Source organism: Medicago sativa, chromosome 5 (assembly GCF_051527215.1).
Source record: "Medicago sativa cultivar Bolivia chromosome 5, Bolivia_mono, whole genome shotgun sequence".
NCBI lineage: Eukaryota > Viridiplantae > Streptophyta > Magnoliopsida > Fabales > Fabaceae > Medicago > Medicago sativa.
Window position 1 is genome coordinate 34798081 of NC_140753.1, and position 72089 is coordinate 34870169.

Genomic DNA, 72089 nt, shown 5'->3' on the forward strand with positions numbered 1-72089 from the left:
ACAAAAAAAAAAATCTCAACCAAGATTGAAGCTGTTGCTTAGTGGCCAATCCCAAAAAACCAATTTCTTTTGGAATTTTAAGTCAACCAACTACTACATTTACTGAATGCAAGTTTATACAAGTTTATACAAATTTCGGTTACATTAACCAAGCTTATACAAGTTTATTGGAGAGAGTAAACTAACAAACCTGGAATCCTCTTTAGCCCACCTTTGCCTCCTTTCCCTCCTTTTTCTACTGCGACTTATTTTTTTACTGCAAAACGATTGCAAAAGAGTTAAATAACTGGATGATAATGATAAAAATAAAAATAAAAATAAAAAGTAATCAATGAAGAATGATTACGGCTTCTTAACAAGATGAGATCTAATATCCACATAAGAAAGATGTGGTTTCAAACGACCCTTCGAAGGCCGAACCATTGTTAGGGTTTTTGGGGTTTTGCAAGGAAGAAGATGGGATTTGACGGCACCTCTAACATGGTTTCAGTTGTTCTCAATATCACGTCCAAATTGCAAATTAGTGAACACAACTTATAACCAAACAAAGCATATGGTTCAATTTTATCACGTCCAAATCTTCAGGGACGAATTTGACTATAAGTTGTGTTCACTAATTTGCAATTTGGACGTGATATTGAGAACAACTGAAACCATGTTAGAGGTGCCGTCAAAACCCATCTTCTTCCTTGCAAAACTCCAAAAACCTCAACAATGGTTCGGCCTTCGAATGGTCATTTGAAACCACATCTTTCTTCCGTGGATATTAGATCTCATCTTGTTAAGAAGTCATAATCATTCTTCATTGATTACTTTTTATTTTTATTTTTATTTTTACCATTATCATCCAGTTTTTTAACCCTCTTGCAATCGTTTTGCAGTAAAAAAATAAGTCGCAGTAGAAAAAGGAGGCAAAGGTGGGCTAAAGAGGATTCCAGGTTTGTTAGTTTACTCTCTCCAATAAACTTGTATAAGCTTGCTTAATGTAACCAGAATTTGTATAAACTTGTATAAACTTGCATTCAGTAAATGCAGTAATTGGTTTACTCAGAATTCCAAAAGAAATTGGTTTTTGGGATTGGCCACTAAGCAACAGCTTCAATCTTGGTTGGGGTTTTTTTTTGTTGAGAACTAACTTATTAGCTTGTATAAGCATAAAGATAGCTCGTAAGTGGTCAAGGTGATCTTCAAGTGTGATGGAATCCCAAAACTTATTAGCTTGTATAAGCATAAAGATAACTTGTATATGCAGTGTTTTTTTGGATATGCTGATACTATTAAGTGCTTATAATTAATTTAAACTTGAAAACTAGGTTTATTCTACATAGTGTATGCATGGATATGATTCTGTGACGAATTATTGACTGTTGATTGATTTATGGAATCGAATTGGTTGCTCTGTATATTTATGTTGGGAGAAGATAGTCTTATTTTATTTGTCCTTCGTGAGTTTAACCATGACTAGGTCTAGAGCAATGTTTTAAACCGCATTGAACCATTTAGTTTATCAATTGATTTTATCTTGGTTCTATCTTATTATGGTTGTACCGAAATGAATTTAGCTTGAAACATGATTAGTTTAACTTGTTTTTACTTTTCACGTTATTTTACTTGTTATTGTTACTTCTTAATACTTTTAAATTTACTTGTAATTTGATTTAACTATGATTAAACTTATTGAATCATGAGATGTCTCACAGACATTAATCTCAAAACATTAGTCTATAGGCTAAATGGATCTTATGTGGAGACAAAGTAAAAGTTAGAGGCTAAATGAATCTTATTTGGAGAAAAAGTAAAAGTGGTGTTTGTTATTTCATATAACTGCATGGCGTTACCGTTACATTACAAATGAATAGCAACTATTTCTCATGCCTTACTTGAAAGGTGTGATGCTCATTTTTCTCATAGATGGGTTTGGGTTTGTGTCATTACTGTTCTTTGATGCCTTAGGTTCTGGAACACGTTGAAAAGGCAAACAATTTTCAAATGTCAAAGCAGCACTGATTCCATGGCACCTTATTAGATAGCTTAGTGTGGCTATCTTTATGCTTATACAAGCTAATAAGTTTTGGGATTCCACCACACTCGAAGATCACCTTGACCACTTACGAGCTATCTTTATGCTTATACAAGCCAATAAGTTAGTTCTTAACAAAAAAAATCCCAACCAAGATTGAAGCTGTTGCTTAGTGGCCAATCCTAAAAAACCAATTTCTTTTGGAATTCTGAGTCAACCAACTACTACATTTACTGAATGCAAGTTTATACAAGTTTATACAAATTCCGGTTACATTAACCAAGCTTATACAAGTTTATTGGAGAGAGTAAACTAACAAACCTGGAATCCTCTTTAGCCCACCTTTGCCTCCTTTCCCTCCTTTTTCTACTGCGACTTATTTTTTTACTGCAAAACGATTGTAAAAGGGTTAAATAACTGGATGATAATGATAAAAATAAAAATAAAAATAAAAAGTAATCAATGAAGAATGATTACGGCTTCTTAACAAGATGAGATCTAATATCCACATAAGAAAGATGTGGTTTCAAACGACCCTTCGAAGGCCGAACCATTGTTAGGGTTTTTGGGGTTTTGCAAGGAAGAATATGGGATTTGACGGCACCTCTAACATGGTTTCAGTTGTTCTCAATATCACGTCCAAATTGCAAATTAGTGAACACAACTTATAACCAAACAAAGCATATGGTTAAATTTTATCACGTCCAAATCTTCAGGGACGAATTTGACTATAAGTTGTGTTCACTAATTTGCAATTTGGACGTGATATTGAGAACAACTGAAACCATGTTAGAGGTGCCGTCAAAACCCATCTTCTTCCTTGCAAAACTCCAAAAACCCCAACAATGGTCTGGCCTTCGAATGGTCATTTGAAACCACATCTTTCTTCCGTGGATATTAGATCTCATCTTGTTAAGAAGTCATAATCATTCTTCAATGATTAATTTTTATTTTTATTTTTATTTTTATCATTATCATCCAGTTTTTTAACCCTCTTGCAATCGTTTTCCAGTAAAAAAATAAGTATCAGTAGAAAAAGGAGGCAAAGGTGGGCTAAAGAGGATTCCAGGTTTGTTAGTTTACTCTCTCCAATAAACTTGTATAAGCTTGCTTAATGTAACCAGAATTTGTATAAACTTGTATAAACTTGCATTCAGTAAATGCAGTAGTTGGTTTACTCATAATTCCAAAAGAAATTGGTTTTTGGGATTGGCCACTAAGCAACAGCTTCAATCTTGTTGGTTTTTTTTTTTTGTTGAGAACTAACTTACTAGCTTGTATAAGCATAAAGATAGCTCGTAAGTGGTCAAGGTGATCTTCAAGTGTGATGGAATCCCAAAACTTATTAGCTTGTATAAGCATAAAGATAGCTTGTATATGCAGTGTTTTTTTGGATATGCTGATACTATTAAGTGCTTATAATTAATTTAAACTTGAAAACTAGGTTTATTCTACATAGTGTATGCATGGATATGATTCTGTGACGAATTATTGACTGTTGATTGATTTATGGAATCGAATTGGTTGCTCTGTATATTTGTGTTGGGAGAAGATAATCTTATTTTATTTGTCCTTTGTGAGTTTAACCATGACTAGGTCTAGAGCAATGTTTTACTCTGAGTTGAACCATGACTAGGTCTAGAGCAATGTTTTAAACCGCATTGAACCATTTAGTTTATCAATTGATTTTATCTTGGTTCTATCGTAGTATGGTTGAACTGAATTGAATTTAGGTTGAACCATGATTAGTTTAGCTGGTTGTTACTTCTTAGTACTTTCAAATTTATTTGTAATTTGATTTAACTATGATTAAACTTATTGAATCATGAGATGTCTCACAGACATTAATCTCAAAACATTAGTCTATAGGCTAAATGGATCTTATGTGGAGACAAAGTAAAAGTTAGAGGCTAAATGAATCTTATTTGGAGACAAAGTAAAAGTGGTGTTTGTTATTTCATAAAACCGCATGGCGTTACCGTTACATTATGTAACAACCCGATTTTTCGCTAGATTTATTTTATTATTTATTTATGTGTGTTATATGTGCTCTTATGTGATTATTGCCTCTGTGAGTATTTTTGGTTGGGAATCGTAGAATTCGGTATTCGAAGGGCATTTTAGTCATTTTGGATTTAGGGGTATTTTGGTCATTTTGAGAGCAGGGGTAATTTTGTAATTTTTCTGAAAGTTATTTTTAGTGCTTAGTAAGAGTATTATTTTACCAAGTTAGTAGAAGGTGTAGTAATTATTTTATTTTACCGTTAAGTGATCGTTAGTGTCATATTTTACCGTTAAGTGAGTAGTAATATTTTTGAGGTTTAAATAGAAATGGGTTAGGCCCATTAAGGTTGTGAGATAAGCCCAGTTAGGGGAGCCTATATAAACTAAATGTTAGAAGAGAAATAGGGTTTCCTTCACAACATTTTTCATTTGAGAAGAGAAGAGTTAGATGCTAGAGGGAAGAACATGAACAAGGGTTAGAGGCAAGAGGGGATTCATCATCTAGGAGCTAAATTGAAGCTTGGGTTAGAGATTCTTTGTGCTAGAGGTAAGAGGGTTAGGTTTCAACCATAATTCCTAACTTTTTATTTTTACCCATTTGTGAAATTGATGAATTGAGCCTAATTGATTGTAAATTCGTGTTCATGTTTTGATGCAATGTTTGGGTATGTAAATTGAATGTTAATTGAGTTGTTGATGATGAAATTACATGCTTAAATTGTGGTTATGTGTATGCTTTGCATTTTTGTCCAAAAATGATGATATGAGTTGTTGTTGTAATGAAATGTTGATGAATTCATGATGGTTAGTTGCTGTTGTTGTTGAGAGATGTTGTTGTTGATGATTAAAAGCTTGGGCAATCATAATTGTGGAGTTTGCTATGACTTTGTGTTGTTTTTGAAGTTTTGATGAAAAATGGGTCAAATGATGATTTTTGTTAAGAGAATGTTTTGGGGCCAATTTTATATAGAATTGAGTGTCTTTTCATGTTTAGAAATGTTTTAACAAACTTTGGGATCAAATTTGGGCATTGGGAAGTCAAAATTGGGGTTTTGGGGTGAAAATGGCTCTTTTTCCCGAAACTACTATCATAACTCGCAACCGTACTCGCAGTTGCGAGTTGGATGCGAGCAACAGGGGCTCCCTGGAGCCAACTCGCAATGGCGAGTGAATTTACTCGCAGTTGCGAGTTGCACAGGGCAGAACCCCCTGTTTCGCATTCTTTCATCTTTTTCCCTCGTTTCTGTCGTGAACTGGTTTTTGGTACAAACATGAAAATTGTAGATAATATTTTTAGCTTTCTAAGGGCGTTGGTTTGACTTGAATATGATTCTTGGTTTTCAAGTTATGGGGAAAATACTCTTGAAAAGTTTTGTCGAAAAATCCCGCATAACTAGTTCTAAGTCGACCCAATCCTCGTGGAATATTTTTAATCTTTGAAAACATGATTTTTATGAGTTCAACTAAGGTGGTTAAACTGTGATGTAGTGAACCTACTTGTTTTACTTAGAAATTGGGAAATTCTTTGAAAAATGATAATTGAGACGGACTTGTGACTTTCATGAACTCGCTTTTAGCCGGTGAAACGTTAAGGTATCCTCTACTGCATTCATATGTGGCCTAGTGGTATGCCTAGTTGAGGCATTGGAACTCGTTTACTTGATTTTGACTTAAATGCTTAATTATTTTCAATATTGTGATTTTTGAGACGAACTTGATTGAAAATGATCATTGAGGGCCAATTGCTTATGAACCCTCTATGATTAGATTGATATGATTATGAGATGATGTATGATTGATTTTTAGGTGATGAATATGATGTTTGTGATCATATGTTGTAATTGTTCTTTTATTTGGAATGTAAGGAAACTATGTGGAGATATGAAACTATATGATATAGTTGAATGATGATTATAGCCGTTGAATTGTTGTGAACATATGCATAGTGAATTGAGTCATATGTTCATGCATCATATGTCATGTCGGATGTTATATCCATATTGCCGTTGACTATAGCCGTTGATAATGATGTTTTTGTTGCATCATGGGTGACGACCTTGAGGAGAATTGGTACCACATGCATCTAGATGAATCTAGAGCCATTGCATACTTGTTGGTGAATTGAAATGCATCTGAGTTGTGAATGATGATTGAATTTGTTAATTGTTGATTAAGATGGTTGATTTTGTGATGTGTGTATGATACACTTGTGGATATGAACTTGTGATGTTGATATTGAATGATGTGAATGTTAAGAATACTTGTGAATACGTGTATAGTTTGTTATCCATCGTTCTTAAACGTATCTTTCATTCTCAAAGTTTCTTGTTAATTTTAAGTGGATTATGATGATGTAATGTTAACCCTCAGTGGTTTATCACCTACCTTTCCGTATGGACGGGTAGATGAAGTGCAGGATGCTTAGTCTGTTTGCTTGATGTTGCCGAGGAGTGGAGTTCCTCTTTTATATGCAAATGTCTAGATTAGGGCTCCGATCTAGGATTTGCATGCTGGATTTAGTTTGATTATGTATTTTGGAGTTGAGATGTTATTTGTATTTTAGATTGGAGGATATGTTCTTATTATATTGAGACTTTGAGGTGGTTTATGGATTGTATGTATGTTCCGCTACTATGTGATGTAACATGATCTTTTTGCATGTATGTTTTAATTTGGAAGACGTAGCATCTATTTCTAGAATATATTTGTATATTCGAGCGTTTTACCGCTTAATAGAAGTAGGGTGTTACACATTACAAATGAATAGCAACTATTTCTCATGCCTTACTTGAAAGGTGTGATGCTCATTTTTCTCATAGATGGGCTTGGGTTTGTGTCATTATAGTTCTTTGATGGATCCTTAGGTTCTTTTGATCTTTCCAAACCCCAAAACTTAATCCCAAAGATGTTTATAGGTCATATACACTATAAAACACTTAAATATCAACAAGTTTTGAGATTACAACATCAATTCATCAATAATTCACCAATTCACCAAACATTCTCAACTTTCAACAACAACAACAAATTCATCACGAATTCACCATTTCAATGACACCCAATGCATCAATTCATCAACAACATTTGAACATGAACTTCATACAAAACTCATCATGTTCATATATACCCATTTTAACATACAAATTCAACAACAACACAATTAACATTCAATTCATGCATATAATCATATCATCATAATTAAGCACGGATTTCTACAACAAAAATCAAATTAACCACTTAATCAAAGAATTAGGGATAAACTACAACTATTGATTATGCTTGAATTCTAACCCCCATACCTTAATTCTTCAAAATCAACACTAAGGCTTCACTTTAGCTCCAATCCTAACTCCAATCCTTGAAGATTGACCTCCCTCTAGCCTTCTCTAGATCCTTCTCTTCAAACCCTTTCTCTTCTCTCTATCTCTATCTCTTCTCAATTGAAAATGTTGGTAAAAAACCCTATTTCTCAACCAACTAGAGCTTATATAGGTTCTATCTAATTGGGCTCAACTCACCACACCTTAATGGGCCTAACCCATTTCTATTCCAACCAAAATGTTACTTCTCACTTAACGGTAAAAGTGTAATACTAACGATCAACTACCGGTAAATAAATAATTACTACACCATCTCTAGTGACTTAGTAAAATAACACTAATCTCACTAAGCACTAAAAACAATCCTCAGCAAAATTACTAAATTACCCCTACTCATAAAATGACCAAAATACCCCTGAGTCCAAAATGACTAAAATACCCTTCTAACACGAATTCTACAAATCCCAATCAAAAATATACACAGAGGCAAATAATCACATCAGAGCACATATAACACACATAAATAAATAATAAAATAAATCTAACGAAAAATCGGGTTGTTGATAGGCCAAACCGCAAGTGCACGATCTATCGAAGTAGTAGTAAAAGAGAGTATCGTTCCGCTAGGGAGTTGTTTAATTTAACTAACTTTAGGAGAATGATTAGAGAAGAAGAAAGTTTATAAAAGAGGAGGTTCAGTTGGTTGAAGTAAATAACAATAATAAAAAGGAGCCTTGGGATCATTGGTTCATCGTAATAAAGAATCTTTCACAAACAAGCCTTAAACTTATAACCTTACGTTGGTCTTAATTTCTAAAGACAAGTTTCTCTTTAGCCTATCACATCTCCTTTCGGTCTCAGTGAGTGTGTTCCTCCAACAACCACACCTATTTTCATGGGTGATTGCCTTTGGAATCCTTGAAGTTTGAAACTTTATATGTCTTAAGGTTTGCTAGACTATTTTCATGTTTCGCAATCCTTGTCTAGATTCACTTGTTCGAATATCAAAACTCCACTTTCGTTTTATGAATTGATATTTGGAATAATGGATTAACAATTATCAAACCCTCCACTTTCGTTTCTACAGTTTGATAATGGTTAATTCATGTTAAAACGGTGAATCAAGATTAGAAATTAAGGTTACATAAGATTAAGGTTTAAGGTTTGGTTCGATCCGGATTACGTCATTAGACTTATCCAACAATCCCAAGACAAGAGAAGTCTACTCACTCATGTTCATCGTAGACATGGGGGAAGAAGAGAGAAAGCAATAAAATAACAAGAAAGTAAATAAAATAAAAGATGAACTTTATTATGAAAACAATTGTCACTATTGATTCCAAGAAATAAAGATGAATATTTGTGATGGAGAGCTACTCTATTTATAGCTTTACAATTGACTTAAAATCTAAGCTATTACAAGGGCATTCTGGTAAAACTAAAACATAGTAGCTTGGGCTCGAAGAAAAGCAGCAAAAGGGCTTCTGGAGGGTGGCACGGCCGTGCCACATGTTGGCACGAGCCGTGCCACATGTTGGCACGGGCCGTGCCAAGCTTCTGACTTGTGGGAGACATATTTTTGTCTTCGTATCTTCGTATTTTTGTTCCGAATTTGGTCCAGACTCCTTTCTTTTGGTCCAAGACACCTTCCATCATATATTCGTTCCTGAAATATAAAATATGCAATTGTAGTAAAAAGATTCAAAAAGGAAATAATATTTAAATAAAATCAAATCAAATCTAAATAAAACTAAACTAAATAATGCATAAAAATAGACTAAATATTGACTTCTCTAGTTTTACGATAGTTAACTAAAATAGCCCTAATCAATCCCTTGACTTCGGACCTTCTCAGGTTACAGTCCCTAATCCCTTAGGTGAGCTAATATTCTTTGAAGGTTTTAAGAACGTTAACCTAATATCACAAATAAACAATTATCCATTCCTAGACTAACCTTGTTTATTCGAACAATTCAATTAGGTCTAAGTTGAAAGTTATGGTCAGTAGTCATTCATTCTCACGAAAACATGTTTATATTTGATCAGGGTATAAAAAGCATTAAGAACAATTGAATTGAATAAAACTAGATAGATAATCATAATAATAGAGTTTCACAACAACATGGTTCAATTAGGGTTACATCATAATCATCTCAGGCCTAATCTCTAAGAGATTTAGCTACTCATAATCGAGTTTACAAATAGCATAATCAATATAGGAATTAAAACATACATGAACTGGTAAAAGGGTGAAGAAATCGCTCTCATAGCAGTCTTCAGGTCTCAAAATCGCACTTTGCTCTCTCCAAATCATAACCCTTGTTTTCATAATAAGCTTCAGTTTAAATAGGCACAGAAATTCGCCTAATCGTGTCACGATTTAAGTAAATCGTGTCACGTTTTTGCCTTGTGTAACCAGGGCCGGCCTTAGGCATAGGCTGGGAGTGCGAAGGCCTAGGGCCCATGCCGTTAGGGGACCCTAAAAAAAATCGATGGAGAGAGTGGATATCGAAATGTTTGATATATGGGGGTTTATAGAGCAAAATTCACTAAAAGGCCCGTAATATTGATATGATGATGAGATGGGTTAAAATCTGTTAATGTTTTAGGTCCTTTTGATCATATATTCTATACATACCCTTGTATAACACGAAAATATCTATATGCACCCTCCCTGTAAAAAAAAATTGGATTTTCTTAATAATTTACCCAAAAAAATTATTATCGAAGAAATCGTTGATATTTTTTGGAACTTTTGTTCCTAATAATGTGCCTCACTTATATTAAAAATATTGGTGATATTTATTATCCAAGAAATTGAGATAATTTTCTTAACAAAACAAATTATATTTTAGTTGAAAATGAGGCTACGAAATTAATCTTAAATTTTATCTTTCTAAGGTTCCAAAAAAATAAATTATATCAATATTGTAATGCCAAATTTCTTGAATTGGTTGAAAGTATTGCAAAATTGAATTTGATATTGCAAGATCATGCGAGATGCATTCATAATCATGAAATCGACGTGAGACGCATTCCTGATCATTTTGCAGATGCTATTGTTCTCTTCTATGATATTTTATTTTGTTTTGGTGTCTATAAAGTATTTGATTTATTTCAGATTTGCCTAAAAAAAATATTTGGTAGTGAAAAGTGGGAAAAAAACAAAATGAAGAGCTAATAAAATCACAACAATGAGCTAAAAAATTTATGACATATTATATAAAGGGCCCTTTTCTCGTATTATGCATAAGGCCCATAAAACTCTAGGAACGGCCCTGCGTGTAACAAACTTCCCAAATTAGGGTTCCTGAAATCGTGTCACGAAATAGCCATCGTGACACGTTTTGCTCAATGACGAATGCATGTTTTTGGTCTTGTGAAATCGTGTCACGTTTCCTAGCAACCGTGACATGTTTTGAAACTTCTTGACTTCTTCAGTTTTTCCTTCTTTTCTTGTTGTTTAAGCTTGCTTGTGAACTCCAAATACCATGATTTTACAATAAAAATTACGTAATGACGAGATGTCATCAGATATCAACCGTAAAATTATTCAACCAATTACATTTATCTCACATCTATTTTTGTGAAAAAGACATAATATAATATGAGTTAATTTGTAAAAAGATTTCTTTTTATTGACAAGGATTATTCTCTTCATAAGCCTAAGACTCAATTATATCAATGTAGTTTGGTGTTCTACTTATAAACATGAAAACCCATGGAAGATAAACAAAAAAATATATATACACCGAATAATATACAAGTGGATTGTCGTATCTTTTTAAGAGGAATGCTAATAACATACATTTTAATACACATTTTTCAACATGGGTCCTACCAAATCATTAAAAATAATACTTTTTTTAAAAGGAAAATCATTAAAAATAATAGAAGTAGATAAGATATGAATTTTTTTTCCCTAAAAAAAAAAAGATATGAATTTTTTTGGTCAGAAGGCTAAAAGAAAAAAAGTTACAATATGAAATGGTACTCCTCCAGTCCTAAATATAAGTAAATTTGACTTTTTAGATTCATTCAATTAATGATGTATGTTGTCCATAATATGAACCACATACATCATTAATTGAATGAACCTAAAAAGTACTTTGATTTTAAAGCAAATTATGCCAAACGCGTATTATAAATGTGCATTTATAATTTTGTTTGACCAACAGATTTTTGCTGACCAATAAAATAATTTTCATTCAAAACATTTCCTTTTGCTTCTTTTGATTTTAATACAGCTTTTATTTTCTCTAGGCATGGCAATGGGGCGGAGCGGGGACGGTTTTTACCTACCCCATCCCCAAACCCAATTCCCTGATAAAGCCCCGTTCCCCGCCCCGTACCCCGACGGGGATGAATAATTGAACCCAAACCCCATCCCAAACGGATTCGGGTATCCCCGCCCCGCCCCCATACCCGCAGTGAATTCAGATTTTTAATAAACATAATCCCTTGGCCAAAACTAGAACATATATCATGAACCCAAAATTCGTCCGAACATATAGTAAAATTATTTCAAATAAAGTGCAGCAACCATACAACTCGTAATCCAAATTATCAAAACCAATATCAAATTTATCAAAACCACATAATATAGTACTAGTAGATAAGAGTATTCCAAACTACCATCAAAACAACGACATAACCAAACCAATATTTCAAAACTGCCATCAAAACAACCACATAACCAAAAATATTCTACATCATTGTTCATTGAAATTGCTAACACAAGTAGATAAAAATCATTGTTCATTGAAATTGCTAACAAAAGTAGCTAGATAAGCTGCCACCACCAATGTAGTCTTCTTTCTTTCTCTTTTCTCAAAATACTATTTACCATCTTCAAAGAGGGAAGTAACGCCACTAGCTAATATTTCACCTATATAAAATACTATTGACCATTATTAGTGTTTTTTTGGGAAGGAAAAATTTTGGAAGTGAAAAAGAGTCTTACTTGGAACTAGAAGTGGGGAAGTGAGAAGGTTGAGAGAATGGTTAATTGAGACTTGTGGGAAGTGAGAAGGTCTACAGTATGATTAATTGAGACTTTCTATTAAAATAGGGGTAATTATGTAATTTAATATAATCGGGGCGGGTTCGGGGTGGGTACATGTTTCCCCATTACCCGCCCCACCCCCATCCTTTAAAATCGGGGAAAACCCAAACCCAAACCCAAACCCAGTCAAAGCGGATTTTCCCCGTCAAAATCGGGGCGGGTTCGGGTGGATACCCACGGGTACGGGTTCTGTTGCCATGTCTAATTTTCTCCTTTTGATTTCAATACAAAAAATCTATTGGATTTCAGCCAATCAAATTTTGTCAAGTTTTTACTATCAATTTCTCGTTCTCCACACACGTTTCACAATCCTGCCTGATACCCACACACAAGTTTTTACTATCAATTTCTCGTTCTCCATCGTTTTCATTTGATAATGATGCAGCCATCGGTGATCAATAAAAGAGTAAAAACAAATTCGAGGTCGATCAATGATCTGACAGACGACCTACTCATTCACATTCTCTCTTTTCTTCCGATCAAATACGCTTTCAGAACTACCGTTCTTTCCAAGAGGTGGTTCCTACTGTTCTACTCGCTCGCAGTTATTTGCATCAACGATAACGAAGCCTACACGAAAAAGGCTTGGGTCTACTCTCCACACACGCGCAAGAACAAACTCTTAAAACATTTCATCTTGACTGCCGATCCAAAAATTGGAGACCTGATAGTTTTATTTGTTTTGACACATGGGTTGAAGCAGCAAAACGACGTGGTGTTGAGGATCTCTATCTATGCATGTTACAAGTGATCTTGTCACCTACCATTTTCGTGTGTGAAACACTTGTGGTTCTCAAATTGGATAGATTAACTGTACCCTCTATGTCTCGTTGTTTGGTTGATCTTCCTTTGCTTAAAACCCTTGATCTGTGTTTTGTTTGTTTTCAAAATAGGGATGATTTCATGAAGCTTCTCTCTGGCTGTCCCAAATTGGAGGATTTGAAAACTTTATACATTCAACTGAATATCCGTATTACAGCGATAGAGAACTTTGAAAAACCCTTGTTATCCAATCTCATCAAAGCTAATTTTCATTTATTCGAAGTTCCTTTTAGAGCAGTTTATAATGTGCAGTTTCTTAATGTACTTGAGGTATTGTATATATATGATATGAAGCATCCATCTTCTTTTTGTATTATCAATATTACGTATGTTGTTTGATTTTTGTTTGTTTGTGATGTGTAGATGGGACCTAGTCTTCCCAATGAAGAGAACACTTCATATTACAAATACTTGCCTCTATTTGAAAACTTAACTGAACTTCGGTTATCGTGGACTTCACGTGTCACTCATGACTGGAGTGAGGTAATGAAAATGCTCCAAAATTGTCCGAAACTTAAAACTCTTTCGATTAAAAAGGTTTGTTTATCAAGCCTATGGATAGCTATAATTTGATTTTTGTTTGTTCTCCTCTTTTACTTAACTATTTATACAAATCATATTTTTACAAATTATATTTTGTCTCTGATTGACAGTGGTGGGGTTCAATTGCGACTATCAATTCGAATGGGAAATACCAAGATCATATTCCTGAATGTGTTTCGTCTCATCTTACAACAATTAATATTACAAATTATCAAACTGTGGAAGCTGATTTTCAATTTGCATCGTATATATTGAAGAACGCGAGACTTTTAAAGGATATGACGATCTGCTTTGCTAGATGCTCAGATATAATGCAGTGGACGAAATGTATTCAAGATTTATCTCGTCAAAGAATCTCCCGTGCATGTAAGATTTCATTGAGATACTAAATGAGTACGCAGTGATTTCATTAGTTTCTATATGATTCGATGGTTGGAACAATATATGCTTTGTTTCCTTTATACAAATTAATTGTCACCAAGTTCTATGGTGCATTTGATAACTATGTAATCTACCTTTCCTTTGGATTCATCATTATTATTATTTTATAAGCATATATTTATCTTAAACTGCTTTGTTAGATGAATATTAATATAATAAAACAAAAGTTATATATATGTGAGAGGTTCCAAAGCTACTTTGCAGTTGTTTAAGATGCAGTCTGGATAAGAATTTAATTTCCATAAGAGTATTTGAATGTGGTACTTTGCAGTGGTTTGTTATAACTTATTCAACTGCTTATAAGTAAAGTTATAAGTTTAAGCAATTATATTAAATTTATTAGGGGAACTAATACGTGAGGTTGAAAAGCTCATGTAGCAGATGAAAAAACCAGCAAAAGAGAACTCTAAATTTAAGTTTAAGTTGCTGGAATGATGGCTTTTGGAAAGATAATACTTATTTTGATTTCTATGTTATGCTTACCCTAGTCCAAGCACAAAGGTTGCTAATCAACCACAAAGGTTGTGCTTGTAAAGTTTAGGTATTGAGAAGAAGATGGAGGAGCATTATCTAAATTGTGAACTACTTGTGATATGGAATAAAGGAATGGTTTTATTTATTTGTTGGAGTTTAGATATATTTGTTAATCTTACCACTAAAGTTGAAGATGTATATTTTAATTGTGTTAGTAGGATAGGTATATAGTAAGAAAAAAGAACTATCTGTCTTTGAAATTTTTAGCAATGATATGCTTTTCATTTGTTGGTGTAATAATGTAAAGATAAATCATATTGCTATTAGAAAAATGGTTCCGATGATTTTCTTGCATTTTTAAGTGTCTCGGCAAAGTCCTTTAGGCTTTAGCGTTTTCTTGCATGTGTCGTCATACTGAACAACTAGATGAATATTGTTGTATGCATAAGTTTCTTTTTGAGTTAACCACGACAATATTAATCAAGAGAATCACTTGTACCCCGTACTACTTAAGACTTTCTTTTTGAAACAAAAATATTTTGACTTTTATATGAGAGACACTTTTTCCACCTCCCACATTTCTAAAAAATTTGCACATTTTTTTAGAAGTTTTTATCTGCATGATGTATTTTTTCTAGAAGTATACTTCCAAATAACTTGGATATATATATCCAAATTATGGAGCAATTCTAATATGGACCATTTTTTAGAAGTTTTCTTCTGCTAGATATATTTTCAATACGTTGCTATGGGATGAAATTGGACATCTTGATGTACAGAAAATAAGTATAGTCTAGAAATTCAATATATCCTGCCATCACTAATGTTAACAACAACTTCTTAATCAGAAAAAGTTTTGTTTGGTATATTAAACAATTTTTTTTTTGGTATATTAAACATGTCATCACAGTATCTAAAGAGATATTTCAAGATATAGTTTGGATATAGGTTTCATAATTTGGAGAATGCTTAAATATATATTTCTTCCAATTAATGTAGTATCTGATATTTTTCTATAGTCTGGATATGGTTAACGCATGTAAATATTGAAGAATAAATTATTATTTATCATTATTGATTGAAAAGTTTTGTCTGGATACGTATACAAGCATGAAAAATTCAAGGAAATATTAGCATGTTTGATTAACTATTATAGCAGCTAAAAATGTTTAGGCATATTTTTTTAATAAATGTTTGATTAAATATTTGCTTGTTAAATGTATTCTGTTTTTTTTTTTTTTTGACAAATGTTAAATGTATACTGTTAAGATCATCGCATAGAAGAATTTAATAAACTATTCTGGAAATCTGCATTAAAACATTATTTATGGTTGCAATTAGTTATGTAATACATTGATGGGTGAAATTGGATATCTTGATGTACAAAAAAATATAAGTACAATCTACACATTCAATGGCATCATACTATCAATTAAGTTAAAGATATACAATCAGCTGAATTTTATTGAATATAGTTTATATATAGTTATACAATCACGTTAATTAAGTGAAACATTTACACGTATTTAAGCATGATTAAATACATAATACGAGGGACTGTTTTTGCAAGTTTTCTATCTCCCAACATTTCTGAGAAAACGCACATATCTTTAGAAGTATTTTTTTGATGTACACATATCTTTAGAAGTTTTTACTTCCACATGATATATTTTCTCCAGTGTACACTTCTAAACAACACAAAATTTGGATATGCATATCCAAAGAGTGCTCTAAGTAATAACACTTATTTTAGTTGTGGGAACTTATATGAATCATCCATCTTAATATTAATATTAATATTAATATATACATACTCTTAACTAATTGAAGTTCACTTTGTGGGCTGAAGAGAAGTGCTTTGATGCTGCAACCATAGAAGCTTCAGGTGCACTAGTTGCAGCAGCTTTATTACTTGTCTTCACATTATTACCACAAAAGAATCTTGATATTGATGAAAACCAGCTTTTCTTGTTTCCTTTATATCCCATTTTACTCCTAATTGTGATGGAGCTCAATTTTATTAATTGGGTTTTTCTATCATGTGCAAATTTGCACATGTTAAGAAATTTAAAATAGTAATTATGTTTATACTTTATATAAACATAGTTTCTTGTTGACGAAGATAATTGACTTGGACAACAAGTTTGTTTATTCAAAATGTTCACTTTATTACCACGAAACTTCAATTACTAGCAGTTCTGTATGCCACTTTCCTACCTTAAATGTATATATTGGCCATATTTGCCAAACTATTGACCAGTCAACTAATAGTAACAATAAAATAGTGGTCCCATATTTGTCAACTTGAGACTCAAGAATTAAACACGTCAAAGATTTGTCAAACACAAGCATTTGTTCTTTTTGACCCATCTGTTCCTTCTTCCTAGTTCGTGCACATATCTTTTATATTAATTAACTCAAACTCACATGCATATCAACACTTGTATGTTATTTTAGCTTCCTTTTGTTTACAGATAATCAGACACAAATCACTCAAACTTACTTGCATGTCAACACTTGTATGTGATTCCATATGCTTTGCTTTAAATGATGAATTTCATCTATGTACCTAGTTTATACCAAAGTTTTAAATTGTACTACACGACTTCGATTGCAGCCGTAATATAATATTTTGCAATTTTAAATTGTATTTGGCAATTGCAATTGCAGCCATCGGATAATGATTTTGAGGTTTCTGCAACAATGATTTTTTTTATTTGAAAAGGCTAAAATGATATATATTCACATCAAACACAACTCCTCTTTAGTACAAGGCGTGCCAAAGAAGCGGCAAAGAAACAAATAATTTGTCAAAGTACAAAGGCAGACATTAGTCAATACCCAAACAAAGCAAAGGGTTTGACCGCCACTACTAACAACCATACACAAAAGCGGCATTATTAGCACGGAACCACCAATACGAGTGGAACTTAACCTTTTCCACTAGCTCCTCTATAGGAGTGATTATATTATTAAAAATTCTATTATTACACTCTTTTCAGATTAGCCAAACACAGAGAAGCCAAATGAGCTTGAGAAAAGAGCGCCTAGCCTTCATACCACCTAAATAATACGTGAAATGAAGAAAATGATCTCGAAGATTATGGTGATCAACTCTTGAGAAACCAAGCCAAAGCCGCACGTGATACCAAATAGCACCAAAATAATTACAATGTAAAAACAGGTGATCAACAGATTCATCATTACCATACCCTCTCACGCAATAGATGTCTGCGACAGTAATAATGCCCCAGTTGAGAAGGTTGATTTTGGTTGGCAACTTGTCCCGAAGCAAACGCCAAGCTAAAATAGACACCTTCAACGGAACCTGAGGACGCCAAATAAGATTCTGAGCAGCATCCAACACATGGTGATCCTGAGTAGTAAGGATCTCATAACCTAATCGCACTGAATAGCCTCCTACAAGGTCAGGCTGCCACTTCCAAGTATCTGAAACATTATGCTGCAAAAATACATTAGATAAAAACACCCTACATTTCGCTAATTTCTCCTCCTCCCATGCCCACAACCTCCTCCTCCACTGCCACGCTCCACCCCCGACCTCCCAACCTCGCGAGAACATAGAGGCAACAGTAGCCAGCTTGTCCTCCGCTAAGTTGAACAAACGGTTGAAGCGCCGGCAAAAAGGAACATCTCCAACCCATCTATCCAACCAAAAAGAGGTGGTATCCCCATCACCCACCTTCCTTGACACCATCCCGGCAAACAAACCCTCTCCCTCCTCACCTACCCCATCTCTAATCTTCGCCACCTCCCTCCACTAACAAGAAACACTCCGGCCCCCAACCTCCAACCTCCCTGCCTCCTGACCATACCTAGTAGCCAACACGTTATAGCATAAACCTCCTCTATCAACCAACATCCTTCAACACCATTTACCTAAAAAAGATAAATTGAACTCCCGCAACTGCCTAACCCCTAGACCTCCGTCCTCCTTTTGAAGGCAAATAGTTTGCCAACCAATCCAATTAATTTTACTGAGAACCTCACTCCGCCCCAAAAAAAAATTAAATAAAGATTCAATGGAAGAGATTATACATGACGGAGCTTTGCAGAAGGAAAGAGCAAAGACAAGCAGAGAGGTTAGGACGGATTTTAGAAGAGTCAGACGGCCCCCATAAGAAAGGAAACGACTTCTCCATGAAGACAATCTAGACTTTATGGTATGCATTGTAACAGCCCGATTTTCCGCTAGATTTATTTTATTATTTATTTAATTGCTTTTATGTGTGTTTTTATGTGCTCGTATGTGATTAATTGCCTCTGTGTGTATTTTTGGTTGGGAGTTGTAGAATTCGGTGTTAGAAGGGTATTTTAGTCATTTTGGACTCAGGGGTATTTTGGTCATTTTGTGAGTAAGGGTAATCTAGTAATTTTGTTGAGGATTATTTTTAGTGCTTAGTGAGAGTTGTTATTTTACTAAGTGCTAGGGAGTTGTAGTAATTTATTTTATTACCGGTAGGTGACCGTTACTATTACATTTTACCGATAAGGGAGTAGTAACATTTTGGGTTAGAATAGAAATGGGTTAGGCCCATTAAGGTGTTGTGAGTTGAGCCCAATTAGTTAGAACCTATATAAATTCTAGTGTTAGAGGAAAATAGGGTTTACCATCATTTTTCATTGAGAAGAGATAGAGATAGAGAGAAGACAAGGGTTTGGGAAGAGAAGGATCTAGAGAGAGCTAGAGGAGGCTAGAGATTCAAGCTTTGGGAGCTAAAGTGAAGCCCTAGTTGGTGATTGTGAAGAATTAAGGTAAGGGGGTTAGTCTTTAATCATAATCTCTTCTTCTACCCTTTCCTTATAAGTGATTATTCAATTAAGTGATTTTGTGAATAAGTGCTTATTTGGATTTTGATGTTGAATTTTGTTTTATATGTTGATAACATGATTCTATACATGATTGAATTGATAATTGAGTTGTTGATGTTGAAATTGTGGATCAAATTGTATGTATATGAACATGATATGTTTTTGGATGAAAGTGATGAATTGTGAAGTTGTGGTCGTTGAATTATGTGAGAATTCATGTTCAATTGTTGTTGTTGATGATTTGAATCATGTTGTTGATGAATTGATACATTGGGTATCATTAATTATGAATTGGTAGTGACATTTGTGGTGTTGTTGTTGAAAAGAGTTGTTGTGAATATTGGTTTTGATTATAGCTAAATTTTTGTGAAAAGTGATAAAGGGAGACGAACTTTGCGATTTTTATGAATTCGTCGTGTTTGGCCAGTGAAACGCCAAGGCATCCTCTACTGCATTCATATGTGGCCTAGTGGTATGCCTAGTTGAGGCATTGGAACTCGTTTACTTGGTTTTGGTTAAATGACTCAATTATTTTCAATATTGTGATTTTTGAGACAAACTTGATTGAAAATGATTTTGAGGACCAATTGCTTATGAACCCTTTATGATTAGATTGATATGATTATGAGATGATATATGAATGGTTGTTAGGTGACGAATATGATGTTTGTGAACATTGTTCTTTTATTTGGAATGTAAGGAATTATGTGGAGATATGAAACTATATGATATAGTTGAATGATGATTATAGCCGTTGACTTATAGCCGTTGATTATAGCCGTTGAATTGTTGTGAACATATGCATGGTGAATTGAGTCATATGTTCATGCATCATATGTCGTGTCGGATGTTATATCCATATTGCCGTTGACTATAGCCGTTGATAATGATGTTTTTGTTGCATCATGGGTGACGACCTTGAGGAGATTTGGTACCACATGCATCTAGATGAGTCTAGAGCCATTGCATAATTTGTTGGTGAATTGAAATGCATTTGAGTTGTGAATGATGATTGAATTTGTTAATTGTTGATTAACATGGTTGATTTTGTGATGTGTGTGAACTTGAGATGATGATATTGAATGATGTGAATATTAAGAATACTTGGGAATACGTGTATAGTTGTTATCGATCGTTCTTAAATGTATCTTTCATTCTCAAAGTTTCTTGTTATAACTTTAAGTGGATTATGATGATGTAATGCTAACCCTCAGTGGTTTACCACCTACCTTTCCGTATGGACGGGTAGATGGAGTGCAGGATGCTTAGACTTGTGTTGATGTTGCCGAGGAGCGGAATTCCTCTTTTTATGTGCAGTGTCTAGATTAGGGCTCTGATCTAGGATAGTCTTGCACGTCCGATTTCTATTTGATTATGCAGTTTGGTGTTGAGACATTATTATGTGGAGATTTGAGATATTATTGTATTTGAGATTGGAGGATGTTATCTTTATATCTTTATCATAATCTTTGTTGTTGTTATGGATTATATATGTGTTCCGCTGCTATGTGATGTAACATGATCTTTATGCATGTATGTTTTAATCTGGAAGACGTAGCATCTATTTCTAGAATATATTTGTATATTCGCGCGTTTTACCGCTTAATAGAAGTAGGGTGTTACAACGTTTCCTAGCAACCATGACACGTTTTGAAACTTCTTGACTTCTTCAGTTTTTCCTTCTTTTCTTGTTGTTTAAGCTTGCTTGTGAACTCCAAATACCATGATTTTACAATAAAAATTACGTAATGACGAGATGTCATCAGATATCAACCGTATAATTATTCAACCAATTACTTTTATCTCACATCTATTTTTGTGAAAAAGACATAATATAATATGAGTTAATTTGTAAAAAGATTTCTTTATATTGACAAGGATTATTCTCTTCAGAAGCCTAAGACTCAATTATATCAATGTAGTTTGGTGTTCTACTTATAAACACATTGAATTGAAAACCCATGGAAGATAAACAAAAAAATATATATACACCGAATAATATACAAGTGGATTGTCGTATCTTTTTAAGAGGAATGCTAATAACATATATTTTAATACACATTTTTCAACACACATCTTTGATTGATTAAAATTAACATGGGTCCTACCAAATCATTAAAAATAATACCTTTTTTTAAAAGGAAAATCATTAAAAATAATAGAAGTAGATAAGATATGAATTTTTTTCCGCTAAAAAAAAAGATATATATGAATTTTTTTGGTCAGAAGGCTAAAAGAAAAAAAGTTACAATATGAAATGGTACTCTCCAGTCCTAAATATAAGCAAATTTGACTTTTTAGATTTATTCAATTAATGATGTATGTGGTCCATAATATGAACCACATACATCATTAATTGAATGAACCTAAAGAGTACTTTGGTTTTAAAGCAAATTATGCCAAACGCGTATTATAAATGTGCATTTATAATTTTGTTTGACTAACAGATTTTTGCTGACCAATAAATAATTTTCATTCAAAACATTTCCTTTTGCTTCTTTTGATTTTAATGCAGCTTTTTTTTCTCCTTTTGATTTCAATACAAAAAATCTATTGGATTTCAGCCAATCAAATTTTGTCAAGAGTCACAATAAATACTCACGTTTCATAATCCTGATACCCACACACAAGTTTTTACTATCAATTTCTCGTTCTCCCTATCAAAATTATTTCTCTTTCTCCATCGATTTCATTTGATAATGATGCAGCCATCAGTGATCAATAAAAGAGTAAAACATACGACAAAGTCGAGGTCGATCAATGATCTGACAGACGATCTACTCATTCACATTCTCTCTTTTCTTCCAATCAAATACGCTTTCAGAACCACCGTTCTTTCCAAGAGGTGGTTCCTACTGTTCTACTCGCTCGCAGTTATTCGCATCAGCGATAACGAAGCCTACACGAAAAAGGCTTGGGATCACTTTCGTAGATTCGTGGACACTGTTCTACTCTCCACACACGCGCAAGAACAAACTCTTAAAACATTTCATCTTGACTGCCGATCCAAAAATTGGAGACCTAATAGTTTTATTTGTTTTGACACATGGGTTGAAGCAGCAAAACGACGTGGTGTTGAGGATCTCTATCTATGCATGTTACAAGTGATCTTGTCACCTACCATTTTCGTGTGTGAAACACTTGTGGTTCTCAAATTGGATAGATTAACTGTACCCTCCATGTCTCGTTGTTCGGTTGATCTTCCTTTGCTTAAAACCCTTGATCTGTGTTTTGTTTGTTTTCAAAATAGGGATGATTTCATGAAGCTTCTCTCCGGCTGTCCCAAATTGGAGGATTTGAAAACTTTATATATCCAACTGAATACCCATAATACAGCGATAGAGAACTTTGAAAAACCCTTGTTATCCAATCTCATCAAAGCTAATTTTCGTTTATTCGAAGTTCCTTTTAGAGCAGTTTATAATGTGCAGTTTCTTAATGTACTTGAGGTATTGTATATATATGATATGAAGCATCCATCTTTTTGTATTATCAATATTACGTATGTTGTTTGATTTTTGTTTGTTTGTGATGTGTAGATGGGACCTAGTCTTCCCAATGAAGAAAACACTTCATATTACAAATATTTGCCTCTATTTGAAAACTTAACTGAACTTCGGTTATCGTGGACTTCACGTGTCACTCATGACTGGAGTGAGGTAATGAAAATGCTCCAGAATTGTCCGAAACTTCAAACTCTTTCGATTAAAAAGGTTTGTTTACCATGCCTATGGATAGCTATAATTTGATTTTTGTTTGTTCTCCTCTTTTACTTAACTATTTTTACAAATCATGTTTTGTCTCTGATTGACAGTGGTGGGGTTCAATTGCGACTATCAATTCGAATGGGAAATACCAAGATCATATTCCTGAATGTGTTTCGTCTCAGCTTACAACAATTAATATTACAAATTATCAAACTGTGGAAGCTGATTTTCAATTTGCATCGTATATATTGAAGAACGCGAGACTTTTAAAGGATATGACGATCTGCTTTGCTAGATGCTCAGATATAATGCAGTGGACGAAATGTATTGAAGATTTATCTCGTCAAAGAATCTCCCTTGCATGTAAGATTTCATTGAGATACTAAATGAGTACCCAGTGATTTCATTAGTTTCTATATGATTCGATGGTTGGAACAATATATGCTTTGTTTCCTTTATACAAATTAATTGTCACCAAGTTCTATGGTGCATTTGATAACTATGTAATCTACCTTTCCTTTGGATTCATCATTATTATTATTTTATAAGCATATATTTATCTTAAACTGCTTTGTTAGATGAATATTAATATAATAAAACAAAAGTTATATATATGTGAGAGGTTCCAAAGCTACTTTGCAGTTGTTTAAGATGCAGTCTGGATTAGATTTTAATTTCCATAAGAGTATTTGAATTTGGTAATTTGCAATGGTTTGATATAACTTATTCAACTGCTTATAAGTAAAGTTATAAGTTTAAGCAATTATATTAAATTTATTAGGGGAACTAATATGTGAGGTTGAAAAGCTCATGTAGCAGATGAAAAAACCAGCAAAAGAGAACTCTAAATTTAAGTTTAAGTTGCTGGAATGATAGTTTTTGGAAAGATAATACTTATTTTGATTTCTATGTTATGCTTACCCTAGTCCTAGCACAAAGGTTGCTAATCAACCACAAAGGTTGTGCTTATAAAGTATAGATATTGAGAAGAAGATGAAGGAGCGTTATCTATCGGGTAATACTATATGGCACGACAAAATTTGTCTTGCAAATTGAACGAATGCAATAAAAATGCATGCTTTAAGTTAAGTAAAAATCAAAATATCACACAAATATTGAAATGAAGGTGAATATACAAGATACCATATGGTCCACGTATGATCCATCTTTCACGATGTGTATTTGTGTAGCTTGCCACTAGCCCACAACCATCACATGATTTGCCTGGGTGTCATCATGGCAAACTTACATCACACACTATGAACAACACAATAAGAGATGAATATCGATGAAAAAATGGTACTAGAATATATGTTAATAACTTCGGATCAAATGGAATTTAGAAAACATTAAAAATAAGTATATGAGTATTGGCCAGTTTCTCTTGTGACATCAGTCGTGTGTTTTACACGACGAATGTTGTCGTGCATAACTGCATTTTCCTTGTCTAAATTGTGAACTACTTGTGATATGGAATAAATTGTATTGCTATTAGAAAAATGGTTCCTATGATTTTCTTGCATTTTTAAGTGTCTCTGCAAAGTCCTTTATGCTTTAGCATTTTCTTGCATGTCTTTGTCATGTTGAACAACTAGATGAAGCTAATGCATTGTTGTCTGGAGAAGTTTCTTTTCTTGCATGTCTGTCATGTTGAACAACTAGATGAAGCTAATGCATTGTTATCTGGAGAAGTTTCTTTTTGAGTTAACCACGACAATATTAATCAAGAGAATCACTTGTACCCATAAGACTTTCTTTTTGAATCAAAAATATTTTGACTTTTATATGAGAGCAACTTTTTCCACCTCCCACATTTCTAAAAAAATTGCTCATTTTTATAGAAGTTTTTATCTGCATGATGTATTTTTTTTTTCTAGAAGTATACTTCTAAACGACTTGGATATGTATATCCAAATTGGAGGAATTCTAATATGGACCATTTTATTAGAAGTTTTCTTCTGCTAGATATATTTTCAATACGTTGCTATGGGATGAAATTGGACATCTTGATGTACAGAAAATAAGTATAGTCTAGAAATTTAATATATCCTGCCATCACTAATGTTAACAACAACTTCTTAATCAGAAAAAGTTTTGTTTGGTATATTAAACATTTTTTTTTTTGGTATATTAAACATGCCATCACAGTATCTAAAGAGATATTTCAAGATATAGGTTTCATAATTTGGAGAATGCTTAAATATATATTTCTAACATTGTGTATGTGTAATGTGTGATGTCGCTGTTGTTGGGAGTTTATTTTGTTCTTTTCGAGAAATTGCTTGTTAACGTGTTTATGTATTTGTGTTGTCATTGTTTGGAATTTTAGTGTGGTGGTCTCTGAACCACCGACACTTCTGATTGAAGGTGTGTCTAGATGCCAGTATCCAACACCGACACGGCACAGACACATGTGATTACTTTGAACTATGTGATTTTTTTCAAATTATCGTTGTCAATGTGTCAGTGGCCGTGTCGTGTTCGGTGTCCAAGTCTGTGTTCATGCTTCATTGGTGTTAGTTCATACATTTTGCAAGTACCTTAGAAGCTTTGGTGATTTTCTTTCCTTTCATTTATTCTTTTAGTAAGTGAGAAATTGCTTGCTAACTTGTGTGTGTCTGTGTTGTCATTGTTTTTGGGAGTTTTTTCACTCACCATTGATAACCCATTGGAATCTAGTAACAGGTTTTATTCAAAGAATTTGACATTTGAACTGTTTGTTGAAATGTTTCTTCAAACTGTTTGTATTGATTCAAATATGCATTTTGTGGTTACTTCTAGGAAATGGGATTGTACAATTTCATTTTTTATGTAGGGATTGTATAAATATGCATCACAAGTATATGAGTAATGTACAAAAAATATTCACTCTCTACCTCTAATATAGAGAAAATATTCATTATTAATTTTGTTAAAATAATATTTAGTATTAAGTTTAAATACTTATTTGGTCCATTAATTTAAAATCAATAAAATCAATTTCCTTCATTTTCCTTTCCTATAAAGTGAATCTCATACTTTTGATAAATCAATTCCTTTCCTATACAATAAAGTCGTTGAAAATTGTGTTCCAACCTGAACATGGTAGCATAGAGGCTGCAACAGTATGCAATCTGAAGCAAATCCAACAATATTGCATGAAGCAAATACAACAATATTGCATGAAGTGAAAATTTGATTCTCAGTTTCGATTAAAACAAACATAGCTATCTACAAGTTGTAGGAGATGATGTAAAAACACAATTAAGTAAAGCCGATCATAGTATTAATTCACTCACATAACATTTACCACCACAAATATTATTGGAAATGAGAAAACAAAAATAAGAGTCTTCACAATATCTCTTCATACCACTTTTATAGGTCACTCAACCATAATTGACAGATTAGTGCCTCCAAGGAATTAAATTTCAGAACATACAAAAGATCTTTGACATAAGGTCAGAAGAAAAAAGAAACAAGTACTTTACAGTTTACACTGAATCAACAACAACACCTTCAACCTGCTGCTTGGCCAAGTATCTTTCCCTTCTTTCTTTCTACAATAGGAACAAATAAAAAGTTATTAAGAAAGTGGAAGGTAAGAAGAGCATACAAAATAAACAACTTGATTAATTGCTTATAGCATAAGTGCTGATATAAAGTTATTTGTAAAACAAAAGATAAAATGAAGATAAACTGTTTTCATGTGAGCCATATAAGCTCTTTTCATAAGCTATCTAGGAGAACTTATGTAAACGAGCTCAAAAAAACATTTAACTCATAAATATGCATCATACTATCAATTAAGTTAAAGATATACAATCAACTGAATTTTATTGAATATAGTTTATATATAGTTAATTATACAATCAAGTTTAATACAAGGAATTAAGTGAAACATTTACACGTATTTAAGCATGATTATATTTCAAGTACTTCTACATCATTAAAAGTTTTTTATTCCATATCATTAAATACATAACACGAGAGGAATGTTTTTGCAAGTTTTCTATTTCCCAACATTTCTGAGAAGGGAAATGATAGATTTTTATCAAGAAAACTTCAAGACAGTGTATTTGTTAACACATTTCTTTATTTACACATCATTACCTCCTTTGATTTCCGTCAAATAACAAATTTAAATGGTTGATACCTTTTCTTGATAAATTCTTGATAAAAAACTCTCTATATAAATAGCAATGCTCTTCTCAGAAAACGCACATATCTTTAGAAGTATTTTTTTTGGTGTACATATATATCTTTTGAAGTTTTTACTTCCACATGATATATTTTCTCCAGTGTACTTCTAAACAACACAAAATTTGGATATGTATATCCAAAGAGTGCTTCAAGTAATAAATAACACTCATTTTAGTTGTGGGAACTTATATGAATCAACCATCTTGATTCATATAAGCTTATATTGGACAGTTTCTCCGTTTAATATACATACACTTGACTAATTGAAGTTCACTTTGTGGGCTGAAGAGAAGTGCTTTGATGCTGCAACTATGAAAGCTTCAGGTGAACTAGCTGCAGCAGCTTTATTACTTTTCTTCACATTATTACCACAAAAGAATCTTGATATTGATGAAAACCAGCTTTTGTTGTTTCCTTTATATCCCATTTTACTCCTAATTGTGATGGTGCTCAATTCTATTAATTTAGATAACTCTGCTAGTTAACGTTTATGCTTTATATAAACATAGTTTCTTGTTGACGAAGATAATTGACTTGGACAACAAGTTTGTTTATTCAAAATGTTCACTTTATGGCATTGACTAAATTTATACTTTCTGACCACGAAACTTCAGTTACCACTTTCCTGGAATTTACCTTAAACTAGCTGTCAACCCGTGCTTCGCACGGGGTGGATTGCTTTTTTTCGGATAATTTTGTTGGCAATCGCATTTGTTAACGGTTAAAAGTGAACTGATTCTAAGGAGTATTGTTGAAATCATAGAGCACTGTTGTCCTTCTCAAATATGGAAATGAACTAACATAACAACTAACATAGCAACCATTGTTATTGCACATATAGTGTACTGCAGTCAAAATATAGATGTTGCGATATAGTCAAAAACCTATTTAAGTTTGATTACCAAAAAAGGGTTGGATTATTATATCCAAACCATCGTTTCAACACATAGTCATCGAAATATTATACAAATTGTACATTGTTAACACATTTGCAGAAGTACAGCTCCCAGCGAGATCCAAATCATTTTTAGCATAAGCAGAGAGAGATTCCTGTTGCAATAAAGAGAGGACAGAGTAATGTATAAGCAAATAGATTTGCAATCCTAACACCAAAGAAACATGTTTCTTTCAAAAGTAATCAGTACCTTTTGTTGTTTATCGGCCGCGGATCCTTGCAATTATATGTCTTGTGTGTTTCCAAATCTTCTAAAGTCATCCTTAGATACTTTCTTTTCAAGACTTTGATTCCATTACCCATGTACACCCCTATGTTTGTGTGTTTCCAAATCTTCTAAAGTCATCCTTAGATACTTTCTTTTCAAGACTTTGATTCCATTACCCATGTACACCCCTATGTCATCCTTGCCAAAGTGTGTGACATAGTTAATTCCTTCATCAGAAAGAAGCAATCCAGGAAAGTACTTTCCTGGATTGCTTCTTTCTGATGAAGGAATTAACTATGTCACACACTTTGGCAAGGATGACATAGGGGTGTACATGGGTAATGGAATCAAATTTGCAATCCTAACACCAAAGAAACATGTTTCTTTCAAAAGTAATCAGTACCTTTTGTTGTTTATCGGCCGCGGATCCTTGCAATTATATGTCTTGTGTGTTTCCAAATCTTCTAAAGTCATCCTTAGATACTTTCTTTTCAAGACTTTGATTCCATTACCCATGTACACCCCTATGTTTGTGTGTTTCCAAATCTTCTAAAGTCATCCTTAGATACTTTCTTTTCAAGACTTTCAAGACTTTGATTCCATTACCCATGTACACCCCTATGTCATCCTTGCCAAAGTGTGTGACATAGTTAATTCCTTCATCAGAAAGAAGCAATCCAGGAAAGTTGAAGTTGATTTCTTTGCGGTGTTGATTGTAGTAGTGTTGTTTGTTGAAATTTGGGGCCTAACTCATCCTTACAAAACCGGCTTGTAAGGTGAGGAGTGCCTCCTCTTTATAAACTCTGATCAAGCTTCCAATCTAACCGATGTGGGACTAAATCCACCCCCTCAAAGACAAGCCAACATAAGGCAACTTGGGGCAGATCGCATCGCAATTTTAAGGTGGAATTACCAACCCACCCCCTCACATTCGGGGCGGGATTTCCAACGCACCTGAGGTGGAATTACCAACCCACCCCTTCATATTCGGGGCAGGATTTCCAACACACCCCCTCATGCTCAGGCCCAGGCCCAATGGGCATGAAGCGTGGCAATGCGGAATCCCGACAACGGTAGAGGTAGATCTTAGATAGGCTCTGATACCATGTTGAAATTTGGGGCCTAACTCATCCTTACAAAATCGGCTTGTAAGGTGAGGAGTGTCTCCTCTTTATAAACTCTGATCAAGCTTCCAATCTAACCGATGTGGGACTAAATCCACCCCCTCAAAGACAAGCTAACATAAGGCAACTTGGGGCAAATCACATCGCAATTTTAAGGTGGAATTACCAACCCACCCCTCACATTCGGGGTGGGATTTCCAACGCACCTGAGGTGGAATTACCAACCCACCCCTTCATATTCGGGGCGGGATTTCCAACATTGTTGAATACAGACTCTAGCCTACATTGACGTAAAAAAGGGTTAAGCTAAGTTGGATTTGAACAATAGTAGAACTAAACTGTAATTTAACAATTAAGAAACTATATCAGTTTTTAACATCTTAGATGTAACATTCAGAATTCTTATAATGCAAAATTTAACTCCAACAATTGCCTTTATACTCTGTATATACAACAAAACCAGAAAATCAAGCAAACTTAGATATAAGCACTTATTTGAGTCAAAAACCATAAACAGAAAACAACAGCTATAACGGTATTAAATTAGCAATTATATTCACCTAAAGAAATTACCAATAATCTTACTGGTTTCAAAAAGAAATAAGAAAATCATGATTGAATAGCAAACAAAAACATAGTTAGTTAGTGATGAAGCAAATGATATCCATGACCATCTTTAACATAAATTCATCACTAACTCTAATCCAAATGCTTTAAAATCTTTTTATATGGTATTTTAAATCGTAACAAAGTTCCATAGTCAACATGCATACAATTTTAAATTTAATCTAACTTGAAAAAGATATTTTTGAATCTCAGATATCAGCAGATTTTCCAAAATAGCTTAATTACAGTTATTGCTTTTGTTTCAAGATTTTACGATTGTCACAAACAGAGATCCAAAAACACATAAACATATAAACGATAGGTTTTCAGATAAGCTTCAACATATATAAATCCTTTCACATGATCTACAACAAAGGCAGATATTAACTGCAATTTAGTATCCAATTCTTTCAGGTGAACAAACTTCTGCATCAGACAGATAGCTGAAAGCCTCTCTACCTAATTTATATCATTTTGTGTTTTAGCTTCAACGTATATAAATCTTTTCACATGATCTACAACAAAGGCTAGGGATGTCAATGGATACCCATTGGGTACGGATAATATGATACATGTCCCCGCCCCGTTGGATAAATATGATACCCGTGCCCGCCCCGTATCCTCGTGGGTACCCACTATACAGGTTCCCGTGGGTATTGAGGTATCCATGGGTATCCATGGGTACCCATGAAGTTTTGAATTTATTTATTTTTTGGTACAAATAATAACTTTTTTTAATTACCAAAAAACTTCAACTTTTAAACATCCATACATAATCCACTTAAAATTTCATAAATTATACATGATTCATAGAAAATTCATGATTCTTATATAATCTATATGTTTTATGATGTGAATGAAGTGGAAACGGTGAACTTAATAAGATGAACTAAAAAAATTTAAAATAAAAATAGGTTATTATTGAGGATTTTTAGGTGGGCGGTAAAATTTTCTTCAATAAGGTACCAACTTTAAGTAATAAGATATGATATATAAATATATATTAGTAATTTACTTAATTTATTATCGGGTATGGGTACCCGTGGGTATGGATACAATCCAATCTGTGACTGTGTCCATATAATAATGGGTAGTCAAATACCCGTTTATTATACCCGTGGATACCCGTTTAACTACCCGCTCCATACCCGTGACAGATTTTACCCACGGGTACCTGTGGGCATGGGTATTTTTGCCACCCCTAGCAAAGGCAGATATTAACTGCAATTTAGTACCACGTATATAAATCCTTTCACATGATCTACAGTAAAGGTAAATATTAACTGCAATTTAGTATCCAGTCCTTTCAGGTGAACAAACTTCTGAATCAGACAGATAGTTGAATGGCTCTCTACTTGATTTATATCATTTTGCCTTTCAGTTTCAACGTATATAAATCATTTCACATGATCTACAGCAAAGGCAGATATTAACTGCAATTTAGTATCGAGTCCTTTCATGTGAATTATACGCACTTTTAAAAAACTTGTTTTAAAGGAGAGATGTTCAAATTACGGAATATTACCATTCTTCGTAAATTTGAGAATGAAGGTCGCATAATCCAAATATTTGTGATGCATGGTCTAAGGCATGGGGTTCAGTAACGTATTTTGTAAAAAAAAAAATCCGAAGGAAAAATGAACAAATTAATAAATATTGCACAAAAATTATAAATCTTTATCAAAATATTTATGAAAGCTTTATCAAGAGCAGGAAAACATCATAAATTACATATTAGTTAAAATTATAAAAGTGAGCGCTACTGTCATAGAGTTACCAAAAAGGGATTAACACCAATATTTACATGACACAAAATGAACGAAAGAAACACATTAAACTCTTTAGCGTCTTGTGTAGGAACTTGGTTATTAATAATTTGACCGTTAAAAAAATAAAAAATCTCTTTGACGTCAAAAAAGTAATATCAGCTGAGCAATATTCAGTCTCTTCACATATGCTTAGTAATATTCAGTCTGGAAGATTACATTGAAAGGATAGATGGTAAAATGACGGATAATTGTGAATCATTGTAATATGTCAAAATATAAACCTTAAAAACCATGAACCATCAACTTAGTTTTAAATAATTAAAAATAAAAAATCGTAAAATAGTTAAAAGTTTTTAAAAATATAAAAATTGAAAAATAGTTAAAAAAAAATTGGTGAGGTAGCACTCAACCAAGCAACACTAAAAAAATTATATGCATTAGCGTAACAAAAAAACAGACAGACGGACATAAAATATTACTCTAAACATTAATAAGTGTATATAATCGCGAGGATGAAGAAAGGAGATAAAAATATTTGGGATCATTAAATGACAGCGTGAATAAAAATATTTGTGAGATTGTGATGATTAAACGATTTTGAAATTAAATATATAAGTGATAAAAAGATAATAAAATTCCTTTGAAAAAAAGGTAATAAAATTAAATGGAATCTCCTTAAAAAATTAATGGAACGGTTAAAAAAAATAAAGTTAAATGGAAGAAAAAAAACATATTGAAATATAATATTAAAAAATAAAGAAAAGGTTCCCAGCGTGGGTTGAAAAGAGGCGCTTGTGAAATAAATTGTCGAAAAGTAGTTTTTTAAAGTAACATTCAACAGCTTCTGGTCAAAGTTCATTCCATTCAATTTTATGCGTTCAAAAAAAGTACTTTTTTTAGTAAGTACATAATTGATATTGTATTCGGTCTAACTTCTCCTTAAAAATGTAGAGAAATTTGAAAAAAGTCGGGTCAAACGATATCTTAATCTCCCACAACGGCAATGTAGAAGCAACTGAATTTGGGAGAAAAAATTGAAAAATAGTAAAAAATATAAAAATTGGAAAATAATTAAAAGTTATTAAAAATATAAAAATTAGAAAATAATTAAAAAAAATTGGTTAGGGGCAAAAATGGAATTTCATAGGCCATTGGTTTAAAAAAAAAACTCACTAATAATTAAATTACCAAAATGCCCCTAATAGGGGCAAAATGGTATTTTCAAGGGACATTAATTTTCCTATATAGTATAGTAGAGTAGATATGTATATATGCTCTTGATGCCAAACTATTGACCACAGCCAACTGATTGTGACCATAAAAATAGTGGTCCGGGGCCCACAATTTTAGTAAAAAATGAGTTTTGTCAATATAAAAAAAAAAAAAAAAAAAGTTAAACGCTGTCGAACTTGCAAGTAATTAGTTCATAATTAGGTGGATACCTCTCAACAATGACTTCTATTTGTCCCTTAGTTGTTGGTTCCTTAACTCCTTCAAAGTATATTAAGTGTGGCTAAGGATCTTCGAGAACTAATAAACTATGAAAAATAAGTAAAACCTCGAAGTAAAAAAAATAATAGGTATACTTCCAAATAACTTGGATATATATATCCAAAATGTAGCAATTCTAATATGGACCATTTTTTAGAAGTTTTCTTCTGCTAGATATATTTTCAATACGTTGCTATGGGATGAAATTGGACATCTTGATGTACAGAAAATAAGTATAGTCTAGAAATTCAATATATCATGCCATCACTAATGTTAACAACAATTCTTAATCAGAAAAAGTTTTGTTTGGTATATTAAACATGTCATCACAGTATCTAAAGAGATATTTCAAGATATAGTTTGGATATAGGTTTCATAATTTGGAGAATGCCAATTATGTAGCATCTGATATTTTTCTATAGTCTGGATATGGTTAACAGGTAAATATAGAAGAATAAATTATTATTTATCATTATTGATTGAAAATTTTTGTCTGGATACATACGAGCATGAAGAATTCAAGGAAATATTAGCATTTTTGATAAACTATTATAGCAGCTAAAAATGTTTAGGCATATTTTTTTAATAAATGTTTGATTAAATATTTGCTTGTTAAATGTATACTGTTAAGATCATCGCATAGAAGAATTTAATAAACTATTATGGAAATCTGCATTAAAACATTATTTATGGTTGCAATTAGTTGTGTAATACATTGCTAATGGGTGAAATTGGATATCTTGATGTACAAAAAATATAAGTACAATCTACACATTCAATGGCATCATACTATCAATTAAGTTAAAGATATGCAATCAACTAAATTTTATTCAATATAGTTTATATATAGTTATACAATCAAGTTTAATACAAGGAATTAAGTGAAACATTTACACGTATATTTAAGCACGATTATATTTCAAGTACTTCCACATCATTAAATACATAATGCGAGGGACTATTTTTGCAAGTTTTCTATCTCCCAACATTTCTGAGAAAACGCTCAAGTATTTTTTTGGTGTACATATATATCTTTAGAAGTTTTTACTTCCACATGATATATTTTCTTCAGTGTACACTTCTAAACAACACAAAATTTGGATATGTATATCCAAAGAGTGCTTCAAGTAATAACACTCATTTTAGTTGTGGGAATTTATATGAATCAACATGGTTGATTCATATAAGCGTATATTGGACAGTTTCTCCGTTTAATATACATACACTTGACTAATTGAAGTTCACTTTGTGGGCTGAAGAGAAGTGCCTTGATGCTGCAACTATGAAAGCTTCAGGTGCACTAGTTGTAGCAGTCTTCACATTATTACCGTAAAAGAATCTTGATATTGATGAAAACCAGGTTTTCTTGTTTCCCTTATATCCCATTTTACTTCTAATTGTGATGGTGCTCAATTTTATTAATTTAGATAACTCTGCTAATCGATTGATGTATTTGAAACTCGTTAGTTAACGTTTATACTTTATATAAACATAGTTTCTTGTTGACGAAGTTAATTGACTTGGACAACAAGTTTGTTTATTCAAAATGTTCACTCTATGCTATTGACTAAATATATACTTTCTGACCACGAAACTTCAATTGCTAGCAGTTCCGTAGGCTACTTTCCTGGAATTTACCTTAAATGTGTGTATATATGCTCTTGATGCCAAACTATTGACCAGTCAACTAATAGTAACAATAAAAATAGTGGTCCCCTTGATAGGAAGGGGTACAAAAGATTGGCCCACAATCTTAGTAAAAAATGAGTTTTGTTAAAAAAAAAAAAAAAAGTAAAATGTTGTCTGAAAAAAGGTGTCATGATATTTAGGCAGTAATCAATAATACTCTCTCCGTTTCAAAATGAGTGTCGCTTTAAACTTTGGCACACAGATTAAGAAATGGAATGAAATAATCATCGGATATAATGCTTTTACTAAACTGTCTTTACTTTATAAAAAAAAGACAAAATTAAAGTTGCATTGAAAATTGTGTGAGAGAAATGTTGGAGTATTTATTGAGGGTAAAGTTGGAAGAAAAAAAATTAAAGTTGTATTGCAAATGTAAAGTGACATTCATTTTGAAACAATTTTTTTTGGCTAAGGTGACACTTATTTTGGAACGGAGGGAGTAAAAAATAAAAAATAAAAAATCTCGAGCAAATGTTTTCTGAAAAGGAGATGTCATAATATTTTAGTCAATGAAAAAATTTCGAGCAGTCGTTCAAGGATTTTCAAATAAATTGGAACGAAACTTGAGACTCAAGAATTAAACACGTCAAAGAATTGTCAAACACAAGCATTTGTTCTTCTTGACCCACCTGTTCGTGCACACACCTTTTATATTTATTCTTTGATGTGATTCACTTCGAAAGTACATCTTATTTACTTGCATGTCAACACTTGTATGTGATTCCATATGCTTTGCTTTAAATTATGAATTTCATCTATGTACTTAGTTTATACCAAAGTTCTAATATAATGTTTTGCAATTTTAAATTGTATTTTGGCAATTGCAATTGCAACCATCGTATAGTTTTGAGGTTTCTGCATGGCTATAGCTTCATACGCAATAAGCAAAAAAGGAGTGATATTTGTGCGACTAATACTAGATAACTTTAGTGACAAACCACTTTTCTCCTATTGTGATTGGATAAAAACAATAGAGAGAGAAAAAATAAGAGAAAGAATAAAAACACATGTGAGTATGAGAGAGAGAGAATTGTTTCAAAAATTGTAAAAGTGGTTGTACAAATATCATTTATCTAAGTTAAGTGTTCGTACTTACTGGGTACCTAAGCCCCTGTATCTGCACCTATTTCCACAAGGTAATTAAAATAGAAAAAAATAATTAAAGTATAAAATATAATACATTGTAATATGTAGTCAAATAAAAAACATCCAAAGTCTTGACCAAAATATAAAAAAAATATCTAAAGTATAAAAATAAATGGGTTAAATATGTTTTTGGTCCCTATAAATATGTCAACTTTTCATTTTCGTTTCTCTAAAAAAAAAAAATTCAATTTTTAGTCTCTCAAAAATTTTCCATCTTCACTTTTAATCTCTCCTTTAAAGTAAACTTATACGTAGAATTCATATTTTTGAACAAAATTTTTCAGAAAAATTCATAATATTATAAGAATATCTCCCAAAAAAAAATTAGAATTGTTTAACAAAACATGAATTTAATATAAATTTTTATATTTTTCACAGTTAACAATTCATAGTGTTTTGTCAAAAAATTCTAATTTTTTTTTGAGAAATTTTTTTAGAATATTTTACACATTTCTTCATAATTTTATTTAAAAATACAAAAATTAAATTAAACATAAGGACCAAAAGTAGTTATTGAGAATTTTATAGGGACTAAAAGTTGAAGGAAAATTTTAGAGGGACTAAACGAAAAGTTAGTATATTTATAGGGATTTGACACTAGAGCGTCTGTACCCGCACTCATACGCGTTAAATTTGCGGGTAAGAGGAATGCTATCAACACTCTTTTTTTTAACATTCTCTCTAACATTCACTATTTTGTTGGATAAAATCATTGTATGTTCCACCACTTTATATGGATTTTCATTTCCAAAGTGTAAACCCACCTTAATTTAAATGATTAAGAGAGTAAATGTTAGAGAGACCGTTCAAAATAAAGTGTTTTTATCACTACTCTTACAGGTAATTACCCAAACTCAAACGTAACAATGTGGGTATTTACCCGTCCATTGTGAGTATTTTTATATTTGATGTTAGTTAGACTTACTCCAATTGTCATCTCTACATAGTTGCCTATTTTCTTTTTTCTGGATTACACCGTTTTCTTATTTTACCACAATATATAAGGGATATTTTCTAGTTACACCCTTAATATTATTTTTACATCCTGAAATGACAAGAGAACCCTTAATTCCATGTCATTGTAACTTTCATACTATCAAGCGGCTCGTATGAAAGTTTGAAATTATTTTTTTTAAATGTTTTCTATATTAAAGCTCTTAAATGCAAGGCGTGACCTAAGTCCTAACTATCTACTGCTCACTGTTCAAGTCAAAGATTATGCCATAAAAAATATAAGAATTGTGTTAAGGAAAAAATAATGGTTTTGAGATCCATGGCTTTTAATCTCAAAAATGTTGATAATTACATGTTTTGTCAAGTAGGAAAAAGAAACTACTATCATCAAACTTTTACTATCATCTTTCAAGAAAAAAAAAATCAAACTTTTACTATCCCTTTACTTGTGATGCTAATTAAGGGGACCATTATACAAGTCCCAGTTTTACTCCTCCTATTAGTTTTTCTCCCACCCCCCTTAGTGTATCATTATCATTGTATCTTACAATGCAAACTATATAATTTTTGTATGGATCACGTTAACTTGTGCCCTCACAAGTTAAGGAACTTAAAATAGAATTAAGTAATAAATTTTATGTTAAAAAAATAACTTTTGAAACTTTCAAGACATTGAACACACAATTTTCAAAGAAAAACGTCTACTTTTGGTTCCTTAACTTATGCCTCAAGAACACAAGTTAACATTTCCATTTTTTTATCCGTAGTACAAGTGACAATAAAAAACGGAACAGATTAGGATGCCACATCATCAAAGTCATTTTCAAGTTTCCACATTGCAGACCAACCTCTAAATAAATAAGTAGTACCATAGCTTAATTAATATTTCCGGCAGAAATTCAGCACTTAAGTTATGGCCATTAATGGCAAATTATTAAACTAGGTAGCAGTAGATTTTGTTAGATCCAAAATCCTATCAGGCCCACAGTAAAGTTGTTGGAACTTAGATTATCAGTGATGAAGTGTTTCACCAAATCTCTATGTTTATCTAGTTAACTCAAATGCTATAAAATAAAATTAGTGACAATGACATGTTAAACCCTCGGATACAAGAATTGAATAGCACCCCCTGCCTCTTTTAATTAAGGGTCCTGCTAACCGGTGCCCCTGGGGCACTGGTTAAACATATCATAAAAGGAAACTGTTATATAATTTCTTTTTTCATACCCTTAACCAGTGTCCCAAGGACACCGTTAGCATTTCCCTTTAATTAAACACATATTGTACACAGAAACCAGTCTAATCAATTTAGAGTCAATTGATTATAATTGTTGGTGTGGTTTTGAGGATTCTAAGTGAATGGAAGAATCATTTTCCCGTTTATAATGTGTAGTGTCTATTATTTTGACATCTAGTAATCTTAACCATATTTATAGAAAGGATAAGCTTGTTCTTTAGTCATTTTCCACTGTGCTTTCACAAGGCATTAGAGAAAAAAATAGAATGATAATTACTCTCTCTGTCCAAAATCGTAAGAAAAACAAATCAAATTACATTTATTAAGAAAATTAAAACATAAAAATTTGGAGTATAACTTTTTGTGTTTTTGTTAATAAGTTTCATGATAAAATGTAAAAACAATGTTTATTGGCTATTGATTATGTGGAAAATAGAAGAGAGAGAGAAAATTGAATGTAATTCGCATTTAATTTTATGAGAATAAACAAAAGTTTTTCTTGAAAAATAATGTTTTTTTAAAAAACAGGATTAACTAGATTAAAAGTTTGTCTTTTTTACTTTACATTTTGGTACAAAGAAAGTCATTTTTTTTCTTACATTTTGAGACGGAATGAGTATATCTTAAAGAATTGGTCAAAGATTGTATAAAAGGAATATTTGTCTTGGAAATAAGGTAGCCTAGTGGCTAGAATTCATCTTATAAGGTGAATAATTATAAGGTGAATAAGTGGAGTGGGGTTCGAACCCCAGCCCCTACATATAATAATGCATTGTCCTGCCAACTGAGCTATGCTCACGGGACTATAAGTTATTACATTGACATAAATAATACTCCCTTTGTTCCATATTATAAGCAAAAAAAGAAATCACACTTACTTTGAAAACTAAAACATAGTAGTTTGTAACATAGTTTTTTGTATTATCTTTGAAATAAGTCTTATAGGAAGATGTAAAAACAATTTTCATTGGTAGTTGATTATAGAGAAAATGAAAGAGAGCAAATTGAATGCAATTTGCATTTAATTTTCCTTTGGAAAAGATAATTTTTTGAAAAATCATAATTAAATATGATAAAAGTTGATTATTTTTGCTTATAATTTGGGACAAAGAAAATGAGTTTTTTTTGCTTATAATTTAGGACGGAGGGAGTACTACTTCAAAATACATGTCGTAGTCGATGACTTTACAAATGTCAATACACAACTTTGACTGATAATATATTTAAATGTCTATAGTAAAAAATTATAAAAATTTAATATTTTAAAAATATTTATCGAGACAAATCGAACAACATCTTGCATGCTAAAATTTCTATTTATATATTAGTTAAAAAATATGGTCAAAGTAAGTTGTCTATGCTATATATAAATAGAATGGGGGATATTGTGCTGACTTTTTCATTATTCCAATTACACCCTTAAACAAAAAAATTCTATAATAATGTTATATTGTTGTGTCATTAAAAAGATAAGAATTTATAATATATTAGTTATATTGTTTGTGTAATTGAAAAAGATAAATATGGTTTGTTTTAATATAAAAATCACAAGCATCTATACATACACTTTTAATCAAAACCAAGATTTCATAAAAAAAAATGATAATAATTAAAAAATGTAAGCACAGTAAAAAGAGCGGAATGACGAGCATATGATTGTTCGTCTTTCTGCTAGTTTTTTTTTTTGTGAACTAAGAGTGAGGGAAGCATCTCGCGGAGACTTGAACATTCCAACGAGGTTGTCACCCACAAGAAACCTCCATCATCTGTCCCTCACTCATCGAATATATTATTAAAAAAGGAGAAAATATGTACAAGAGGAAGGACCAAACTAAAACCCTCAAACAAAAAAAACAGAAAAAAAAAAACAAGAAACTGAAGAAAAAAAAACCGAACTACGGAAATCGATAGTTAGGAAGGCCAGCGATCCCTAACAAAATAAATCTGGATAAAAGTTAGCAAAGAATCCCACCAAAACAAATCCAGGACAGAGTGGCCCTGATTAGCAAGCTTATCAGCGCAACAGTTGCCTTTCACGGAAAATATGAGAAGAGACTACCTGAAGACCAAACATAATAACATTATTTGCCAAAGAATGAGGGACTTGTCTTTAAAAACAGCAAGAGCACCGGTACAATCCCCTTCAACCCAGAGGTTCAACCATCCATGTGTAGATGATAGCTCCAAAGCATGTAGAAAACTCATAATCTCAGCCTCAAAAACAGACAAAGGACCTAAATTAGAAGAGAAACAACCAAGAAAAGCGTACTTCCATTAGTATGAATAGTGTATAATGTAAGAATGCAACATGTATTTTAAAATAGAGGGAGAACTTGTAATTCTAAGACAAAATTTTCTTTTAAAAAATCCTTAATCCATTTTATTATAACACTCTAAAGTGACAAATACTTTGAGATGGAGAAATATTTCAAATGTGACACTGAGTATTGGTTTGTTCTTAACTTTAAGCTGTATTTATTTTGAATTATTACATATAACTACTTATATTATTTTTAAATATATCCCCATCTAATATTATTAAGTTTCATCCTTAAAAAATATTATTAAGTTTCTAGAGGTTACAAATTTTAGTTGAATATACTTTGAAAGAAGACATTTTATTTTTGTATAAGTTACAAATATATATATATATATATATATATATATATATATATATATATATATATATATATATATATGATAGAAACATCTATATACAAAATGAAAATAGTAGACAACACTATTTTTTATGTGTTAAAATAACAAAAAGAGTATTCTCGTGAGTTTAGCTCGGTTGGTATGAATAATCCATAAAAATATACAACGTATGGGGTTCAAACCCCGGCCACCAAAAAAAATAGTAAAAAGAGTTTATAATTAAAAACAGATGTGGTATCTGAATAGCTTATATTTCAGTATCGGTAACCTTTGTTTTGTAGCACTTGAACTGTGCTGAGGAGTTGAGCAGCACAACTACTACACAAGATAATACTCGTGTCCATTTCAATCCACCTCATGAACAAGTCACATTTTGAAAACATCGAAAAGGAAATTTGCTTTATTGTTGTTATGTTGCTTGCAACACAGAAATATAAAAATCAAATAGTTTCGACGGCAATAAAATAATTCATAATCGGTACAAAAAAATATTTGTTTATATTGATTTGGACATTTTTTTTCTTGCTTTAAGCTAATTATTATGGAAAATAAACTATGTCATTCATTTGAGTTTTTATATACAAGTTTGTTATTTTGACACCACATATTTGACACCGTATAATACGGTGAACATTACCCTTTTTTTTCTCTTCCAAGAAAACTTTTTTCGTCGAATTTTTCTTTCGAAAAAAAATATTTTCTTTTTAAGTATAGAAGAAGATTTTTCAGCACAAAATTTAAGTTGTTTCATCAACCAATTTTCAAATTTTGTTACCCACACAAATGTTCATTTTTTTTTTTTTAAGAATACAATGTACATTTAAAAAAAGAACTAAGAAAATATATTAAACGAACAACAAATGTCCCTCTAACACAAGATGTAGAAACAAAGAGCAAAGTATGTTACAACACAAAACTACTGCAAGCGCAGCATCAAAGAAAACTTAGAAAACTGCCTTTAAACACATCAAAGGGTTCAACTTTCAAGTAAAGTAATCAAAATCAAACAATACATAACGCACTTTTAGTAACCAATATAAATGACTCTTGACCTTCTCGAGTAAAGATGTGAGAATATCGATCTTTTGATTAAAAATCCTCTCATTCATAGCCTTCCAAATAGTATACAACACTGATATCCGGATACTATTTTTTTTAAAACAAGGCAAAATCATATTATATTAACAAACAAACAGTTTTGCTCCCTAGCACAAGGCGTGCAAAGAGAAGCAAAACAAAGTTATATCAAAAAGTCCTGAATAGTATGTTATAAATGAAAAATAAACATCTGTCAATCCCCAAATAAGCAAGGGGATTCTGCCACCACATATGATAACCAAAGGGAAAGCACACATTTTTATCCGAGGGATGCCACGTCATCAAAGTCACTTTCAAGCTTCCACAATTGCAAACCCATTTAGGTTGGTCTGGTTGTATTAATCTGGAACCTGAGAGTATATTCCTCCTCAAAGTCGCACGTTCGATTCTCCTCGGTACCAATTTAGCTGGACTAATTTAGCATCTTAAAAAAAACTTCCACAACAGCAGACCAACCTCTAAATAAGTAGTACTATAGCTTAATTAATATTTCCGGCAGAAATTCAGCACTTAAGTTATGGCCATTAATGGCAAATTATTAAACTAGGTAGTAGTAGATTTTGTTAGATGCAAAATCCTATCAGGCCCACAGTAAAGTTGTTGGAACTTAGATTATCAGTGATCAAGTGTTTCACCAAATCTCTATGTTTATCTAGTTAACTCGAATGCTTTTTTTTTTTTTGAGAGAAGTTAACTCGAATGCTATAAAATAAAGGGTTAATTATGTTTCTAGTCCCTATAAAATAGCGACCTTGTAAGTTTAGTCCCTACTTAATTTTAATAGCATTTTTAGTCCCTAATTTTGTTTTTCTGCACTGAGTATTAGTCCCTACTCAATTCAAATTTGTTTAATTTATGCTTAAACTCTTAAATTTTTGAACAATTTTTTGCAGACATGTTTAGAACATTACTAAAAGTTCGTCCGCAAAAAATTATCGAAAATTTGATTTCTACATCCAGATTTTATTACTTTTTATCTTTAACTTTTGTCGTTTTAAAAAATTCATATTTAATTCATTTCATGTCAGAAAATTCTAAATTTTAGTAAACGAACCTTTCATAGTGTTCTAATCTTGTCTCAAAAAAATCGTTCAAAAATTTAAGAGTTTAAGGATAATTAATCAAACTTTGTTTTAGCAGGGACTAAAATTATAAGTAATTTTTTTTTATAGGGACTAAAAATGCTATTAAAATTAAGTAGGGACTAAACTTACAAGGTCGCTATTTTATAGGGACTAGAAACATAATTAACCCTAAAATAAAATTAGTGACAATGACATGTTACTTAAACCCTCGGATAAAAGAATAGAATAGCACCCCCTGCCTCCTTTAATTAAAATTAAACACATAATGTACACAGAAACCAGTCTAATCAATTTAGAGTCAATTGATTATAATTGTTGGTGTGGTTTTGACACAGAAACCAGTCTAATCAATTTAGAGTCAATTGATTATAATTGTTGGTGTGGTTTTGAAGCTTCAAAGTGAATGGAAGAATCATTTGCCCCTTTATACTGAGTAGTGTCTATTATTATTTTGACATTCAGTAATCTTTACCATATTTATAGAAAAGGATAAGCTTATTATTTAGTCATTTTCCACTGTGCTTTCACAAGGTATTAGAGAAAAAATAGAATGATAGATTATTACTCTCACTGTCCCGAATTGTAAGATAAAAAAATCAAATCACACTTATTAAGAAAATTAAAATATAAGAATTTGGACTATAACTTTTTGTATTTTTTTAATAAGTTTCATAGAAATATGTAAAAACAATTTTCATTGGCTATTGATTATGGAGAAAATAGAAGATAGAGAAAATTGAAGGTAATTCGCATTTAATTTAATGAGAATAAGCAAAAAAAAATTCTTAAAAAAACAAGATTAAATAGATTAAAAGTTTGTCTTTTTTTGCTTACATTTTGGGACAAAGAAAGTCAAAAGAAAGTCAATTTTTTTTCCTTACATTTTAAGATGGAGGAGTATGTCTTAAAGAATTGGTCAAAGATTGTAGAAAAGGAATATATGTCTTGGAATTATAAATTATTACATTGAGATAAGTAATACTATTTCAAAATATACATCACAGTCGATAACTTTACACATGTCAATACACAACTTTGACTGCTAATAAAAAAAAAAAATTTGACTGCTAGTATATTTAATTGTCTATAGTAAACAATTATAAAAATTTAATATTTTAAAAATATTTATCGAGACAAATCAAACAACATCTTGCATGCTAAAATTTGTGAGTATATATATATTAGTTAAAAAATATTGTCAAAGTAAGTTGTACGTCTATGCTATATATAAATGGAATGGGGGATATTGTGCTGAATTTTTCATTATTTCAATTATACCCTTAAACAAATTATTTCTATAATAATGTTATAATGTTGTCTCATTAAAAAAGATAAAAATTTATATTATATTTGTCATATTGTTTGCGTAATTGAAAAAGAAATATGGTTTGTTGGTTTTGTTATAATATAAAAATCACAAGCATATATACATTCAAAAGAAATATTTGTTACATTTTTAATCAAAATCAAGATTTCATAAAAAAAAAAAAAAATCACTGATAATAGAGGGAGTAACTTGTAATTACAAGAGAAACAACAAAAGAAAAGCGTCTTTTTGTTAGTATAAATAGTGTATAATGTAAAAATGCAACATGTATTTTAAAATAGAGAGAGTAATTAACTTGTAATTTTAAGACAAATTTTTCTTTTAAAAATCTTTAATCAATGATATTATAACACTCTAAAGTGACAAATACTTTGAGATGGAGAAATATTTCAAATGTGACACTGAGTATTGGTTTGTTCTTAACTATAAGCTGTATTTATTTTGAATTATTACATATAACTACTTATAGTTGAAGCCTACACAGTTTTACTTTAGATGTTTTTGATGATGTTCTTTAGCTTTGTTTAACCTTATTGATGATTGCATAGTGTTTAGCATGTTAAAGCACCCAACATCTATATGTCTTGGTCTAGGATTCACTTGTGTCTTATGCAAAAGTGTCATTGTTCATCTTTTAACTTGTTGAATCGATTCATCATGTATTGAATCGTATCATCAGAGTCTCTGACTTCAAATGAAACGATTCACCACTTTTTTGAATCGTATCATATATGATTCGATTCACCACAGGTTGAATCATATCATAAAACTCTCTGCCTTGCACTGAATCGATTCAACAAAAGGTTGAATCGTATCATTCTTCATCATGGGCTCACTTGAATCGATTCATATATGCACTAAATCGTAACATCCTTCATGAGTCTTTGGCTTGTACTTTTGCTGTCTGAATCAATTCACTCATTTAGTGAATCGATTCACCATGTTATTTTTGTGCGAAAATTTAGTCTTGTCACTCCTTTCTATATATAGTCTTCTCCTCATAACTCTCAAATCATTGAATCATTTGCAACTATTCTATCTAGGTCTCAAAAACTAATTGCACATAAATTCTTCAAGATTAAACATTTTTTTCTTATAAACATTTTGTACATTGAGTCACATTGATTTGCTAGGGTGCTAGTAGGGATTGTAAGTTGGTTCTTTCAAGAAGATTGATTGGGCTTAGTCAAGGCTTCAATGTGAAGCGAATAATCTCATTCCACCTCCAAAGGTCTTAGGGGTCTTTCTAACCGTTCTTGAAGTCGAAGGGGATTCGTTTACCGGACGTAGCATCGAAGACTTGAGTGAAGAGCACGAAGGGGTGCACGGGTAATCAAGAATTCGAAGATTCAAGGAGCATCAAATTCAAAGGTTATTTGAAGTTTGGGGGAATGTTTGCATAGGGGTTGAAGAATTAGGGTTAATTTCAAGGAACTCTTGTAAACACATTTGTATTCAACTTTGTTACATAGTGGATGACCTTGGTGAAGGTGTACTTCATCAAGAAGAGTAGACGTAGCTCTAGCGAGGACGAGAAAGAGCGAACTACTATAAAAATATTGGTGTTATCTCTCTTCTCTATCCTTTTTACTTTTCATTATTGCATATGATTAATTGAATACTTGTTAGGATAATTGCTAGTGTTGATCTAAGTTGTTTTTCATCAAAAGTTAATTTAATTCGTTGAATTAGGAAATTTGCTCGTGTGTCCATTTCAATCCACCTCATGAATAAGTCACAAAATATTTTGAAAACATCGAAAAGGAAATTTGCTTTATTGTTGTTATGTTGCTTGCAACACAAAGAAATATAAAAATCAAATAGTTTCGACGGCAATAAAATAATTCATAATCGGCACAAAATATTTGTTTATATTGATTTGGACATTTTTTTTCTTGCCTTAAGCTAATTATTGAAATTAAACTATGACATTCATTTGAGTTTTTATATACAGGTTTGTTATTTGGACACCACATATATTTGACACCGTATAAACACAGGCCCACTTGAATTGGCCTGGTGTATTGGTTTGAGATTTGGAAGTATGTTCTTTCTTGCGGTTTCGGGTTCGATTCTCTCTGGTGTCAATTTTGTCAGGCTAATTTATTTTTTTAAAAGAAAAAACTATTTAAGTATGGAGGACGAATTTTGTACCACAAAATTTGAGTTGTGTCATTAAACAATTTTAAAATTTTGCTACCCAAACAAATGTACATTGTTTACCAATTTTTTTTTAGAATTATGCTCTTTACCCAACACAAAACACTCGCGCTCAACTGATTTTCCAAATATACCCCTGCGTGAGTTAAGTCAGAGGCGGAGCCACCACCCGGCGTGCCCGAGCTCAATCGATACTTTCTTTATATTTGACCCAACCCAATAGCTCATTAACCCACTTAAAAAAACAAAAATTTGGACAAACTCAACAAAATCACACGCGCGCACAAGAATTTCTGGCTCTATAATTTTTGCCCAGGCTCTATAAAATTCCTGGCTCCGCCACTGAGTTAAGTCACGCAGCCTGACTTAACTCACGCACCTAATAGCTCAGCGTGACTTAAGTCACGCACCACTGGCCGGTGCGTGAGTTAACTCACGCAGGTTGGCCGGTGGTCTGAGCTCAAGAATATACGTTTTTTGGACGGTTATCAGCTTTTGAACCTTGATTCTCTCTATATTTTTTTAAATATAGAGGATTATTTTGTAACACAAAATTTGAGTTGCGTCATTATTTAGTTTTGCAACTTCGTTTATCACAACAATGTATATTGTTAATTATTCGTTTAACATATTAACCACAAAAATGCAAAATATTAAAAAATTATTTTACATAAATATATGTATTTCAGTCAATTTTGTTTAGAACTATGTAAAATAATTGGCTTATGATTTGATTTTTGTGGTTAATGAAGTAATTAAAGTGGTTACTAAACTTCATGTTAAAAAAGGAATTCTGCTTTTATCCAACACATTTTGCTCGCGCCCAACTGAAATACTGAAAATACCCATGCGTGAAATAACTCACGCAGATGTGAAATCTGCGCTACTTAACTCACGCTGTGTGCTGTTTTAATGACAGACATAATCTCATTTCCTCATTTCTCATCAAAAATCTCCAAAATCTCTCTCAAATACTCAACAAAAATTGTTACCGAAAATACTCACATGGTAAGGAAAAGTTAGAGAGAGAGGCTCTGCCTTCTCTCTAGAATTTTCTTACACCTATGTGTTGCTCCTCCATTTTATTGGAGACCTTCCCCCTCCACAATGGAGGGTTGTTTCCCCTCTGCAATAGAAGCTTCCCTCTCCATTCACTTCGTTACTTGCTGCAACCTTATCCCCACCACCATCCAGAATTTGATTTGGCTTCCACATCACCACCATCAATCCTCTTGTTGTTACCAACCCATATCCACCAGATCCCTCCATCAACAACATCAATGCGAGGCTCTCTCTATCACTCTCGATACCCACTAAGAAAATCAGATCTAGATCTAAACCATTCCTCTGAGGTTCCGATCCAGAAGGCCACCCTCTCTCTCTCGATCGCACGTCCTCCACCGGAGCCGCCACCTCATGTTAAACAGTTATCCGCCTTTGGCCCCATGGATCTGCTACCGCCATCTACCCAACAGGTGGTTTTTGTTCCCCATCCATCATCGTTGCTCAGCCGTGTACGGCCTCCCCGGAAGCCGCCAGACAAAAGTGGTAAGCTTTATGGCTTTTCTCTGCCGGTTAGGACTCTCTTTGTTTTTGTGCAAATTTTTTGGTGTGTTAGGGGCTTCCAAGCTGTCAAAGTTAAAATAGCACACTATGTGTTTGTTGGAATGTCACTACAAAGATGGGTCATGTGGAAAACTAAGATTTGGCTAGGTCCTTATTGTGCTATAATCAGCTTCTGCAACCTCTTCATGTTTTGGCTGTCTTTTAATTTTTTGATCAAAGTTGAAATTATTGAGACCACTTGTAATTGAAACGTGCTTGCAGCAGTAGCCAATTTGATCAGTAACTGGATAGATAAAAAGATTGTGGATTCTCTTCTCTTTGTTGTCATAGATCAGAAGATATTTCAATGCAGGGAGTTCGGTTTTAGACGTTGGTTTAGTGGCAATATTTCAGCTTTTAGTCAATCTTTGGTTTCAGTTGATCATGTGTTTGTAGGCCCTAATGTTAGTAACTTTCTTTTTGTGTGTTTTTTACGTTGTTTTGTGTGTTGTGTTATGTTTTTATGTTTAGTTGGTTGTAAGTCTTTGTATCATCTGAGGCTGATGTGCTGGTATCACACAAGCTTTATTGTCCTTTATAAGGATGAATCCAGGTTCACTACCTTTGCCCTCTATCAATTGGTTTTTGTCCAGAATGACAAAGTGAAAAAATCTGAGACCAAGTGTAGTCGAAATGAGCGTGATGTGGTTGAAAAAATGATCTGTAATTGGATAGAAAAAAAAGACTCTGGATTCTCACAGGGGCGTAGCCCTTCCTATGGGAGGGGTAGCCTTGGCTACCCCAAAAAAAATATTATTCTTGAATTAGTCGGTATGTATTTATATCCGGCTACCCCAAATAATAAATATTAAGCTACCCAAACAAAATTAGTTGCAAAAGTTAGCATAAATAATAAAGTAAAAAAACTAATACAAAATTGATAGATTTATTTGTATTGGTTTGATACTTTCGGTCTCAATAACAACAATAGAGAAACCTTTTTCAACAATAAAAATTATCAAGACAATAGTCATAGACAAATTAAATGGACAATGAGTTTCTTGCAAATAACTTATTTATTTATATTTGAAAATACATTATTAATCTATTATTAAACAGGCAGTTGATGAAATTAGGTTCTTCAAATGCATTTTGCCCAACATTTTAAAATAGCGATTTTTATGTTAAGTTTCTAAGATTTGTTAATTTTAGTCCTTAATTTTTTGTTAGAGATTAAATTCAAGACTAAAAACACTTTTTTTGTAAAATTTTAAAAAACTGAGAAAAAATTGAATAATTATTTTAAGGACTAAATCTAAAAAATTATAATTTATGGGACTAAAAATATATTCTATCCTTAAATTTAATACGTCTGTTTTCAAAAAAATTCTTCTTTATAGTTGGCCCCTGCATAAATTTTTCGCGAGGTTCGCCGCTGGATTCTCACATCTCCTTTATCAGACATAGAAGATGGAAGTTGTTGATGGTTTGGTTGTTAGAGTATGAAATTTGGCTTAAATCCTCATACTTGTCTGCAAAGTTTCTGGGTATTGCAAATCATGCTTTAGTAGTCTTTTTCTCTTGTATTGCCTCTTTAAAATTGTTGGGAAATACCCCTTCAATATTAACACTAGTTGTTTGTAATATTCTCTATTTTATGAAATGATAAGCTATTGTTTACCGTCAAAAAAAAAAAATTTAAAAACAAAAGTTTTTTTCTAAGAAAAATAGTGAAAAAAGGACTATTTACCGTATTTATATGGTAAACAATGTAATGTCACGTGTTCGATTAACTTTTTTTTTACCGAATAACTTTCGTGTGCGCTGAGATTAATCCTTTAAATTTTATAAGACTCAAATGAGTGGCAAATTCATATAAAAAAATACCATAAACCAATCAAGTTCTACGGTTAGAAGAACAGCAACTGCAAGTTCCACTATACAATTTGCACACTTGCAGTCTCTAGTATCCATTGCTCACGTGCGTGTTACAAAAACAAGTGGCGGGTTTAAACAGGATATGATGCAAGTAGCATGACTAAGAAACAAAAAGAACCCGGTTTTGATTAATGTCGATTCCTCTATGTCTGCCACCAAACATCACTTTATCAATGACATAAAAAAGTGAAAACAACGTGCTCATGGGGGTGCATTTAGGGTGGGAATGGAAAAGATTTTCCCACCATGGGTCAATTTATTTTAACAGCTAGATTAAAGAGGAACACTGATTTTATCATGGGTTGTCCACACTATATTTTTTTTCTCTTTCATGTTGTCTTCAACACCTCCGTCAATATTTACTTTTTCAGATCTGGAAATTTATTTTAACATTGGAGAAGTTTACATTCAACTGCTATTTAATGTTCAATTCAAGCATCTGTTGTATCAATCCCTGCAATCTTTCGACCATTTCTGCAAACCCAAACCGTTTCAAAATTGATTCCTTCAAATTATGCAAAAAATTAATGGTAGATTTCTGAAACCCATTAATTAATTAACATAAATGGGGAAATTAAAATGAACAGAATTTTTTAAAAAAAAAAAAAAAAACCTTTTGATGTAAAGGATTAATGTTGGAAGTGTGTGAAGAACTTGTGAGAAGAAATGCAATTCTGAAGCTGCTCTTTCCATTCCAGGAGTTTGAACCTTTCATTCTTAGATCCTTTTCTATTTTATATTGTTAGTGAATTTCTTTTTTCTGCAATGTTCTTAAATACACTTCAAACCCAGTTTTTTTTTATAATAAATAAACCTAGAAATATTGATTTTCTTCTTCTTCTTCCTCTCATTTTTTCTCTTTCTTTGAATTCCGGACCTGTTGATGCGGCTAAGGAGGTGCAGAAAACCATATGAAAGAGATGGGTTGAGTATTTAACAAGAGAAATGAGTTTTTTTTCTTTTCTTTCTGCAATTGTTTTATTTTATTGCAAGATCATTGTTGCTGGTTGGGGGATATTGTTGGGACGGTGGAGGGATTAATGCTGTGTTGCTGTTGGTGGGTGAGTGAGGGGGTGGAGGAAAGAGAATGGTGGTGGGAGATAGTGTGAAAAAAATTTAGTGTTGAGAGTCTATTATAAAAATATGTTCTTCAAGTAATCTGATGGTCAATAAAAACTTTCCCATGGTGGAAAAATCTTTCCTGTTCCCACCCTAAATGCCACCTGCTCATGGATAAGGAAGGGACTAAAATACATCAAACTTTAGAAAATTTTAAACGCAAGTTGCAACTTAAAAATGATGATTTCGTAATCTTATACCTCATTGTATAACCACGTCCTATCAATTTTGCTCCTATTTACATTGTGTAAATCGTAAAAGTTAATTTCAGTTAAAAGACAAAAAAGGCACAATACACTGCATAAGATATTTTTAGTAAAACCTACTGAATGAAATTTGTTCCAAATATATTTATAAAATGTAATAACTAGTTATAATAATTAGTTAGTTGTTCTCATTAACTACACAAATCTCGTTGTATACCTTTATGTAATTACCTATTCTCTCATCAATCAATGTTTTTTCTTTAAATTTTCTTTGGGTTAAATATGTGTTTGGCCCCTATAAATATACCAACTTTTCGTTTTAGTCCCTCTAAAATTTTCCTTCAACTTTTAGTCCCTATAAAGTTTTCAATCACTATTTTTGGTCCCTATTTTTAAGTTAAATTTTGTATTTTTTAATGAAATTGTGCATAAATGTGTAAAATATTGTGCAAAAAAATCCCCCAAAAAATTAGATTTTTTTAACAAAACATAAATTAATTATGAATTTTTAACCACCAAACATATAAAAATTCATATTAAATTCATGTTTTGTTAAAAAATTCTAATTTTTTTTGGGAGAGATTCTAATAATATTATGAATTTTTCTGCAAAATTTTATTCAAAAATATGTATTCTACATATGAGTTTACTTTAAAAGAGGGACCAAAAGTGAAGATGGAAAATTTTATAGGGACTAAAAGTTGAAGGAAAATTTTAGAGGGACTAAAACGAAAAGTTGATATATTTATAGGGACCAAAAACATATTTAACCCATTTTCTTTCTATCAAAGAATTGTTATAGTATTGAACTTATGGGACTCATTTCTCCTATTATTTTCATTTCAATTAGTATACTATTGATGTCACTGTTAGGATATTCAAATACAGAATAAGGCAATCTGTTAGAATTTGAGCTAAGGAGTTAGTTAGATACTCCCTCCGGTCACATTTATAAGCAAAAAACAACTTTTTAGGTACATTGAATAACTAATGTATCTAACATATAAATGTGACCGGATACATTAATTATTCAATGAACCTAAAAGGTGTTTTTTGCTTATAAATGTGACCGGAGGGAGTAGTTAATTGTTTAGTTAGAGAAGTATTTATATAAATAGAAGAACATAATGTAGAGAGGGGTATCATTTAGTATTGTAAACATTTGTGAATCGACATCTCACAACCAGGTGAATATCCTTCCAGCCTCACAAACAAGCAATCCTAATTCTTAACTATCCTTCTAAGTAACTGAAAGAATGTAAGACAAAAACTTGAATTGTGCCATTCCCAAAAATAAAACGTAACAGTGTGTGTATGCAACAAATTCAGCAAAAAAAGGTTTCATGTCATTCATTATATACATAAATTTCATTCATTTCACAAATTTATCCTACAAATTATTTATCAGACAACAAAAAGGGGGGAACTAAAAAATTAAAAAAGAAGAAATGAAATCATAAGATCAAGATGCAAACAACATATTTACAGTGGTTTTTGCTACCCTCATTCAAATGTCAAACAAGACGCAATATTTGTAACACTCCAGCAATCCCTGCAACCTGTAAAGCCTTAAAATTCTTCATTCTATAGTTCCCTCCGTCATTCAAACATATTACTCAACTTCAAAACTGGCACGAAGTACCAAGCCTCTGCCTCTGCTTCTGTCCTAAGGTTATAAATTTCCTCTTGGCGAATGCCGGATACAGCAACTCTTGAAACTTCTCCAGAAATAATGTCCAATCATCCTCAGTCATATCTGCAAGCGTTACAAAGCTTATGCTTGCAGGCAGCTGCTCATTGGCACTCCTATGGCCAGATGATGTAAAGTAGCCATTATCCGGTTTTCCTCCAGAGTGTTTCTGCTTTTTCTCGGCTAACATGGTATTTTTCAGTGATACAGTAATCTCCGGAATAGTTGCAACTTTTTCTTGAGCAGAAAAAGCACCAAATTCCTGAGGAGATTCTTCATCACTTTCCTCCTCTTCCTCCTCAATGCTCTCATCCAATTTGGAGAGTGGGCTGCGCACGTGCCCATTTCCAAGTGCATGCTGAAAAGTTTCTCTGATTAAAGGATCCTCCATTGCCATCTTTGGAGTGGAATCTGATCCACCTTCATCGCAATCAATATCAAAGAAGAATTCATCGTCTCCCACCTCAGTCCTTGGAGATAGTTCCTCCCTCTCTGCCAACATCCTCCTTGCCTCTAAACAAACAACCTCAAGTTCACTTGGCTCCTCCTCACCCCTGTAGAACTCGCGAGTCATCATCTCGCCAATTTCAGCAAGACAAAGACCAAATTCAGCAGCCTCTTTGAGAAAAATGGTGCAGAGCACCAGCACTCTGAGACAAGCCTCTCGAATCATTGGCAGCTCCATTCGAAGCATCTCGCAGTCATGAGCAGGGTCTAGATCACGAATGTAGGCAAGCTCCTCATCAGAAAACGGAATCGAAGCTTGAGGCCAATGAATCCACTCAAAATAAGGATCCTCCAAAGTTTCTGGCAGACAGAGCCCATGATCAATAGGAATTAGCTCCACCCGACCAAAAGTTCCAATGCCATCACCAACTTTTCTAACTAACAAGTTTCCAGCATGTCTATCTGTGTTAAGAATCCTAATATCTAATATCCCTATACGATGCACCGAAGCAACCGGGAAGCTCGACGTACCATGATCACTAGCATCAAAATCATGATGTATGAACTGCTGACAAGAAGCAATCTTGCTAACAAGTCTCTTTCTCCGGAAACAATTCCCATTGACCTCATCATTGACATTGAAGATCGAGTGAGTAACCTTCACCAAGGCAGTAGGAGGCACATTAGCAAAATGATCATAGTCCAGAAGATAAGCCGCAACCTCCCTAAAACCCGTCTCTCCAACCCGAACAGATCGTTTCAACCCCGGCTGTCCAAGAGCTTTACCAACAAAACCTTTAGGGTTATTAGGCGCAAAAGGCTCTTCATCGGTCGGTTTCACAATAGCAACACTATCCCCATTACAATCCCTAAAATAATACGCACCTCCAAGCCCACCATTAACAGGAACCGGATCGATCCCCATCTTAATCGCCTTCACAATATCCTTAGCCATAAGTTTCATCACATCAAGGCGTGTGGATTGCCCCAATATTTCAATAGGACCACTCTTATCCCTTTGCTGGATATCCCTCCCAGTTGGGGACAAACAAGGAGTTGATGAGCTTCTATGAAGCAAACTCCTTGTCAACAAAAGAGGCGAATCATTTCGAACAGCACTAAGGTCATTCTTCAAGACCATATCACCAAAAGTAAGAGAACTCTCTTCAACAGGAACATTAAGAGCAAGCTGCAACCTCCTCTTAACAGTATGTACATTGTCCCCGCGATCCAATTCCATGCCAAGAACACAACCCTTATCGGTTTGGACGAACACGCGTCTCCTCCCAGCAGGTTGCCTCTGGCTTTGATTCTGACTCTGACTCCCATGATACTCCCTCCCAAGAGGACTCCTCATCACTTCAACTGCCATCTGGGTCTGAACTGGACTCTCTAGTTTTCGAGACATAAACAAACCCAGAAGGAAAAAATGTCTTTTTTCTTCTTTTTCAGAGCCAAGAATGCTATTGAATGTGTAAAAGCAAAACACCGATCACTTCCACCACAACAATCATCAATCAACAGAACCACCAAATATCAAAATTCCAATCTCTAGTGAAATTACACACTCAGTGAATTTTACATCAACACAACAACCCCATCTTGCTTATTTATAGCAAAAAAAAAAACAGAAACCTGCACAAATTAGAAAAAAATCAAAAAATTAGATTCAGTCTAAATTCACTGCTAGATACAAGCTTAATAAGTTATCCACATAAATCACGCGGAATAATTAATTAATAGATTAAATCTCGATTAAAAAGTAATAAAAAAACACGTTTTTAAACAGTTAAATATGCTTCCGTTTTTCAACATTCATGAACATTCATCACTCCTATACCTTTTAACACGTGAAAACTTTTCTACCTCAAAACAATGAATGATAGAAGAAAATAATTAAAAAAAATCCAATGTAACTTAATATGTTTAACGGTATAATTACTTAAGATAATAACAAAAAATTAACGTAAGATATAAATTATACCTTAATAAAAAGGAATCAAATTGAACAGTGTTGATTGAGCTTGAACTTCGAATTCGAACTTGTTGTAATCAATGTAAGATCTGAAAGTGACGATGAACCAAACAGTGTCGGAAAAAAATGAACAACAAAAGAAGAATTTTCAGGTTTAAGGAATGAAGAGAACTGAGTCGAGTCGACTCAGTTTTTTTTTTTTTTTTGTATTAATCCTCAGGTTTCGATTTTTAGTTTTAAGTAAAGTAATTTCTAAACAATAAACAAAAAGCTTTAGAAATGAAATGAACAAAACATGAAGAAATAAAGAAGGACTCCTCTATTTATGTTGATGTTTGTTTCGCTATGATTTAACTGGAGTGAGGTTAAGAAAGTAACTAACCATGGTTAAGACTTGACCCCTTTGTTGAGAGAGAGAGAGTGGAAGAGTCTAGAATATTGAATTAGGACCGTTGGATTGAGGTGTGAGATTGACTAGATGTGGGTGACGTGGAGATAAGGGAGTGGGTGAGATGAGGTGGAAGTGATGGGTTAAGGTTAAAAGAAAAGAGTGTTAACGAATGAGGGGGAGAGTGCGGTGATTTTTTTACCAACGGCCAGTCTTTGCATGCCAACAAGTTTTTTTCACGTGTGCGTCTGAAATACCATAACTAACCTTTGCTTTATATGATAAAATAATGAAAAAGTACAATAGAATATGGAAAAATATGGAAAAATCTTTTTTTTTAGAGAAGAATATGGAAAAAATGTTAACAACCGGGAAAAAGTACGTTACATAGTATAATTTTTTTTTTACATAATTATCATATCAATGATATCTCATCATATAATTTTTTTTGGAAATATTTAGAGTAACAATTTTTTAGAAGATAAATAAATAATCAGTGCACAGTCATCAAGGTTATCCATTGAAGACAAAATTTATTCATAATTTAGAGTGAAAAAAATTTAGAAGATAATCTAGAGTAAAATTTTTAAAAAAAATGCAATGTATCTTTCAATCTTTGTTACAGGTCTACATATTCAAAAACATAAAAAAAAAAAAAATGTGGGTTGGTTTGGGTAATTGGGTGAGTATGGGTTTTAAAATTGAAATATCCATAAAAAAATAACGAGTTTTGAGTAAAAACCATAATCAAATCCAATACGCTCACTTACCCAATAATGCCAACATTTTTATTTTTATTTTCATTCGGAAGAATGAGAATACAAAAGATTTAGTTCATAAATCAGGTCTAATTTTCAAAATTGGCAAAAGACATTATTGTATTGAAAATCAAAACATGTTAGAGTTATAAATTCAGATGTTGCACTTTTTTGTTGCTTTGATACTAATGCAATTTTATGTCGTTCAACTTTTTGTTTCAAGTATTTTATGAAGAAATTCATTATTTGATATTATCATCCATTATTTTTTTACGCTAAAATATAGTGAAATTCAAACTTTTTGTTTCAAGTATTATATTATCATCCATTATGAAAAAATAAATATGGGGACTAATCATTATTTAGTCATTTATAATATTAACAAAAAATATAAAAATAAATTGGGTAATCCACTATCCAACCTAACTCAAATCGGAAATTAGTAGATTTATCCAAACTGATCCAATAATATAATAGGTGATTATTTTACCTTACTCAAATCAAATTATCTTATATGGTTCGGATCTTGTTTTGCCAAACTGACCCACGTATGTAAATAAATAATTAAATAACCACTTTTTTTTTCTTTTTTGATAGAATAAAATAACCATTTCAACATTTGACCGAAAACTAAAAATAGCTTTGCTTGTTCCTTTGGTCCTACAGTTGGATCATACGTCACTTTAAATTGAGAAAGATTATACAACTCAGATTAAAGTAGTGGGTTTCCACCTTAGACCATACCTTTTTTGACTGATTTTTGAATCCTGGCCGTTTTTTCAGGATACACTGGAAGTGTGAAAAAAAACATGTGCATTGGAAAATGACAAAAACAGGATGAGACAGTTTATCTCGTGTTAACTGGGATGCAATGCATGCATATAGGTATTGCTTCTGCGATAGCTCAGTCCTGTTTTTGGCAAACACTAACTTTATCTTGAACGAATGCCTATAAAAGGATTTAATCACCTTAAAATGGGAAAGTCACCTAACTTTAATGTAATTTTGCGTGTATCTTAATATCTTATGATAGAGAAACATGAAAAAGAAAATAAATAAGATGGTTGATTATCATAAAATATATATATATATATATATATATATATATATATATATATATATGGATTATGATAGAAGACACCTTTTATGAAGGTGTCTTTTATCAAGTTACTCTATGAGCATTTGCGAAAAGACACCAACTTACTTTTATGAAGGTGTCTTTTAGCAAAGTTATAACTAAAAAGTGAAAATCACACCTTAAGGTGTGACTTGATAAAAGACACCACCAAAGGGTGGCTTGTAACATATATATATATATATATATATATATATATATATATATCTTTGTACATAGTAGTGAGTACAATAGGGAAGTAACGGAAGGATTAGAGGGCGTTTGTTTCGGTGACACACAAATTATACACTGTTTAGCAAATAAGTTGACATTTCTAAAAAAATTGGAAGTTACAAATTTAAAAAAAAATAAATTGCGTAGGATTTCATGGTAAAAATATGAAAATTTAATTCTTAGATATTTTTTTAAAAAAGTGTTTAGCAAATAAGTTGACATTCCTAAAAAAATTGGAAGTTACAAATTTAAAAAAAAAAAAACATTTGCGTAGATTTCATGGGAATGCACATTCCCACCTTCTCGCATGGGAATAAATTCATGGCAATAAGAGAAGTTATGATAAGTTACTTCATTCTTAGAAACCTTTATACACATGAATGTTTTTTCTCAACATTATAACAAACATGGGTAGGGGTGTTCGTGGTGCGGTTTCGTTCGGTTTGGAGGATAGCAGTCATCCGAACCGCAAGATAAAAAAGGATGTGGTTTGGTTTGGTTTGGTTGACTTTAAAAATAAAATCCGAACCAACCCAAACCAAACCTATGCGGTTTGAGTTGGATCGGTTGGTGCGGTTTTTTTTAGACGATACAATTTTTTGTTTTTAACATTAAAATCAAGTTAAAAAGCTGAAACACAACATATTTTCTGCAATGTTTTAAATTTCATCAAATATTACAATTTGATTTTCATTTTACAATGTTAACAACAACATAGACAAGTTAAAAACATGGACAAAACGTGATCATATTTTGTAAGAGATGCAAAAGACTAAGATTTTATCATTGTCTAAAATTTTAAGTAGCATATAAATACGTTTTCTAAATAAAAAGAAAAGAAGGAATCTAACAAGAGAAAAAAATATCTCATTTTATAAAAGTTTCCATTGAGTTTCTATGAGTGTTGTTCTAGGTGAAATATGTTTAATTAACATTTTTCTTATGTTGCGTTTTGGTTCGGTTCGGTTGGTAAAATGAAAACCGCAAACCAAACCAAATCATGCAGATGAGCAAGAAAATGATCCGATTACATCGAACCAAATACAGTTTTTTATCGTTTCGGTTTGGGTTGGTTCGGTTCGCGGTTTTTCTTTTGAATTAGTTCGGTTTACATACATGGGTATAATCATTCCCTAGCCAAGTATTCCCAGGAATGTCATTACTCATTTTTAAACTTGAAACAAACACCCGCTTTGGGTTTTGTATCTGAATAGGCTATGTCTTAGGAGTGATTTCATAAGTGTTATTTATAACTCTTTTTTCTCCCTTTTCATTTAAGTATATTTATGCTTCTCTGATCAGTTACCTATAACATGGGACACATATAGCTTATCTCGGTATGATTATTGTAATAGCCCGGGGCCCACCCGGTCTCACTATTACTCACAAGCTTAATCACTACCCCCTCTCTAGTAGTGTTTTTGCCTCCCGTGGGAATCGAACCTAGTACCTGGGGATAAGTACTACTTCAATGCATTCCCACTACCAATTGAGCTACTAGAACAATTCAGAGATATTAGTCTAGTTTGTGAAGTGACACCAAGGAGTGTGAAGTTGGGAATGCTGAAATTGACAAGTCCAGTGTTGGAAGAAATCAAGGAAGGGCAGAAGGCGGACTTGGAACTAGTAAATCAGTTAACACTAATCAATCAGGGGAAAGAAACAAATTTCAAATTAGATGAGAATGGAGTTTTGAGATTTAGAAGTAGAATTTGTGTGCCCGATATGACGGAATTGAAACGAAGTATCCTAGAAGAGGGTCATAGGAGTGGACTAAGTATTCACCCTGGAGCTACGAAGATGTATCAAGACCTTAAGAAAATATTTTGGTGGCCCAGTATGAAGAGGGATGTGGCCGAGTTTGTGTACTCATGTTTGGTGTGTCAGAAGTCAAAAATTGAACATCAAAAACCGTCTGGATTAATGCAACCATTGAGTATTCCGGAGTGGAAGTGGGATAGCATATCTATGGACTTTGTGACGAATTTGCCTAGGACCGTGAAGGGGAGTGATGCTATTTGGGTGGTAGTGGACCGATTAAGTAAATCAGCACATTTCATACCAATAAAACTGAATTACCCATTACAAAAACTAGCGGAGATTTATATTGAACAAATAGTGAAATTACATGGTGTTCCCTCAAGCATTGTTTCTGACAGAGATCCGAGATTTACTTCGAGATTTTGGGAGAGTTTACAGGAGGCACTTGGGACTAAGTTGAAGCTAAGTTCAGCATATCACCCGCAGACTGACGGACAGACAGAAAGGACAATCCAGTCCCTGGAGGATTTGTTAAGGGCTTGTGTTTTGGACCAAGGAGGGAATTGGGATACTTGGTTGCCGCTGATTGAGTTCACCTATAATAATAGTTTCCATTCTAGCATTGGAATGACACCTTTCGAAGCTATTTACGGGAGGAGGTGTAGGACCCCGTTATGCTGGTATGAGACAGGAGAGAATGCAGTGTTGGGACCAGAAATTGTTCAGCAGACCACCGAGAAGATTAAAATAATTCAAGAGAGGATGAAGACATCTCAGAGTAGACAGAAGAGCTACCATGACAAACGGAGGAAACCATTGGAGTTCCAAGAGGGGGAACACGTATTTTTGAGGGTCAATCCAACGACGGGTGTTGGTCGTGCATTGAAGTCGAAGAAACTTACACCTCGGTTTATTGGTCCCTATCAGATTACGAAGCGAGTTGGAGAGGTAGCTTATCAGGTGGCCCTACCACCGTCACTTTCAAACCTTCACAGTGTGTTTCATGTATCACAACTTCGGAAATATGTTCCTGATCCGTCTCACGTGATTCACATGGATGATGTGCAAGTGAAGGAGAACCTGACCGTTGAGGCCTTACCACTAAGGATCGAAGATAGAGAAGTAAAGAACTTGAGGGGCAAGGAGATCACTCTAGTCAAGGTGACGTGGGGAGGACCTGCTCGGGGTAGTATAACATGGGAGCTGGAGAGTAAGATGAAGGAATCTTATCCAGAGTTATTTCCTTCAGGTAATTTTCGAGGGCGAAAATCCATTAAGTGGGGGAGAGTTGTAACGCCCCTACTTTATTTTTTTTAATTAATTTAATGAAGTATACTAGGTGAAATTTTGGTTAGAAATATTATTGATGTTGTTTTGTTTGAATATTATGTGATGTAGAGAAAATTTAATTATGGTGAGGATTGAAAAATACTAGGACAGTTTAAATAAAAAAAAACATAGAGTCCGGACACGATGTGAAGAGTTGGAGGTGTAAGAAATAAGTTTTTAATAAGTGGGGGAGGGAAGAAGTAAAAGAATAGTGGCTATTTGTGGAAAAGGTTGTGACTAGTGTTGGCCCGTATATAAATAGAACTTTAGGAGTTAGAATAGTCAGTTTTAATTTACTGAACGTGAAAAGAGAAGTAGAGGAGCAGAGGAAGAGAAACCCTAGTGCGACAAGGTCAAGCAAAACAAACCAGATTTTCAAAGGAATTGAGGTAAGGGGGAGAATCTCTTCATCTCCAGGGTTTATAATTTATTGTGGGGCGGTAGAGATTTAAGAGTATGAATGTTGAATTAAGGGTAATGATATTGTTGATGAGGCTATAATTAGAATTAGATTGGTGAAGCAAGATTAGAATTGAGAGAGATGACATAAAGCTAATTAAAAGACGAGAGTTAGTAGTAATAATATTGAGTTACGTTTTAGGACTTGAATAAAATTCTACCTCTGTTAGGTTAAAGTGTAGAGATAGCAGTAGCAAGTGAATCTCAATCGTAGGAACCTTGATGTTCGATCACCGAATAAATATATTTAGAAGAATGCACTGAATTGAGATGATATATGCACAGTATGAATAAAGTTGGGTTAATTCATTGATTTTATGCATAAAGGCTTGTCTATATATATTTGCGATTCCTAATTCAGTACTCGAAGGATGTTGTGGGTTTTTATTAGTTCATCTATAGTATGTGGGGATATATATATATATATATATATATATATATATATATATATATATATATATATATATATATAGGTCCTGAATGAAAACAAAAAAAAAAAAAAGAAAGAAAGAAAAGAGAGCAATGGCGTTAATTGTTTGGCATTAGTATAGACATCTCAGGTTTATAATTTAGTTTTCAATTCCTTATATTCTAGCCTATTCCATTACATGAATTGATATAATTTTCATGAGCTTGGCATCCATAAAAAAATAACGTGTAGAAATTAGAAGCAATTAACTATGATAAAAAAAAAAATAAGACCTAGCTACCCAACACATCTAAGTACATTGAACCGCAAAACAGTCCACACACAAACAGAAAAATAAAAGCAGGTTCAGCACCTATCAAATAACCACAATTGACAGAAAGACTAGAACTAGGCACTTGATATAAAATGATAATTATATTATGGGTTAGGATTGGAATTAAATTATTGTTGTACGAGAGAAAGGGAGACATGATGATATATTTATGTAAAATATAATGATGATGGGAGTGATATATAATGATGATGAGAGTGATGATGACTTGTGTGCTTGTTTTAGAGTCGTGCATTTTAGGGGGAGTCTGACATTAATTTGTGGATTATGTGATTATGTGTATATGTGTAATACTTGTCGAATTTAATTCTTTGCGTTCATATAGAGTCTAGAGCATAAGTCTTGCATATGTGGGAGAAAAGTCCAGTAACATACTTCTGGCAATTATGTGGGAGAAAAGTCCAGTAACATACTTCTGGCAACTATGTGGGAGAAAAGTCCAGTAATATAACTCTGACAAAATGATGAGTAGGTGTGGTACCACGTTCATATAGGTCGTTAGGAGAGTCCATATGCATCGTATGTGATGATGTTTATGCTTGTGCTTGTAAATGTGGAAATTGTGTGATGTTGTGATTTGTGAAGAGAAGAGAATTGTACTTAATAACTATTGAAAATTGATGAGATAGTAGAGATTGTATTCTCATGACATGTATTTAAAATGCGTGATTTTCCCTATTATTATGTTATGGCAGGATTTCTCACCCCTTATTTTGTTGTGTTTGTTCCCTTTTATGGTGACTGTACCGTGAGTACAGACACTCAGGTCGACGAGGAGTAGCTTTGGGACGTTTAGAAGGTGGCAAAGACAGATGCTCTATGCATCAATTTTTTTCAGTAGTTGAAATAAAAATGTAGACGCTACGTGCTCTGATTCCTGTAACACTAGGGTTGGGGAAAAACGATTAAATATTTTGATTTGCAAATTTTGAATTGTTTATGAGAACCTTGTTTATTTCTAATTATGAATGTCGAAGCACAAGAGATTATTATTATGAATTACTTTAATAACTTATTCTACGAAGTGAAATTTATTATAGAAGAGACATTTTGTATGTTAATTAGTATCAAAAGGTTTGATTCATGTAGCATCCATAGTAATAAATATATTATTATTATTATTATTATTATTATTATTATTATTATTATTATTATTATTATTATTATTATTATTATTATTATTGCTTATAATTTTTGCGGGAGATAGGGTGTTACATAGTTGGTATCAGAGCAGATCGGTCCATTCGGCCTAGGACTTTTAATTGATATTTTACCCTGTAGGCGACAAGTGTATCACACGTTGTAGATGCCTAAATTCTAATTGTTTCATGATTTTGACGAATGCAGATAAGAAATGGCTGTGAGAAATGATCAAGCAATCGCAAATGCTATGACCGCGGTAGCGCAAGCCTTAAACAATGCGCTTCAAGGACAGCAGAACCAACAGGGAACATCTGATGAACTTCGCTTGGACAGATTTATGAGAAACAACCCTCCTACCTTCAAGGGGAGGTATGATCCTGATGGTGCTCAGAATTGGCTACAAGGGATTGAGAGGATTTTCAAGGCAATGGTGAGTACTAATGAACAAAAGGTTAGGCTAGCGACACACATGTTGGCGGAAGAGGCTGAATTCTGGTGGGGAAATGTCCGTCAAAGGCTTGAGGAGGCTGGCACTGTGATTACTTGGGAAGTTTTCAGAGAGGAATTTTTGGGAAAATACTTCCCTGCTGATGTACGTAACAAAAAGGAGATTGAATTTCTCGAGCTGAAGCAAGGGAGCATGTTTGTGTCAGAATATGCAGCAAAATTTGAAGAGTTGTCCAGGTTTTGCACCTATATAAATGCAGCGGGGGCGGAGGTTTCCAAATGCTTAAAGTTTGAGAATGGATTACGCCCTGAAATCAAGCAATTTATTGGGTATCAACAGATTCGTCAATTTTCCACATTGGTAACTGCATGCAGAATTTATGAGGATGATAGCAAGGCAAGAGCTAGTCATTACAAGGCAGTCAGTGAGAAGAAAGGGAGAGACCTAAGTCGGGGTAAGCCGTATAACATTTCAACTGATAAGGGAAAACTGAAGAAGGGTACTAGTGAGACAGGATCTAGTGGGGGAGGCGTTCGTCCTCCGGTGAAATGCTACAATTGTGGGGGAATAGGGCACCGTGCAAATGAATGTCAGAGTTCTGAGTTAAAGTGTTTCAAGTGTAGAGGTACAGGTCATCGTGCAACGGAATGCGAGAAGGAAGTTGTATGTTTCAGGTGCGGTGAAGCTGGACATATCAGTACTTATTGTCAAAATCCAAAGAAAGAACAAGCCAGAGGGAAAGTCTTTGCTTTGAGTGGAGAAGATGTTCCTAGCTCCGATAAGTTAATCCGAGGTACTTGCTTCATTAATAATGTTCCTTTGATTGCCATTATTGATACTGGGGCTACGCACTCTTTTATTTCCCTTGAATGTGCGATGCGGTTGAATCTTAATATGATGTCAATGTCGAGTAGAATGGTTATAGATACCCCAGCCAGTGGTTCAGTAACTACTGATTTAGTGTGTCGAAATTGTCCTTTAACAATCTATGGGAAACATTTTGGGATTGATTTGGTTTGTTTAACCTTGAGTCAGATTGATGTTATTTTAGGGATGAATTGGCTGGAATTTAATCGGGTTTATATTAATTGTTTCACTAAGACCGTACTGTTCCCCGAACCTGAAGAGGAAAGAAATTCTAGATTTGTTACTGCAGTCCAAGTGGAAGCGGCTAAGAAAGAGGGGGCTGAGGTGTTTATGTTACTTGCGGCGTTGAAGTTGGAAAATGAACCACAAGGTGCTAGTCAACCGGTAGTGTGTGACTTTCCAGAAGTATTTCCGGAAGACATTACTGATTTACCACCCAAAAGGGAAGTTTAATTTGCTATAGAATTGGTGCCTGGAACTAGACCTGTGTCAATGGCACCTTATAGAATGTCTGTTTCTGAGTTGGGGGAGTTAAAGAAGCAGCTAGAGGAATTGTTGGAGAAGAAGTTTATTAAGCCTAGTGTGTCACCGTGGGGAGCACCTGTATTACTTGTCAAGAAGAAGGATGGTAGTATGAGACTGTGTGTAGATTACCGTCAGTTGAATAAAGTCACCATTAAGAATAAGTACCCTCTGCCTAGGATTGATGACCTTATGGACCAACTGACTGGTGCTTGTGTGTTCAGTAAAATTGATTTGAGGTCAGGTTACCATCAGATTCGAGTAAAGACAGAAGATATATCGAAGACTGCATTCCGAACTCGCTACGGTCATTATGAATATTCAGTTATGCCGTTTGGAGTATCTAACGCCCCTGGAGTGTTCATGGAGTATATGAATAGAATTTTCCAACCTTATTTGGACCATTTTGTAGTAGTGTTTATAGATGATATATTGGTGTACTCGAAGTCAGAAGAGGAACATGCAGAACATTTGAGAGTCGTATTACAGATTTTGAAAGAAAAGCGGTTGTATGCTAAAATGTCAAAGTGCGAGTTTTGGCTACGTGAAGTAAGTTTCTTGGGCCACGTGATTTCGAGGAATGGGATAGCAGTAGATCCGTCCAAGGTAGACGCTGTGTTGCAATGGGAGGCCCCTAAATCTGTTACAAAAAAAGGCGCCTTTTTTTGTAACAGCCCGGGGCCCACCCGGTCTCACTATTACTCACAAGCTTAATCACTACCCCCCTCTCTAGTAGTGTTTTTGCCTCCCGTGGGAATCGAACCTAGTACCTGGGGATAAGTACTACTTCAATGCATTCCCACTACCAATTGAGCTACTAGCTCAATTGGTAGTGGGAATGCATTGAAGTAGTACTTATCCCCAGGTACTAGGTTCGATTCCCACGGGAGGCAAAAACACTACTAGAGAGGGGGGTAGTGATTAAGCTTGTGAGTAATAGTGAGACCGGGTGGGCCCCGGGCTGTTACAATTATCATGCCTAAAGGCTTTGATTTGTTTTCTTTGGGGGATAAGGGTGAGAAGGCGGTCTCATCGGTTTAGACGGCGCCCCTTTATTCGTGACTTTTTGGTCCTATCCAAATTATGGCAGTCTACAACCCCAAGCATGTGTCATTGTTAAAGGCGAAGTGGTTTGAGGAAGACATGGCAAGCTTCTAAGACATGATGAGTTCTCTAATGCAACGTGGTGTGTCTAAGTTTGATCTAACAGTCCACAATCAGCGACTGTTTATTTATGATGTTGTGTCATTTTTTACGAGGGCTGTAACAGCCCGATTTTTCGCTAGATTTATTTTATGATTTATTTAATTTATTATTGTGTGATATATGTGCTCATATGTGATTATTTGCCTCTGTGTGTATTTTTGGCCGGGAATTGTAAAATTCGGTGTTGGAGGGGTATTTTAGTCATTTTGGACTTAAGGGTATTTTGGTCATTTTGAGAGTAGGGGTAATTTTGTAATTTTGTTGAGGATTATTTTTAGTGCTTAGTGAGAGTGGTTATTATTTTTACTAAGTGCTAGAGAGAGTGTAGTAATTATTTTATTACCGGTAGGTGACCGTTAGTATTACATTTTAGAAAATTGTTGTTGACACATTAGAGAAGGCTGGGACACACATGTAAAATACGTTTTTGCCCCCTCGGCAGTTAACTGCCGAGGAATTTTAAATCCGGCTGCAGTTAACTGCCGAGGAATTCCTCGGTAATTAACTGCCGAGGTGTTCTGAACATAAACAGAACGAACAGAAGCAGTTTTCAGTTTCATTCTTTTGCTTCAAACACATCCAAATTCACTCCAAAGCACATTTTCACGAATTGCAAGCCAATCATCACCACATTATCAGAAGTAAGTACCCTTAATCATTGCAATGTTAATGTTAGTTTGTTTAGGTTTATTTTTTTAAAAAATTAGAGTAGTTTGCATGTGGTTAGGGTTGATTTTAAAATTGACAATTTAATGATTGCATGTGTAGTTTTTGAATTGATAAACGAATGTAGTTGTTGCCTATGCTGTTTAAATGACAATGTGGCTTTGAATGGTGGCAAATGAACACAATTTGAATATGTTTTATACTTTGCACACGTAGTGTTTGATAAAATGCCTCAATGACAATTTTATTGATTATTTAGTTAGTTTATGTTATGAGAATTATATTGAATGATGTTTAGGTTATGATGGAAATGTTGCACACAAATTATATTGAAATGATGATTATATTGAATGGTTTTAGGTTTAGTTATGTTTATGTTTATGGAAATGTGAATGATGTTGAAATGATGATAATAATGATTATATTGAAATGATGGTTATATTGAATGGTTTTAGGTTTAGTTAGGTTTATATGAATGATATTAGGTTATGGAAATGAATAATGTGTTTGATTATGTTTAGTTTAGGTTTAATGTAAATGTTTATGTTTAGTCTAGGTTTAATGTGTTTGATTATGTTATGGAAAATGATGTTAATTTATTAAAAATTTGTGTAGATATGGCCGATCAGGAGCCCATTGATCCATCTAAGATGATTGGTGGTAGGCGTGCTCAGACACAAAGCTACCGGAAGGAGAAGGAGAAGAGAAACGCACATATCCCAAAGAGGGGAAGAGGTCGGAGGGGGGGGGGGGATGGTTCAGGGACTTCTCAGCCTTCTGAGGCTTCTCAGGCACAGCCTGAAGAGTCGCAGGTGGTTGACCCGACCCAGGCGGTGGAGTACCTGAACTATCAGGATCACCATGATGTGACTGATGGTGGGTACGACGAGCAGTATATGCCAGAGCAGCCGCATATGCCAGGGGAGCCAGACGAGGATGACATTGCTATGGCGGCTGCCCCGGAGGTGTTGCCTACGGACGCTCCCTTTCCTGGAGGACCGCAGGACATATCTTTGCTTCACTCTTATGCCAATCATGTGGCATTGCCGCTTTGGTATAATAAGGATGACGTAAGTATTTTTTTTAAATGTTCTTTCTTTATGTTTAATTACGTGTTTTTTATATGTGTTTTTATATGTGTTTTTTTATATGGATGACGTAAGTATTGCCAATTATGTGTTCTTTCTTTTAGTTAACTTTTATATATGTTTTTTTTAATTCCTTTCTTTATGTTTAATTATTTTCTTTATTTTTTCTTTGTTGATTTAAATTGTTTTATTTATATGTTTTGATTATATGCTTTATTTATATGTTTTATTGATATGTTTTATTTATATGTTTTATTTATATGTGACTTTCTTTTAATATGTTTTATTTATATATTTTATTTATATGTTTTATTTATATGTGATTTTCTTTAAATTGTTTTATTTATATGTTTTCTTTATATGTGATTTTCTTTATATGTTTTCTTTGTTTTTATTTTAGCATTTGTTAAGTTTAATATTTATTAGTTAACTGTTTACATTGTTTAAACTATGTTTATTTTTCTATTTTTTCAGTGCCGCAAGAAGCGTTTTGTAAAACCAATTAATCATGGCCCCAAGATTTTGAGTCTCGGACGTCCAAACCCCAATCAGAGATGGTTTTGGGATCCGCTTAGGCAGAGTGGCTTACATGATTTGGTATACTTGGGCTACGCCACTGTGCCTCACGCTTTGCTGATGACTCTATGCGAGAGATGGCATTCCGAGACCAGCACTTTTCACATGCCTATGAGGGAGATGACTGTGACTTTGGATGATGTCGCATGTCTTATGCATGTCCCGATTGAAGGGCGGATGTTGGGCCACCTGAAGAAGATGCTAAGACATGAGGGAGAGGCACTACTGATGACTCACTTGGGTGTGTCGAGGACGCAGGCAGATAAAATCTGCAATACTGAGTATGGTGGATACTTTAGTTATCCAAAGCTGAGGGAGTTTTATACGACGCACCTTGGTAGAGCCAACCTTTTGGCGGATACACAGGATCCAGAGGAGCTGGAGGAGTTGGAGAGGGTTAGGACTTATTGTGTGAAGTCCTACCTTCTATACTTGGTTGGATGCTTGTTGTTTGGGGATAGAAGCAACAAACGCATCCAGTTGATCTATTTGACGGCTATGGCGGATGGCTACACGGGGATGCGTGCTTATTCATGGGGAGGGATGGCACTTGCATACCTGTACGATGAGTTAGCTCATGCCTGTTTGCCCGGAGACAGGCAGCTTGGGGGAAGCGTGACACTGCTCACTGTAAGTAAAAATTAAATTTAAATTTAATTTTTTTTGTTAACTTTAATTTTTTTTGTTAACTATTATTATTTTGTTATATTTTGTTATATTTTTTTGTTAACTTTAATTTTTTTTGTTAACTATTATTATTTTGTTATATTTTTTCGTTAACTTTAATTTTTTTTGTTAACTATTATTATTTTGTTATATTTTGTTATATTTTTTTTGTTAATTGTAAATTTTATTTTTTTTAGTTAACTTTAATTTATTTATATGTGATTTGTATGGTTTATGCAGACATGGTTTTTGTCGCACTTCCCTAAGTTTTACACTGTTGATCCAAACCCGGACTACATTGAAAATTTACCGGTTGCGGCGAGGTGGACTCTTCAGAAGGGTCATGGAGAGGGGGCCACGTATCGGTCATTGCTTGATCGCATTACGTTTGATGACGTATGCTGGAGGCCGTACGAAGGGCACAGGGAGTTCCAGCCTTTCGAGGAGGTATTTTGGTATTCTGGCTGGATCATGTGCGGCGATCGTAGGGTGTACCGTCACCTGCCGGAGAGGGTATTGAGGCAGTACGGATACGTCCAGTCCGTACCTAGACCTCCGACGGATGTTCCAGCGCTGACACCGGCTGAGATTGTGCAGGCCTTCGTGGACTTCCGCACTCACACGCTTAAGGAGGGTGATTGGGGTGAGCAGGCAGGAGAGCAACCAAGGCGTATGACAGAGGGCTATGTACGATGGTACACGGTTATGTCTCACCCTCAGATTTTGCCACTTCTTCCAGGAGATGTTCCGAGGCCTCCAAACGAGGAGCAGATCGTTGCAGAGCAGTGGAAGCGGTACGAGGCGAGAAGCTCCCCTGACACCTATGACATGGTTAGCGGCGTTGTTGCCCATGCTGATGGGTTTTTGGGTCAGGAGGTGATGAGCATGACCCCTAAGCAGTTGTATGCGGCCTTGCAGGATGTTAGGCAGCAGATCGCGCCGATCATTACCAGGAGGAGAGCCGAGAGACCGAGGAGGAGGCACCAGCAGGACCAGGACCAGCAGTAGGATTAGGACTTGTTGTTTACATTTCGGATTTTCATGACATTATGTATGTATTTTGATGACATTATGTTTGTATTTTGATGACATTATGTTCTTTTTTGTTTATGACATTTTGATGATTTGGTTCATTAGTTTGTTCGTTTAATTAGTGTTTGTTAAATTGAGCCAAATTTATTTTGCCATTTAAACACAGTTGCGTCACTTAAATTGAGCCAAATTTATTTTCTTTGACTAGCTTTGGCATCCAAACAATGTGTTTACAATGTGTAAAAACACATGTAATTCTGCCTTCAACAGGTTCTGCCAATTTCTGGCTTCAGAACGACTCGGCAGTTAACTGCCGAGGAAATTATGAAACCGGCTGTAGTAAACTGCCGAGGTTTTCCTCGGTACTTAACTGCCGAGGTATTCCTCGGCAATTTACTGCCGAGTCTTTTTTTTTAAATTTTTTTTTTGTTTTATTTTGTTTAGAATAGAATTGTGTTAGAAAATTATTAGGAATTCTTTAAAAATTATTTTATGTTATTTAAAATATTGCGATAGAGTGAATTCGAATAAATATTGCGATAGCGTGAATTCGAATAAATATTACAATAGCATGAATTCGTTCGAATAAATATTGCGATACATGTTTCGTTACATTACATAAATGGGGCATTCCAACTACAACAATTGTCTTACCTCTGAAATGGGGTAAACTCAAACTTGCCAAACAACAAGACTCAAGCTTTTCGCTCCGCATTCATGCTTTCCTTTGAAAAGAATAAATTTTTGTCAGGCTTGATTTAGATGATCGTATTCAAGTGCCAACGAAATGAGGTCCATTCCTTGACACTCAATAATACCATCATCTAAGCAAGTCTAACAAAAATTTAATCTTTTCAAAGGAAAAACATAAATGCGGAGCGAAATGCTTGAGTCCTCGCCGTTTGACAAGTTTGAATTACCCCATTTCAGAGGTAAGACAATTGTTGTAGTTGGAATGCACCTTACCCTAACTAAAGACGATCTTCTGGCGGAATCAAGTTGTTGATGATATCTTCAGTTGATCTCAGCAACGTCACCCGCATATCGATCCACTGGAACTTGGTGTGCTCCCAAAACATGCTCGTCACGTTTTCGTCGTTCTTTAACTCCACCCAAGTGAATGATACGCTCCCCTCGTCGAGCTTTGGACGTTTATACAGAATATTTTGCACCCTCCTTGTGTCTCTGGGGTTGACTCCTTGGTAGAATTCATTCAGTTGATCCTTGAGACCT

General features: G+C 33.4%; 3 protein-coding genes and 1 pseudogene across 4 annotated transcripts; 2 read left to right on the plus strand and 2 right to left on the minus strand.

The window, feature by feature from the left end:
• Nucleotides 1-13231: 13231 nt before the first annotated feature.
• On the plus strand, nt 13232-14163 carry LOC146922003 (FBD-associated F-box protein At3g52670-like). Its single transcript, XM_085711429.1, has 3 exons — nt 13232-13501; nt 13595-13714; nt 13885-14163. Exons 1-3 carry the CDS (start codon nt 13232-13234, stop codon nt 14161-14163), a joined length of 669 nt encoding a protein of 222 aa, XP_085567555.1.
• Nucleotides 14164-17687: 3524 nt separating this feature from the next.
• Nucleotides 17688-18407, minus strand: LOC146922004 (uncharacterized). The gene has a single exon (XM_085711430.1). It carries the CDS (start codon nt 18405-18407, stop codon nt 17688-17690), a length of 720 nt encoding a protein of 239 aa, XP_085567556.1.
• Nucleotides 18408-21894: 3487 nt separating this feature from the next.
• On the plus strand, nt 21895-23859 carry LOC146922005 (F-box protein At4g22280-like). The gene is made up of 3 exons (XM_085710810.1): nt 21895-22971; nt 23062-23235; nt 23337-23859. The coding sequence occupies exons 1-3, from the start codon at nt 22222-22224 to the stop codon at nt 23613-23615; spliced, it is 1203 nt and encodes a 400-aa protein (XP_085566936.1). The 5' UTR covers nt 21895-22221; the 3' UTR covers nt 23616-23859.
• A 29191-nt stretch (nt 23860-53050) lies between these two features.
• LOC146922006 (phosphatidylinositol 4-kinase gamma 5 pseudogene) lies at nt 53051-56135 on the minus strand (annotated as a pseudogene). Its single transcript, XR_015012302.1, has 2 exons — nt 55848-56135; nt 53051-55498 (listed from the first exon to the last, which is right to left on the minus strand). The product of XR_015012302.1 is annotated as a phosphatidylinositol 4-kinase gamma 5 pseudogene (transcript).
• Nucleotides 56136-72089: the final 15954 nt, after the last annotated feature.

Bases quoted from the DNA above. Each gene is read 5' to 3' on its own strand.
- LOC146922003 (XM_085711429.1), top strand. From the start codon at position 13,232: ATGTCTCGTTGTTTGGTTGATCTTCCTTTGCTTAAAACCCTTGATCTG. The intron at 13,502-13,594 runs GTATTGTATATA...TGTGATGTGTAG, and splicing joins AGTTTCTTAATGTACTTGAG to ATGGGACCTAGTCTTCCCAA. The intron at 13,715-13,884 runs GTAATGAAAATG...TCTGATTGACAG, and splicing joins TCACTCATGACTGGAGTGAG to TGGTGGGGTTCAATTGCGAC.
- LOC146922004 (XM_085711430.1), bottom strand. From the start codon at position 18,407: ATGGTGTCAAGGAAGGTGGGTGATGGGGATACCACCTCTTTTTGGTTG.
- LOC146922005 (XM_085710810.1), top strand. From the start codon at position 22,222: ATGATGCAGCCATCAGTGATCAATAAAAGAGTAAAACATACGACAAAG. The intron at 22,972-23,061 runs GTATTGTATATA...TGTGATGTGTAG, and splicing joins AGTTTCTTAATGTACTTGAG to ATGGGACCTAGTCTTCCCAA. The intron at 23,236-23,336 runs GTTTGTTTACCA...TCTGATTGACAG, and splicing joins AAACTCTTTCGATTAAAAAG to TGGTGGGGTTCAATTGCGAC.